Source organism: Protomyctophum parallelum (genome assembly GCF_964188405.1).
Source record: "Protomyctophum parallelum genome assembly, chromosome: 15".
Lineage (NCBI taxonomy): Eukaryota > Metazoa > Chordata > Actinopteri > Myctophiformes > Myctophidae > Protomyctophum > Protomyctophum parallelum.
Genome location: NC_139710.1, coordinates 43,253,693 through 43,325,781, shown reverse-complemented (window position 1 = coordinate 43,325,781; position 72,089 = coordinate 43,253,693). Strand labels below are relative to the sequence as shown.

At 42.3% G+C, this 72,089-nt stretch overlaps 1 protein-coding gene across 1 annotated transcript; it reads right to left on the bottom strand.

Annotated features, from left to right (window-relative positions):
• Positions 1-21,033: 21,033 nt before the first annotated feature.
• Positions 21,034-60,665, bottom strand: LOC310871874 (multivesicular body subunit 12B-like; the record flags this gene model as incomplete). The annotated part of the gene is made up of 8 exons (XM_083783511.1): positions 21,034-21,171; positions 21,946-22,001; positions 36,619-36,677; positions 47,921-48,034; positions 49,132-49,261; positions 50,957-51,047; positions 53,604-53,699; positions 60,555-60,665. The coding sequence occupies 8 exons, from the start codon at positions 60,663-60,665 to the stop codon at positions 21,034-21,036; spliced, it is 795 nt and encodes a 264-aa protein (XP_083639637.1).
• Positions 60,666-72,089: the final 11,424 nt, after the last annotated feature.

Sequence of the window (72,089 nt, the reverse complement as noted above, 5' to 3'; positions counted from 1 at the left end):
AATTGGAGACAAAGCAAAACAAGACAATATGCATTTTAAGGTCAACAAACTATGACAACGAATATGGTACATTTTTAATAATAATAATAATAATAATAATAATAATAATGACAATATCATATAATAGCATAATAATAATAATTTCTTCCATGGTCTATTGCTGACATATATATATATATAAACCGTTTTATATAGACTATATTGTAAACAATTCGACACACATATTGAAGAGGCAAATGAGAAAACATTTTCATCGTGTGAAACACGATTGCCGCTATATTGACCCATGGTATCCACAGTGCATAGCAGCCATGTGCCGTGTGTGTTTGTGACATCCTTTGTGAACCATCAAGGCGATGACCTGTAGCCTAGATTGGAGCAAAACAGAGAATAGATTGTTGGCTATTTCGCTCGCGTTGCCCTCTGCTGGTCCGTGGGCGAACTGCCCACGGAATTACCCAAAGAAGAAGGGGATTGAGAATATAAAACACAGATAAGACTAGCAGTCTTGAACGTTACGTATAGGGTAAGGAAGGTAAGGTATCAGGTATGTAATCTTTGGCACCTCATGCGTATAGGCATGCAGTAGCCTACTCACTCTCTGCAGGTTATCCCTGAAGCAAGACATCAAGTTGCTGCTTTTGGCAAGGAGGTATAAACCTAACCCAGCGGAGCCTACTGTCTGGTAGGCTTACAAGCACGTTGCAGCGTGCATGGGTGCATGGGTCCGGTGACTCCGGTCCATACCCCCCCCCCCCCCCCCCCCCCCCCCCCCATTATGAGCTGCGCAATTTATTCACACAAAGTGAAGCAAGTGGCCTCATTCACCAATTATATAGACAAGCAAAAGCTCAACGGCGTGCAATGCAGTGAGTGAGTGAAGGGACCGACCGACAATGTATGAGCCTATTGACTTAATCAATAAATCAATGTAATAAATTTGGCCCGCGGTGTTTAATGGGCCTCTACGTGATGACCCCTCCCTCGCCCTCTGTAACGAAGAAAAATCATTCAGCAGGTGTGCTCATGTGTGTGTGTGTGTGTGTTGTTGCGCGCCCATATACAGCTCAAAACTAAAGCACATATAGCCAATACTAAGCCTATAGCCCAGTTATCTTTTAAGCAACCATTCATTTCATCCAGCATAAAGGTAAGATGTCATTATAATGCACATTACGCTCATGGTGAAAATCTGCTTTAACAAAAAAAAGTTAATTGACCCCGAATGATATAACGAAATAATGTGAAGTAAATAGTCGTCCCTGTTTGGGATATAACGGAGTAGCAAAAACGGCAGCTATAGATAAATCAAACTTGAATGATCTAATGATTTAAATATTGTTTATTGAAAACGTCGTGAAAATAGTGTGCCGTTTTTCTCCTTTTGACACGAAACTTATCAGACCGACTAATATGCACGAATTTGAGACGTGACTGCATTACAGGATACATTTCTATTATTTTATTTCCATTATCCTATTTTATTGATGAATCATATAACCTATCCATATGGATATTTGAATGGCGGAGGGATGGCAGTCACAAATAAATAGTTTAAAGCTAAACCAGAATAATTATTAAATCGAATTCAGATTTCGTTTAATTCGTTTAGTGTAATCTTTTCATACATAATAGCCTACATATTTTCAAACTATATGTAACCTGACGGTATAGCCAGCCTATACTAATCTACTCATATACTTATTGTTCATATAGCATTATAAGCATATATTAATTTGAATTTCCTATAGGCACTGCCCTGGGGTTCAAAATAACTAATTAATAAATACATTACCCTAAAATGTGGTAGAATAAGACGAGAATGCATAAAAAGGGACCAACTATTTTGATCTTACTGTGATGTGCATCTGCTATTGGACACTGGAAAAAAAATCAATTATGCGTAAACAAAAACGGACTAATGACCTATATTTATCATTCTTTAATGAGCTAAATTGTATAGGAGTAACTCAACACACCAAAGACATAATGGTATAGTCCAGATTGCAGCGGTGGAGGTCGGACTTTGTCAGTTAACTCACTTTGATCTTTTAATGAGTGTTTCTAAAAAGCTTAAGCTCGCCATGCCATGAGCATGGTGCTTCTGTTCTGTAAAACCGTGTGTACAGTACAGCAAACATTAGAGTCTGTCTTGTTTTCTCAGCCCGACGTCATGCAGTTGAAGTTGAACACCTTCAAAAGCTGCAATCGACTATACGGAAATTATAGCCTCGGCTCGCATACATGCAGACATTTTTTATCTTAAATATATTCAGTCAAATGGATCAAACAGGCCCTATAGGCCTATAGCTATTTGATAAAGTGGAGCGAGCTCCTTCATTCTTTTTTTGCTTTCTTCTTTTACATTCCCATATAGAAGTCCATGTGTTAGGAGGAATACTATCTTAAAATAGCTTCCGAATGGCTCTTATTTTCACATTTTGAAATTCCAGGCGAATCGTTTATCTCGTCAATGCAGGGTGACCCTGACCACTGTGTGAGGAGCACGAGAGACGCTTATTAAAGGTGAGATTTGCCCCCCGGCATGCAGCAATTCGCTGCAGACAAACTACACTTAAATATATATTGTGCCTCGTGCGGTGATGTGTTTACGTTAGGCCTACTTTGTAGTCAGCAGTATAGTAGCCTACTACAGCAAACATGGAACGATTTATAGTGAGAATGTGCTATAGGTTAATATAAGGTTATATATTCTGCTGGTTGATCAAAAGCTATATACTATACCGTCATGTGATAAAACAAAGGCTGGTTCTCCCTGTAGATTCCCATGCAATTTCCTTATACATTGGCCCTTAAATAATACAAATAGGAAATAAAATAAAAATAATAATGCTACAAAAAGAATATCTTGACTTTAAATTCATATGTAATGTCTTAAAAGTAACTCAACTATGTATAATTTATACTGCAAACACTTTCATAGTTTATTGGCGCTCTCTTAGGCCTATACCTTAATTTGAGCATCATGCATTGATCTGAACTTTCTCAGACCCTGCACTAAACACAATGGACATGGAGATTTCTTTACCCCCCCCCCCCCCCTCCACAACCACACCACACCCCACTCCTCCCCTCAAATATCTTTTTGCCTTTTCTCCAAAAAACAGTCTCTCTCATCTTACTGAGACCTCTGGGAATGTCACGGCCAAATAACTCCAGCAGCGGGATAATAATACCAAGAGACCCCAAGGAGCCAGGTAAAGTATAACACACCACTGTCTAGCTCACTGCTGCAAATGTTTATGTTTTGATGTGCTGGATTGATCGTTTTTTTCCTCTCCCTCGTTCTTGACATAATGGCTGACAGTATAAAGTAGGCCCCATGTCAAAGTCTGCTGAAGGTGAAAATTATATCATATTTGTACTGTCTGTAAGTTAAAGTTGTGGGATATAGGATCTGAATTTCTAACACCAAGAAAGAGATCCAGAGTAGACTATACTCAAAATCATGATTTGTTTCAATTTGATAAGAAAAGGCATAATTTATCAGCAAAGATCTTTAGAGAGCCAGAGTCATGATTAGTTAGTGATATACAGTTTCAATTGTTGGATATAAGAAAGAGAAAGAAAGAAAGGTCAACTGACAGATACATTTTAATTGTCAAAATAATTTAAAGCTGGCGTTTTGTCTATTTTGCTGTTACACATGCTATCTGTATAATAATAATAATAATAATACAGAATTAACTTAATTATAAATGGAATATTTGTGTCCGAGTGGAATCTTGTATGATTCATAATAAGGAACAGATGCAAGAAAATGATGTGCAAATAGAAATCAATAACATAAGTCAAGTCATGAATATTCAAAAAACATTGTCATGTTAGATACTATAGTCAGCAAACTACAATAGCAGAAAGCCATGAAGGTTGAACTATCCCCTCATGAAAAATTAATGTAACATAAAGCCATTTGACTTTATACTTTCTAGACAAAGTTTCAGGGATCTCATTTTGACGGCATTACTCTACGCAAACTATATACCCGTCACCCAATGAACATAGCCTGAAAACATGGAGCACTGTGGGACACATCAGGTTATCCAGGATGCAGCCATATTTACACACCTGGTCCGTTCATTCATGTTTGCAGCTCTTGGTAACCCACCACTACTCAACACGTTTATGTGGTGTGTGACTGTGTGTGTGTGTGTGTGTGTGTGTGTATTACCTGAGCTGGGATTCCTTTATCTGAATTACAATGTCATCCCCTGCTGGACGTTCACACACAATACACCCGGTTGTACTTCTTCACGCCAAAGGATCCATAAATACCAGTTACATCGCCAATGTTGTAGCCTAGAGAATTAACAGTATACAGGTTTGAAGAATTCCAACAGCATTATTTCGTTTGATCTTTCACTAAATGTCATACGTCTTGATATTTCCAAGTGATTTAGAGACAGAAAATGAAGTAGTAAGTAGAGTAGGCTTATTATGCTTTTAGTATATAGCTATATACAGAAATTCATTTTTTCCCCTTGTGCATGACATTGTTCTGAAACAATTTTTTTCTGTACATGTGAGGCTTCAATTGTTTTGCTCATATTCATTGTCTTCTTATTGTGAAAATTGTTTTCATGTTATATAAATAGTTGCAAAGGGTGCATATTAAATATCCATAAAGTGCTATACAGTATTGCACCTAATATCTATATTTACTTTAATCGTTGTCACAGAAATTTTGGTGGAGGGTTTACCAACAATCTAATGCTTACTCAGTGTTAGTGTATAAACTAGAAAGAAAGATTTTTTTTTTTTTGCAATAGACTACCCAGAATATAAAACCAAACAAAAATGTCACATTCTCTAAGCATTTGGATTTATATCATCATAATTGTAAGGAATATTTTAATTATATTTCAAGATGATGAGAAGCCATATTATACTGTAATAAAAGCATAGTATAAAACCGTAAAGATATTGAACAAAATTAATTAATTAATTAATTCGAGACAAGCAGAGGAACTTTCTACCTAACTTTGTGGCTGTGTGTGTGTGTGTGTCTCTCTCTCTCTCTGTGTGTGTGTGTGTGTGTGTGTGTGTGTGTGTGTGTGTGTGTGTGTGTGTGTGTGTGTGTGTGTGTACTGTATGTGTGTGTGTGTGTGTTGAAAAGTTCAAAGGGAATAGATAGTGACATCCATTTAAAACAAAATGTTGGTTTTATATCATGTAATAAAAAAGTCCAACGAAAACAATAACTTTCTTTGCAGTAATGCTTTCCTTGTTTGTATTGATTAATCTGATATGCTCTAGATGAAATGTCTCCCCACCCACCAAGTCTTGACTAGGTTCATGTAAAATGATTTATGAAGACAAAATGAATGCTAAATCTCCCTTTCCTTCACAAATGCACACCTCCAAAACATTTAAAATGATCAAAGCTGGCAACAGATGAAACACTTAAATCCAAGAATAACTGAGAAAAATGCTTTCATGTGGCAACTCCAGGAATCTCCCATTCTCCTCTGTTTTACTTAACAGACACAAACATGGCAAAAACAATGCTTCATTTAAACGGTTACCAAAACCGTGTGCATGGGCACACACGCACGCACACACACACACACACACACACACACACACACACACACACACACACACACACACACACACACACACACACACACACACACACACACACACACACACACACACACACACACACACACACACACACACACACACACACACACACACACACACACACACACACACACACACACACACACGTCAAAATAAAAGTATGTCACCAATTACCTCTTAACACACACTATGTGTCTCTCTACAACTGTTGGAGATGATTAAGATGCAGTTATTGTCACACACTTAAGACCTTTCATAAATATATTTATCTAGCTATGAAATCTACGTACCACATTTCAAGGTGTTGAGTGTAGGGCGGGATGTAGCGAGACGCCATCTGGACATGTTGCTCACAGAGAAAAGGGAAGTTGCGTCTGTAAGTGGAAGATGATAGGGCCGCACAGAGCATACACAGCTGAAAAAATCAAGAGTTCATAAAACAAACATTTGTTCATTGGAGCACAACAAGGAATAAATCGCAGCAGGGACATGGAGCTTGATGTTGTATTGTACTGTACATCATGTGACTGTTTTTATCATTAGCAAAAGCACCTCAGCCCAGGCAAGATTTGCAGTGCCTTTCAGCGGACGATCATGTTATTCATTGGATTTGTCTGCAGAAAAATAATGTTTCCCTTGATAGAAAGCAAGGCTACAGGAGGCCAAGTGCATGATTTTAGGATGCGTGCCATCAACAACAAGCATGGGCCTTCGCTACCCATTCCTCATGTGGAATGGATAAATTCTCCCTCTAATGTCTAAAATGCATGTGGCCACAGATTTCGTGGCAGTAGTGCAAGTAGTGAGAGAAATTCGGAAGAGATCTACCTATACGTATACTATGTTACACAACTACGATGTTAGCTATACATAATTATCAGATAATCAGGATAATTAGCTATGTAGTAAACAGCATTAATCCTAAATACATATATGCAGTAATGTGCACCAGAACCATTTAAATGAGCGCCATTGATACTGAACAACCATAATAATAAAGAAATTATTTGCCATAGAGACAAGTTTGAGAGAAACTTTAACAAAATAGGCAAATGGCAATAAAATGGCATCAGTCTCAAACATAACTCATTGAGCTTTGGTGGTGACCAATACAAAAGTAATACTCATGCATATACTTGTGCTTGTGTGTTCCTTTGACACACACACACACAATATATATAGAGAACCGTATGTGCACACGTGCACGCACACTCAGCACATATATGAATGTAAGTGTGTCATTAATAGGCTGCACTTCAGAGAAAAGGTTGAGATCCTCCAGATGTTTTGCAGCTGGATGGATCTGGTAGTGAAGATCTAGACAGCGTCTGTCACAAGCTAGCATTTCTAATCTGTCCTGAACATTAGGCAGAGAATGCTACAAGCCCATTGCTAGCAGCACATGCGGCTCTGTACACAATATGCTCAATACGCTAACCACACAGAACAATAGGTTCTGGAGTTGGGATTCTTTGTAAGCTCAAAACAAAACAGGAAATGTCAAATTTGATAATTACTTTGACACCATTTTTATTACTGAAGTTATTGTATCTTCAGTATTGTATAGTATTTGCACTTTTGTAACTGAGAGTGCAAACATTTACCCAAAAGGACACTTAACCACTTTAACCACATGATCACGTCGCGTTGTGCGAAGGGTTGTCGCACAACAATTTGATGTAGACAGAAAAAAGTAGAGTTGTAACTCAAGTCTGCGTCTCTAAGACTAGAGGCTCTATCTCTATTTGGTTATGGATACATTTTTTGCACTGTATAGATTTATAGACTTTTACATAAGGATTTGTTTTATATACTGAATGAAACCTTGTATGTCATACAGCTGATGAACTTTCACAAAGCAAATCAAAGGCTGATGGGCTAAATGAAGTTATTAGGGTAGAATGCCTGGGGCAATGGAGTAGGGCTTTGAACTAGGGGTCTAGCGGCGCTTAGTGAGGTCACACACCCCAGCAGAATAAACATCACAAGAACCTGGTCAAGGAGGATGATTAGATTTCTAAACCTTTCTCAAATGGAGGTCAGTTCAGCATACTACTGTGTCATATTAAAGGTAAAAACATTGACCAAATGCTGGAACTAACTAACCCTATTTAAAACACAAGAGAGCCTTTCAATACAATCTTGTGAATGAGTTAATTAAGCAATACTAACTCAAGTTACCTACATACACTACACATCAATACACTAATTGTCATGTCAAATCAATTCAATCAATCAATCAAATAATTTGCGGATATTTCAACAATACTCTTCGAAAGCAAATTATCGCTTAAGTCCCACATACTGTACACACAGTACGTATCTGCTGCTTTGCTTTTCACTGTACGTTTCTGTAATACTAATAAGGATATATTAAGGGCCAAAAACATCTTAAATGGCTACCACAGTGGTATTTCAATGCCACTGTTTCAACTTCAAGGTGTTTCAATAACACTTGAGTTTGTATGACTATATAATGTGTAACGCCACTCCTTCGGTGTGCGATGGGAATAACTCCAAACTGACCTTGATGGTCTCTAGATATTTCCCCTTCCTGGGTTCATGTGCCTAGTAACCAGTAGGGCCAACCCCATGCCCTGTGAACTGACCCTGTCCTCCCTCTTGAGATTTGAAAGGAAAAAGAAAACCAATCCTCTCGGGAGCTCTCCGACTAACAAGAAAACTGCTAGCCTGAATCTCTCAGAACTGCTGTGTTTTCCCACTGGACCACTTTCAGCTTAATAAACATCTTAACCAGCCAGCAGTCCCACGGGGGCTGCTGGGAAATCCTCTGGGCAGCCAGAGCTCAGGGGCTGGCCCTTTATTGCATCCAGGTGGTTGTTAAAAAATGCTGGCCGGCCATAAATGTCCAATAAAATGCATATGGCACCTCCAAGGGTGGACAGGGTCAGTGCACCTGTCTGTGTATGAAGGCTGCCTCCCAACTCCAGGTCCTCTCACATCAGTTTGAGATTCCACCCCTCCTCCTCGTTGAGCACCATGCCAGCCATGTCCCTGTACACTGACTACTGGTAGCATGGACACCTCCCCAAGGTGTTTGTATGTGTGTATATATTTATATATTGTTGTAATCATACTCAATGATTGTACACCAGATATCCACAAGAATCCAAACACATTCTCTTCTTCCCAGTTCTACTGTAATTTGGTGTTATATTTGAGCTATTCATACACAACTATCCACTACTAAAGGTTTTGTACATTATTTTGAGGTTCCAAAATAACTAACTTATTGTTTGTCAATAGTTGAAAGTTTAATTCTAGAGTAACACGGCATGGTATGTGGTATCAGATCAAGTACACCTTGTCCATTCACGATGAGAGCTAAGGTGTGTCTCAACAAATCGGCTTCCACGAGTGTGAGGAATGTCCTGTAGGCAGAACTTAAAGGTGCAGCAAAGATTTGTACAGAAATAAATCACACCCGTGTGAAGTGAGGGGCGCTCTTATCATCGTACGTCATCATCAGTAATCGAACTGGCAACCTTTCGGCAACAAGGGCGCTCCTCTAACCCTTAGGCCACCGTGTTTGCACACACTAAAAGCTGGACATAGGAGGGGCTATCGTCCCTCAAAAATAATAAAAACTAAAAAAACTAAATGTGCAAACATCATGAGTGGTATTGCTGCCAGTGCCACAATATATTCAGGGACGGTTTTAAAGTTATTTATTTTCAATATCAAGCAGCAAGATTGCTTGTTAAGTGTGCATATTATGTCTGTCCTATCCAATCACAACAGTCTTGTTTATGACCACTTCTCACATAGACGACCAGTGGCAGCAAGTTCCCTTCATCTGTCCAGAATGGGTGCTGTCCTAGGCCCCAGTTAATTGTCCCTCAGGTTGTGGAGAGGCCTGGATGGTGTATTGGGCCTTTGATCTGACTTGAAAGGAGTTAATTGATTTCTGTGTTGCAGGCACTTTATGTTGTACTTTCCCGAGAGGAGAAAAAAAATCTTACTGGTCATCTCACAACATGTGGAGAAAAATCCAGGAGAAAGAGAGAGAGGGAAGGAGGGAGGGGATGAAGAAAGAGATCACCTCACACCCTGCTCCATCCTTGCTCAATTACAATAATTTGACTCACATGGCGTGGTCGCTGCAGCATACAGAAAGAAGGAGAGAGGGAGAGAGGAGAACCGCTCTGTGGGGGAGGAGGGTCTCCCTGCTCTGGGAGATAACTCATCTTTACTTCTGGCTGAGGTAAGACAAGACTGTTTTGATGTGCTGCTGTACTGCCAGGAGCTCAGTTGGGGCTTGTTAAGGTAGCATGGAGGGAAGACCACACGTTCAACTTCCCCACTTAAAGCCTCATTGAGACTCATTGTGATGACATCACTACACCACGAGAGAGTGTGAGAGAGAGCGCGCGAAGGGGGGGGCTTCTAGAGTTCACTGATAAGCTAAGTGAGTTCATCTCTGTCAAAATGGCTTCAAATACATCAGGGAGAAATACAGAATGACGCATGGCATGCATAGTTGCAGCTGATCCTGGTTGCCAATAGAAGAATGAATCATCTAGAATAAGAGCAGTTGCGGTCTCACATCCTGTGGAATAGCAGTTGCCTCCATGTGTGAAGATCAAGTACGGATCTGTTATATCACCTGCCTGCCAGTCTATATACTATGGATCTAGGTCTGCGCTTGACTTTGACAGGTCCCCTGTCTTAACTCCTTCACCTCTCCCTCTCCTTCCCTCTCTCTCTGGTCAGCCCAGCTCAGGGGAAGCAGGGCTGTCAGAGGGAGAGTGGCAGGCTAAGCCTGTCTTAACACAGCACCTCAAACCACCTCATAAATACAGGCTTCCTTTTCCAATTTCCAAGCAGCCCATCCACCTCTGTCTACATGCTTACACACCGCTCCATGTCATGCTTCGGGGTGTGAGTTTAAAAATGACCATGGGACATCTGGCAGGCTCGCTTAGGGCGGGGCTTTGATGTGCTGCTCTGCAGCTCAGCCCCACTTCAGCAAGCCAAATCCTCCATGTAACGCAGTAGTGACTGAGGAATATGAAGAGGGCCTTCTGTGTCGGAGATAGCGAGGGAGTTTAAATGGGTCAACAATAATGTGCAACACACAACAGGCCCAGAAAGTCCTTCGCAAAGTATGTGAATAAGTCTTGCCTTAATGCATGGCCTTCATGTAATAGGGACAAAATGAAGGCCTTTGCCATTTCCATTTTACAATGTGGTCTCTCTGAATATCATTATTATTTTCTATATCATAAAGTGGAACCGATGGGAAAGTGAAACCATGTGAGCCAGCTTTTTGAGGGGCTGGGCACGGATGTTAAGGGCGTTGTGGTTCCCAGAGCTAGATTGCACGGTGCCCATCTGGTGGGTTTGGCTAGTGCAGCAGCAGTTTGTCCATGCAAAACTCTCAACTGGCATTTAGCTACAACCTAAACAGCACACATCTGAACTTCAGAGCAACAACCAGACTACCTGGAGTGAGTCCATGTCAGCTATTCATAAAACATAAATAAATGTAAAAAATATGTTGCAAAGTATTGTGAACAGCATATACTTCATCTAATACTATTTTTCTAATGATTTGTATTTCTTATATAGTAATTATTGAATGTGCTTTCAGGCAATTTTCCCCCTGAAACTGCATCCTATATTATAATGAACCACATATACATGCAGCAACTTGCTGAATATTACTTACAATATTATAATGAGATGTGACAACATGACTTATCTGAAAACTAAAAGAACGGACTTATGTGGTTCTCTGCCTGAAGGCTTCACTGAGTGAAATGGAAAAAAAGGTTTATGATTACTTTGAGGCTCCTCTCTTAGTCTCTTCATAACAACTAAAGATAATTAAGCCATCATTGGTTTTTTAAAACAGGAAGAGTTAGCAAGCCATATGTGGCATGCAGTCAATGCAGTCAATCACCTTTAAACCACCCAGCACACATGTAGACTAGACACAGAGGAATCACCGTTAAACCACCCAGCACACATGTAGACTAGACACAGAGGAATCACCTTTAAACCACCCAGCACACATGTAGACTAGACACAGAGGAATCACCTTTAAACCACCCAGCACACATGTAGACTAGACAGAGGAATCACCTTTAAACCACCCAGCACACATGTAGACTAGACAGAGGAATCACCTTTAAACCACCCAGCACACATGTAGACTAGACACAGAGGAATCACCTTTAAACCACCCAGCACACATGTAGACTAGACAGAGGAATCACCTTTAAACCACCCAGCACACATGTAGACTAGACAGAGGAATCACCTTTAAACCACCCAGCACACATGTAGACTAGACAGAGGAATCACCTTTAAACCACCCAGCACACATGTACACTAGATACAGAGGAATCACCTTTAACCCATTGATGCCTGAGGCCGAATCTGGGAACGCCTTCTAGGGCCTGACCTAAGGTTTCTGAAAACCTTCAAATTCTTATGATTTTTTTTTAATAGTTATGTTGCTACATGTATAGCAATAGCTGATGAGACACAGAGAGCGCGCCGGCATCAAGGGTAGAACAACGTATACGTTGCAGGTTCTTAGGTTTGGTCCTTTAAACTAGGTGAAAAGTAGTTGGAAAGTTTAAGAATTTAAGGAATTTAAGGAAATGTCTTCTAATTGTTCTAATGTGTAAAGAAGTTCAGACAAAAATGTGACAATAGGTATTGTGACATATCAATTTTTGTCCTGAAATATTATGGCGTCACCATTAAAGGTATATTCAGTGATTTCACGCAAAAAACCTTAGGTTTCGTTTTTGGCCTGGGACCCAGCCTTTCGTCCAATCAGGATAGAGAGTCAAAAACGAAACCGAAGGTTTTTTGACCCCCAGGGGTTAACTGGGGACAGGGAGGAACTCCTTATATGTTCAGCACACTCTATAGTAGGGAGGATTATCACAACAAAACAAAAAAATAAGTGATATTTGAATTAAGTGAAATCACTGAATATACCTTTAAACCATCATATACTTGGCAAAGACCACATAGTCGAAACGTATTATTTTTCCTGCCGTGTCGCTTAATAAAGTTTTTTGGAGCATCTTAAAGTGAGTTGCAAGCCCCTGCTTTGTTCTACATTGACTGTTTTAACAGTTTGGCTCAGCACCAATGATGGAGGATGTACGTTACATATCTTATTTTGGCTGTCACGTTTAAACCACCCAGCACACATGTAGACTAGACAGAGGAATCACCTTTAATCCACCCAGCACACATGTAGACTAGACACAGAGGAATCACCTTTAATCCACCCAGCACACATGTAGACTAGACAGAGGAATCACCTTTAATCCACCCAGCACACATGTAGACTAGACACAGAGGAATCACCTTTAAACCACCCAGCACACATGTAGACTAGACACAGAGGAATCACCTTTAAACCACCCAGCACACATGTAGACTAGACAGAGGAATCACCTTTAAACCACCCAGCACACATGTAGACTAGACACAGAGGAATCACCTTTAAACCACCCAGCACACATGTACACTAGATACAGAGGAATCACCTTTAAACCACCCAGCACACATGTAGACTAGACACAGAGGAATCACCTTTAAACCACCCAGCACACATGTACACTAGATACAGAGGAATCACCTTTAAACCACCCAGCACACATGTAGACTAGACACAGAGGAATCACCTTTAAACCACCCAGCACACATGTAGACTAGACACAGAGGAATCACCTTTAAACCACCCAGCACACATGTAGACTAGACACAGAGGAATCACCTTTAAACCACCCAGCACACATGTAGACTAGACAGAGGAATCACCTTTAAACCACCCAGCACACATGTAGACTAGACACAGAGGAATCACCTTTAAACCACCCAGCACACATGTACACTAGATACAGAGGAATCACCTTTAAACCACCCAGCACACATGTAGACTAGACACAGAGGAATCACCTTTAAACCACCCAGCACACATGTAGACTAGACACAGAGGAATCACCTTTAAACCACCCAGCACACATGTAGACTAGACACAGAGGAATCACCTTTAAACCACCCAGCACACATGTTCACTAGATACAGAGGAATCACCTTTAAACCACCCAGCACACATGTAGACTAGACACAGAGGAATCACCTTTAAACCACCCAGCACACATGTAGACTAGACACAGAGGAATCACCTTTAAACCACCCAGCACACATGTACACTAGATACAGAGGAATCACCTTTAAACCACCCAGCACACATGTAGACTAGACACAGAGGAATCACCTTTAAACCACCCAGCACACATGTAGACTAGACACAGAGGAATCCTCTAAATTAGGATTTCATACTGATGCACAAGTAGACAAGAAATCAAGACTCTAACATATGATTTCATATATCCAGGGCCGGATTAACACCTCTGAGGGCCCCTGGGCACTGAAGCTCGAAGGGCCCCCCTTCACGCTAACGCAACATCTTTGCTGTTTTGGGGCAGTTTTATGCCGTTATATTGGCCTATTTCCGGTCGCCTACCCCCCCCCCCCCCCAGAGTGACCGCCAAACTAGCGCATTGTTGCTGCTTTACACACAATTGCACTTTTCAGCTGCCCTTCTCACCAACAATAAAACAAATCTAAAAAAATATTTTTTGGGCATGTGCCCAAAGTAGATCCGGCCAAGTAGATCCATATGGTAGATCCGGCCCTGCATATATCACACATTTATGTAGATACCAATGACATCTCATCTGCGATTTCATACTGGTGCACAAATCTATTAAGATACCCACAACTCATGATTTGAATCTACCGGTATGACTTCATAATGGGAATCATGACTCTAATCTATGATTTTATAATGATGCACAAATAATATATTTAGATACCAATGACTATAATTGTACACCAGTTTGAACTCAAAGATTAGACTTACAATCTACTAGAATGTTCGGGCACACAACATGCACTGCACTGGTGCAGCAACGCGCGTGTCATGTATCGGCCGTAGCCAATCGGAAGAAGGAAATTGCGGGATTTCAGCACCGGCCACTTCCTGTGTCAGTGCCGTTTTAAAACCCTTTTTTCTCAGAATCTAGGCTGCATCTGCGGTGACTGAACAGAACGCGGACGTTCTGGCCTCACTTCTGAAGAGAAATAAAGTTTCGGTCCATCGCCGCACAGACACGGAAGCCAACTGCTGCTGCTTGTAGGACCGCAATGTCGCCAAGAAGAATGTGGGCATGGATTTCTCTCAAATGTAGATGATTTCATAATGGGAAAAAAACCCCTCTAATCTGTAGATTAGAGTTTTTTTCCCCCAGTATTTATTGGAGCAGAGTCAAGAGCAGTTTCATGGGCGGTGAGAGACTTATATTATGGGTTTATACATTATTTCCTCAAATCAAATTAGCTTTATATTACAGTAGTGACAGTAAAGAGAAAATGTATTCTTATATCCAAGACTATCATCTAAGATTCTAGGTTACTGTCACAGCCACCTTTTCCATCCTTTTCAAATTCATTCTCTAGGCAGCTGTTATATGGGAATAGCATATTTCAAGAGTGGATTTCCGTGGCATTCTCTTTGAAGACCTGGCTCAGAGGAGGTGTTGTATTAGAGTGGGGTGGGTGTCTGCAGTGGTGGAAAGTAACTAAGTAAATTTACTTAAGTACTGTACTTAATTTTGAGGTATTTGTACTTTACTTGAGTAATTCCAATTTCCAGTACTTTTACTTCTACATCTCAGAGGCAAATATTGTACTTTTACTCCACTACAATAATTTGAAAACTTTAGTGACTAGTTACTTTGTAGATTTAGATAATTATTACAAAATATACAGTAACAACTTCAGCCCTATATACATTTTGGCCATTTGAAAATAGTCGATACGTATTGTGAGCTTGTAGATCGGTTATTTTCAAATGATTTTTTATACATTTGAAAACTTGAAATGGGACATTCTGCACAATGAGTATTTTAACTTTTGGTTGCTTTTAACTTTTCTTAAGTAAGACATTTGAGTAGCCTACTTTGTGCACCACTGGGTGTCTGGGGGTAAAATAACTCATTTCTCAAAGCTCTGCTTGAGCTTCGTGCACGGTGCTCATGATGAACTTTGTGATGGAAAGCTGGCATTACCTGAACATGAACATCAGAGGGGACTATCTGTGCGTGTCAGAGGGAGCGTGACAAGGCTGTCCCCTATTCCCTGTTGTCTCAATCACTGCTAGTCTCTGAGGTCTGAATTCTCCTGTTACTCTTGATGAACAAAACAAAATCAAATGAGTTACAGTTTATGCACTTATGTAAATCTGTAAACATACATTTATTTAAAAAAAACAAAAGAAATACACTAATCCTGGTCTCTAAACTGCCTCCCCCTGGCCAGCAGGGGCGCCTGATGGAGGGGAAAGGAACTGGTTGGAATAACATGTTCCTTCCACGCACTACGTCCAACCGGGGAAACTACCCCCCCGTCAGGTGGAAAGAAGCGGCTTGGACTCCTCATTCATAGAAGGTCAGTCTGTTGATCTCCCCAGGTTGGCAGAGGGTGTGTAGAGCCCAGGATTACATTAGATAATTGACACTGGGTGAAAAAACGGGTGGCAAAATCGTAGGACAAAGATTTAAGAAAAACAAAAAACAATAAGTAGCTTAATTAATCAAGCTTAAATTAAGTTGACTTTATATGAACCACTACTATTGAAATTCATGTTATTTTCATTATGAAAAAAAGGCAATCATCATTGTGATTTTTAAAGATCAGTATATGTTTCAAGCCGTTTCGTGGTACTGTAAATTATCCCAATTCTGCAGACCTCGTCGCTTAATGCTGGTTGTGTGCACGCTGGGTGGAAATGCTTCGCTCTGAGCTGAAGTTGTAGTGAAACTGTAGGTGAAGAAGCGCGCGCACGCACGCACGCACACACGCACACACACACACACACACACACACACACACACACACACACACACACACACACACACACACACACATGAACAGAGAAATAAAATGATAACTAAATAAAATCTCGATCTCTGCTGTCTGAAAGAAACCACCTAACTCCAAATGTTAATTTTTCAGAAAATGAAAGAAAAAAAAACCCATCCAGCTCAAGTGGAGTTAGCTGGTTTGGCAGATAGCTTGAGGATCCAATGGAGGTTTTCACTGAAGCACTTTTTAATGTTTTCCGTTGGTTCAATATTGTTTTAACCAACACACAGACATAAATGGTGTTCAATAGCACTATTATGAATAAAAAATAAATAAAATGGAGTTAGTTGGTTTCTTCCGGGCAGCAACATCATGTACAACCCTATGAAAGAGATAATATGTCCAGAGATAATATATGGTACTATGCTGTGTAACCTGTGCACAGTAGCTACTAAATAAAGCTATAAATAAAATATATATTGCTTACTAACTGGGCACCTAGCTTAGGTTAATATTTGGGTGATCGACAAACAAAAAACCACGAACGAAATAAAGCAATATTGTAACTATTCTACAGTCCTGTAACTTCCAATCAGAGTGGTTAGAGATAGTAGTGTCAGGACAAAAAAATGTCCAGCATAGATATATGAATAAACACTGCCCCCTTGTGGCAAAGCATGAACATCACTCTAAAAAAGGAAAACCAAAACAAAATAATTCTAACCTTGGGATGTACTGACGAGGAGAAAATACATAAGAGCAGCATTTAACACCTCTAGACACATGGCTAACAATAGTAACAGACAAAATGCGACTGTGACTAAATGTTGGTGCAATGTATGTATGCCCATTTTGTGCTGTGATGGCCAGTGTAAGGACATGGATGGATGTAATTAGTGACCTTATAATTACCAAGGACCAAAATGCTTAAAGTGTATTTCATGGAATGCAGGGTCACATTCAGCTGTCCCAGACAGGAGTTATGCAAAACCCCAAAACGCAGCTACAACATACTGTAATTACATAACGTCAATTTAAATTTATTTCTGTGATTAACAGAAATTATTGTTGGTTAGGGACCGCAAATGAACATGGTCTCAAACCAAAATAGACAATAGCTAACTGATCACAATATTAGTAAAGTTATAATAAATAAAATATAATAAATAAAGTTAGTTATAGTTAAATGAAAATGCTGCATTGCATTGTACAAGAAAGTATGACATCTATATTTTAGCTTTTGTGTATTTATAGGAATGAGCAGTCAAATGCTATTATAAGTAACGGTTATTGAAATATATTGATCAGAGAGCTGTAATACTTCAACACAGCACTAGGGGATGCTGCATGATCACCGAAACGAGTTTCCCCCCACCCCAAAACATTGAGAGAAGCAAGTGAACCACAGTGGTCGGAAAGGTGGTTTCTATTCCATCTACCTCAAACCAACCCCATGCATCCCCCGGATTCCTATCTACTCCCAGGAAGCTGCAAGTTACACTAACGTGTCACCTATCACAAGCCAGTTAGTTGTGAAGAAATTCTGCCCCCCCCCCACTCCCGCACAAAATAAGAAAGGGGGAAAATAATAAAATCCAGTCTCAACATCTGGCACAGTAAATAAATAATCATGTGTGTGTGCATGTGCGTGTGTCTGTGTGCGTGTGTGTCTGTGTGTGTGTCTGTGTGTGTGCGTGTGTGTGTGCGCGCGTGCGTGGGGATGATGGATGGGGGAATGGGGTGTTATCAGGGAGAGCATGTATCAATGTCTGCCACTTTTACACGCGGGCTGACAGGACACTGACACACTGGAACATGGGCGGCAGTCACCCAGACGAGCGGAGCTTCATTTCCTGTCCCTGCTCCACTGCCAAAAATATGTGACATGTTGTCTTCATTAATTCCACCTCTATTTGGAGCTCTCCCTCTCACCTCTCTCACACATACATACACCCGCACATATATGCTACTGTCCTTCCATACATTCAAATGAGACCACACACACACACACACACACACACACACACACACACACACACACACACACACACACACACACACACACACACACACACACACACACACACACACACACACACACACACACACACACACACACACACACACACACAAATGTATAAATGAACAATGTACATACTGTACACACAAACAAACACATTGTAGATGCATGCAAATTACGGGCCCACACACACGCACGTGAGCAGCGACACTATTCATTGCTAACTACAAATGCTGAAAACTCCTCATACATAGGTGCTAATGAAAATCTTGTCATGTGCACAGTCATACCCAGCCTAGCATACACTCTCTTTCACGTGCGTTCCCTCCTAAAACCATTAGCCAGCCGCCAACAAAAAAAATCAGCAGTGCAAACTACATAAAGACGTCACTTTAAATCGCTTACTAATTAACACTTAAAAAGACACAAATTAGATATGCGTGGCTAAAAGCAATTATAATATCTGCAAGTTTTGCAAGTCATTTGGGAAATGAAAAGAATACCTAATTGCTGGAACCAACATCATCTGAGACATGGCTTAAGTGATGCCTGTTAGGAAATGGTCTTATCTAAAACTCTGCCTGTGATTACAACAGTTTTCCTCAATTACATGTGCATATGTTTAGACAGAGTACATCTCTTTCACAAATGTATTTTTTAATGGAATTAGGAATTAGTCAATTAGATTCTGTGCAGGGAAAAAAAGAGAGGGGAGAAGGCAGAAGGGAGAGAGAGAGAGCACCCCTAGCAGAGCACTGACAGTGACCTCTTCTGGACAACAGTATACATAGAGCTTCAAAACATCTGGAAGCTGTTTAGACTGAAACTGCTGTTCTTCGACTCATCTCTAGAGTGCGAGTGTGTCATGTTTTGTTACACTGCATCTGGAACAGACAGAAAAGCTGTATTTAAACTAAACTACCCTTGTTTTACACCATAATGCAAAGTAGAAAAACGGCTGATAATTGTACAATGTAGCAATATATCGCAGATGTCCTGCATGTTAGGGCACAGAACATAACAGTACAACTGTATTTCTCTCCCTGCTCCAGAGGTATCATAGCAGGATAATAATAATAAGAGGAGAGAAGTAAAAATAACACAATGGTGAGGGATGTTTCCACTTGGAAACTAATTATCAACCTAAGCTGCGACTTCATCCTCATCAGCCTGGCCCTGCCATTAATCTTGTGCTGTCGTCCACTTCACTAAATCCTGTGTGTTACACTATCTCACATTTACTTCATCAGCTCCAGCGCGGCGGTAATTAATGATTTCTCGCGCCCTTCTCTTCCCTTCCCTTCCCCAGCTCAGCTCACCATGTGTCCTGCTGCTAATCACACTCCGAGAGGAGAGGAAGGAGAGAGGGTGGAAGAGAGGAAAAAGGGAGAGAAGAGAGAGAGAGAGAGCGGGAGGGAGGGAGAGGAGATCAAACCAAGAGGACAAGCTGCCAGGCTGTCTGAATGAGGATACCACACTGGACACACACACACACACACACACACACACACACACACACACACACACACACACACACACACACACACACACACACACACACACACACACACACACACACACACACACACACACACACACACACACAGACACACACACCATTAATACCTGAGCTGACAATGAGCTCCATGTGGATGACCAAATGACAAGATGGCGACTGTGTGTGATTTGGATAGCATGTGACAGAAGACAGAGGCGGAGTGCAGAACAGACACCCAGTTTGATGAGGGAGTGTTTGCTCTGTAACACATCTCAAACCCAACAGCACCTGTTCTTTTACAGTGGTCTGTCACATCCTGGCAGTTCTGATACCAAGATACTGTGCTAATGAGAGAGAGGGGGGTGTTGCTGTCTTTAACACACACACACACACACACACACACACACACACACACACACACACACACACACACACACACACACACACACACACACACACACACACACACACACACACACACACACACACACACACACACACACACACACACACACACACACACACACACACACACACACACACACTTTCCCTTGCTCTCACATGCTGCCTCATTTCTATACAGTAGGTACTTTTCTTTCGTATGAAAGTCTACAGGCTGCGGTGTTTAATCAGAAATCGGATTTGGCGGGGCATTTGTAATGCTCTTGTTTTCTGTGTACATTCTCTGTCTGTGCGATCTCTTGTCTTTCAATGTCACACTGGAGTAGGGAAGAGGGGAATGGGATAGGCTACCGGAACTCTGGACTTTTTTAAACAGGAAAACGGTAAAGTTCCCCGAAAAACCAAAGCACTGTGAGAGACATTCAATTGAGCCGTTTCAGAGAACAATTGGGGAATAAAAGTCAAGTGTTTTGGAACAGGACACAACGCTTTTAACAGAGAACGGCAGCCTAGACGGGGCCATGCTTTTATTCAATCGGGGCTTAGTGGAGCCAACAGGGCCCTCGCCGTCTCAGACACTTAATTACAATCCCAAGACCGTTTGCTTTGCATTCTGGGCCAGCGGCGTCAGTGGCAGCCGAGCGTTGCAGCCCCTACTCACTTCCTCCTCGATCTCTGCCAGGGATTTGATCGTAATGCCCATTAAATTGACTCGCTGCATCTGAAATCAAAAGCAAGGAGGAGAAGAAGAAGAAGAAGAAGAAGAAGGAAAAAAAACAAGGAACATGGCGGTTAGGCTCATGGCTAAGTAAGCATGCTTAAAATCTTTAATCCTCTCTCTCGCTCTGTGTCAATACAAACGGGGCTATAGTGACAACCGCCGCCAGCCAGCCAAATGGACTGCATTGAGCCAGCTCTGCCTGACTGCACGCATTCATCACTCACTCTACACTGGTGGAGAGGAGAGGAGAGGAGAGGAGAGGAGAGGAGAGGAGAGGAGAGGAGAGGAGAGGAGAGGAGAGGAGAGGAGAGGAGAGGAGAGGAGAGGAGAGGATAAGGCAGCAGGTGAGAGGAGAGATGAAGAGAGGAGGGTAGTGGTGTAGAGTGAGCTGGAGGAGCTGATTGAAGTTCATGACCCGGAGAGAGTAATACAGGCTACATACTGTGAGAATAACGTAGACTAGCCATCACTGAAGAGCACTGAGCTCTTCAGTGTGAGTAATGTAGCCCATCACGACTGACTCAAAGCAGCACAATAAAACAAAGGTGAATATTATGACCACTGTAAGCTGGAACTGAACTTAAGTCCCAGTCCTGAAAATAGAATAATTAACCACTTGTTCCAACCAGGCGACCCTATTCCGGGGCATGTCATCATAATTGAAAATGTCATTGTCAATCATTTTCAAATAAAAAATGCAGATCTAAAAAGCTTACAACTTGGAATACATTGTGAGCTTGTAGACCAACTATTTTTGAAATGAGTTACACTCACCTCACTGGGGGTTCTGCAAAATTTCTCAGAGATGCCAAAGGGCACATTATCCATGGCTGCAAAGAGATAAGAAAAACAGGGTGTGAGTAGAAAAATGCACGGGGAGTATATTTTGACATTTTTTGTTGTTGTTGTTCTCTTAATAGAAAAACAATAAATCTCCCTCTATTTCATTTGGAGTATTTCAACAAGACTAAATGTTGGAGTATAAAATAGCAGAGCTATCAGTATCCTCTGCCGACCCAGACCCCCTCCCCTCCCCTCCCCCTTCTCTTCCCTCTCTCTGGAAAGATGAAAGGCTTTTTATTCTCTGCCGTATTTGAGCACCTCCACTCCCTTCTCCACCCAGCTCTTCCACAGCCCATCTTCCAGTTTAATTACTCTTGATTATTCCTGATTCTGTCTTGTCTGAGAGATGTTCACCTCCAAAACAAAGACGCGCTCACCCTTCCGCAGAAAAAGCAGAAAGACGAAAAAATAAAGAAAGAAAATCACCGGATATCAAATTTGCATGAAAATAAGCCACAATGTTCAGCGGGGATGAAAAAAGAAGGGAAAAAAGTGGATTGAAATGGGGACTTGCCAAGAGCGTGGTGGTATAATTAGCATTTGACCAAACAAACGAGCTTCAACAGAGCTATAATTAAGCAGGCCTGTAATTAAGTGTATGCCCTTTATCATAATGATCGTGGTTAAAATGGTGTGATGGCTGCCAGTTGATTATTAATGGTGTGACCCGGTGCTGCATGCGCCCTGCACTGGAATCAAGGTGTCACGACTGTCAGGCTAGAGAGCAGGCCTTTGTTTATAAAATACATTAGAGGCCAAATTAACACAGGATGACAAGGGACACAAAGCCTCTTGTTTCCAGGCTGAGGAGGGGAAACTACAGCTGCTCAAATTCATTATGGAAGTCCAAATTTAGGAAGCACAAAACTCTTGTCGTTGTCGCTGCAGTTGGCTCCGACAGGAGCCCCCCGGATAGCGAGAGGCCAAGCTTCCACAACTGGTGTTCTTTTACCTCCAGTCCATCAGGCTGCTGGCACAGGAAAGGGAACTCATAAATGTAAGCCAAAGCTGTGCATGAGTCATGGTTTTGGAACTGACACTCTCTTAGTCTTTCCACCTCACAGCGGTATTTAAAACTATGAACTTTTTACATATCCTTCATTTTGACACTTATGTGACTTGCTTTCCTTTCTAGGCTATTACCCAGATCCATAGCTCTGCACTTTCCACCCGAATGCACTACAATGTGATCTTTGTAATCAAAGCATGACCCTCACGACCACGTCTAGAGGAAAACCTATTCCGTTTCCTGGCTCCCTGAACTACCATCTCCTACAGTAAATCTGCTGCATTAGAGAATTGCAAGGACTGAGAGACTAGCGTCCAGGACCCATTTACACTCACCCAGAGGCCATTCAATGCCCTGGCTTTGACATGGAACTCCGTGCAACCACCATTTAGCAACAGCTCTGGGTGTGGGGCTACCTGGAGTAGCAGGCAAGGGTGATTGGGTGGATATGATGGCTTGTTTAAGCCCATAAAAACAAGTGAATAAACATGTGCTACTGTGTCGCTGGGAGCACACAACACCAGGCAAAGAGGGCGGTGGTTGGTGGTGGTGGTGGTGGTGGTGGTGGTGGGGGGAGGTACATTTGAATCAATACCCAGCAATGGGAAGCATGAGATTGTCGCCATTGATGGATCTGCGTGGAACAGACAGATGAATGTATAGAGCCGAAGGCCAGAGAGCTTCTTTATTGTTCAAGGATTACATTTAAAATCAGATCTCACTTTGTATTCAACCACCATCTATACTCGAGATAGCCTATCGTACACCCAGACAAATGGAGAGGTGCAGGAGACGACTGCACTCGGTAAGAAATGGATACCATGCAGGGGACAAATCTGGAGGTGCAAAGGGCAAAAATAATGTAAATCCAATCTTCTAGCTGGGAGTCCCAGTATGAAACATGCTCTTAGCTGCTCAAATGGCCAGGATACAGCCCATTAAGTCATGAGTGCACCGGAGTATTGGGAATTGGATACGTATTTCGTATTTGGATTATCTAAATGTAGCAACTATTGCAACACCTGCCTGGAATTTTGGTTCCACAGAGGAGTGGATGATGATGATGATGATGACGAGTCCGACGGTGGTGTTGATGAGCACAGAGGTGGTGTTAAGTAAGGAGGACCCTGTGGCTTGAGTGATGGTAGTGTAAAGAACGGAGTCAGCACGGGCCCCGTGTGGATCATTGCCTTATTAATGGCTCCGTCAGGTGCGATGAGCAATGGCTGCATTGTCATCTCCAGCCCCCGGGCCCAGATGAATGGCTGTTTCAGGGCGGGAAGGGCTCCCTCGTACGCCGGGCTGAGCACTAATCCCTCACTCTTCCATTGTTGGATGCACTGTCAACCCAGGACGCCAGTGGTCCCACTCGCCACCGCATACGCTGCATCTCTGGGGCTCTAACGCACACATGGGCGCACACACATACCCAGGTACAACCCCACCCCTCCTAACCCTCTACGACACACACACACACACACAGACAAACGGAGACACACAAACACAGTAACACACCCCTCCACAGACACGCACACATGCGTACCGCACATACGCAAGCACGCGCACCTATGCAAGCCCTTGATCGCACACGCACACACATCAGGGATACAGGCAGAAACACGCACAGACAGACACACACACTCACGCGTGTGTGCGCATTGGTACCGAGACATTGACTGATGGAAAAATGTGCGTGGGTGATCGAGCATACCCCATATTACCTGAACCACGACTCAACGAGTAACACCTTTAGAATGTTGATGAACTTTTATTTTACACTTCACTAATTCAGCAGAATTGCATTGATCTCTGTCCACTATGATTACTCAGGTGAATCCGTCAGATGCTTGAATCAAGTGAGAAAGGCCAAACAACATCTATACCTCATAGATGTGTGGAAACCAGGGGGGTGCAGGCACGCACGCACACACACACACACACACACACACACACACACACACACACACACACACACACACACACACACACACACACACACACACCACTAAACACTAATAAAGTATTCAATAGAAGAAGAGCTTTAGGAAGATTGTGGAATGCATTTCTTCTGCGTATTCCACCCTTTCCTGTGTAGCCAGCCTTGACATCACATACACGCAATACATTCTCTGTCGGTGTGACTCTCAATTTGAGATGGAATCTTAATGCAGACCCTGGAAATGCTATTCCAGTTGCAGGGCCCTATCTCTCCCTCTCCCTCTCTCTCTCTGTCACCTCCACTGTATAATGGTGAGTAGATCAACAGAGAAGCTGGTAGAGGACCCCCCCTATGCCCACTCACAGCCCTTAGCCCAGCTCTGACATGAGAAATAGTGCCCAGGCCCTGACAGCATCTCGGAGACATATTGTAGTTTATTTTGTCGCCCGGGCATGCCATCTGTGCCATTCCAATAGAGGGTGTGTGTTCAGGCAGTTGCAGGAGGAGAGGCCGGCGAGCTCCGGGTCCCTCAGTAGCTCCGCAGCCCCGGCAGGTCATTAGTCAAATTGCCTAATGAGAGAGAATACAAATGGCCCCCTACCCTGACAGGAGGAATTTTGGAGGTGTCAGAGCTCCTGACCCGTGCTATGAGAACAGATGATAGCAAGTTGCTATTTTCAGATTATTTTAATGACTATGGCTCTGTGAAACCCATTCTTTTTCTTTTTATCTTTTCTCAAACCCTCTCCTCAAAACCCTCCAGACAGAGCAGGGAAGTTTGAAAGGAAACGGGGAAAATAAAGATTCTGAAAGATACTGATAATCTCCCATGGAAAAAAAGAGTAACTTTTTAATTATTAAAATGTTTACTGGGGATTCAATTAACATAGAACATGGATACTGAAATGATGTTGAGGAATACATTCAGATTATCTATTTTTATTTTATTTTCTCCCTGATGTGTGAAAGCCGTTTCAACAGTCTCTCCTGTGCATGAATGTGGTTTTCCCCTCTCTTGACAGCTAGTCAGGCTGTATGCAGTTATTTTTTTCACACAAAAATATCTGCATCAACCCCCCCACCCCACTGAAAACCCATGACCCAAAACAACATCAAACGACCGCAAAACTATTTGTGTATTAAAAATATCAGCTTTTTTAAAAATGTCCCTTTAATACACGGGGAGTTGTATCATCATTAGTATGGATGGATTACACTGGATCAATGTGTAGGTTGGCGTCGGGGCAGCTATGGAGCCATGCAACACAGGTTTACAGAGGCTATGGAGCCATGCAACACAGGTTTACAGAGGCTATGGAGTCCATGCAACTCAGGTTTACAGAGGCTATGGAGCCTTTCAACACAGGTTTACAGAGGCTATGGAGCCATGCAACACAGGTTTACAGAGGCTATGGAGTCCATGCAACTCAGGTTTACAGAGGTTATGGAGCCTTTCAACACAGGTTTACAGAGGCTATGGAGTCCATGCAACTCAGGTTTACAGAGGCTATGGAGTCCATGCAACTCAGATTTACAGAGGCTATGGAGTCCATGCAACACAGGTTTACAGAGGCTATGGAGCCATGCAAAGCAGGTTTACAGAGGCTATGGAGTCCATGCAACTCAGGTTTACAGAGGCTATGGAGCCTTTCAACACAGGTTTACAGAGGCTATGGAGCCATGCAAAGCAGGTTTACAGAGGCTATGGAGCCTTTCAACACAGGTTTACAGAGGCTATGGAGCCTTTCAACACAGGTTTACAGAGGCTATGGAGCCATGCAACACAGGTTTACAGAGGATATGGAGCCATGCAACACAGGTTTACAGAGGCTATGGAGCCATGCAACACAGGTTTACAGTGAGGGGCAGCTATGGAGCCATGCAACACAGGTTTACAGTGAGGGGCAGCTATGGAGCCATGCAACACAGGTTTACAGAGGCTATGGAGCCATGCAACACAGGTTTACAGAGGCTATGGAGCCATGCAACACAGGTTTACAGAGGCTATGGAGCCATGCAACACAGGTTTACAGAGGCTATGGAGCCATGCAACACAGGTTTACAGAGAATAACTGAAGGGTGGGGGGCTTGCAGAGGACTACATAGCAAGGGAGTGGAGTTCTATGAAAGCTTACTATTATTTTCATGATCTGGCAAATTTAAACAGTATCAGTAATTTTTTTCTATTAATATACATGGAATTTTACATATGGGATGTCCATTATTCTTAGTGTGAAGACTGCATAGTGCATAAGGCATCACCAACCAGCCACACACACACACACACACACACACACACACACACACACACACACACAATTGTGATGTGAGCTCTTAGATCAGTGGCTAAAATCATATTAAAGCAGATTAAACCCCCCGCCCATTTCCATTTGTGTTACTTTTATACAGTACTGTGTTATCAAGACTGATGTAAAGTAAAATGTAAACTTTTTTTTTTTGCTAGTATCATCATAAGGCTACAAAATGGCATGCTTATGTAGAACGACCCAGTTATGTTTCCATCTGTGACAAGCAGTCCTTGAAATCTGGTTGTGGGTAGGGAGCCAGAAGGCAGTCCCAGTCGGGCACTGGTCCATCAGTCTTCCAGAAAGTAGACAGAGCCAGCAGCACCTATGGTGAGCTGGCCACAAACACTTCAGCTGAACACAGAATGCTTTGAGGAGGTGTACTGTACGTGCGTGTGAGAACTTCTCCAATATGCACAATATGGGCACCGACACTCAAGACAGAAATAGAAATGACATGGAGCCTACAGGCTGAGTATGTAAATACAGCAGCTAGAAGCAATACCATAAGACACAGCAGAGTGATTACGGCTTCATAATAATAAATCCTCTACTTTGTACAACGCGTTCATTTTTCAAATGAACTTGTGTTGCCGTGTATTTATTCTGGAGAATCACTGGGAGACATTAAAATGGACAATCACCCTTTAATCAGCACCACAGTCGTCTTAAGACATTGCCATGGCATCGGCATCCATTCCCAGCTGTGGCTCCTGGTAAATGTGCAGCAGAATGTGTGTGTGTGTGCGTGTGCGTGTGCACACAGGCGCCCGCTGCACATGCGTGTGTTTGTATAAATGGTGTATGCCTCTCTGGACAAGTGTAAAAGCTGGCAGAGGGCTGACAGAAAATTGCATGTGCCGGATGGGACACAGCAGAAGGCACAATTACACAAATCCCCTCTTAATTAGCGGTTCTGTGGGCAAACTAACCCGTAATGATGCAGGGGATGTGGAGAACCCCAGAAATCCTAACAAGAACGCTCAGCAACACTGGAGATGGGTCGTATGGCTCTGTGCTCCCCTGAAGTAGTGACTGACATGTGATCTGTTTGCATCAGAGCAGCTGGACTGTAGGAGATGGGTCCCACGCTGCTCCTCCACCTCCAGACCCTGAGCCCTCTCGGAGCAACTTGCCCTCTGGACAGTGGGCAAAGCAGCGGGCCCTGCGTGGTTGTGGGTGGCATTATTAAGTTCTCCTCGCTCACAGTACCAGGCAATGTAAAGTGGCACCTCACACGGTGAGTAATGAACTGTGCCAGAGCGGAAGCAGGAGGGATGACAGCCAAAGAGGCCTCCTTGGCAGCCACTAACCTGGGCATCCACCAATTTATCATCCCGCTGAACCAATCCACCAATGCTGCGCTGCCATTTGTCATTAATTATGCTAATAAGGACACCATTACTCTCCTGGTGAAACAGGCGACTGATATTAGTATAATGCATTCATAGTTTGATGCATATTCATTTTGTTACGCCGGAATATACTGTATGTGGATTTGTTTACAAAGCGATTATTCCTTTGCACATACATTAATTGCGGTCCACATGCCAGACAATGAATACCAGTTTTTAATTAGTATACCAGAAATATGCCATGGTGATTTATTTCACACAGACTAACTGACACTAGTCCAGTCATAAAAGAACAATTTCCTAATCATGCGATTTTCTTTCACTTTGCGGACTACAGCACAGAAATGGTTGCCGTCTTTGTAAATTGGTTGATCCGTTTGAACCTTTCCACAGAGAAGACTTCATGGCTCTCTGCAAACCAGGTCTGAGCACAACTATTTAATGTAGCTTCTGGGAGCCCCAGATGCCCTTTTCCAAAACGACTTCATTCCCAGAATCTCATTGTGCTTTCTAAATCACAGCACCACAGTATGTATTAGAAGATCATTAATAACAAACTTAACAAGTCAGCAGAGCCATTAAAAGATCTTTAGGGCATATTTGACCATAAATCTCCTTAAACTATATTTAATGACTAGATTTTTGTGAAATATTTTTTATCAAGTTCTAATTAGATGTGCGATAACAAACCCTGCTGTACATGGGGCAAATGAGGAAGCAGTGACAGGCCCATCCATTGAGGCCGTCCATATCTGGACACTGAAACTAATGGAGCACTGCTTCTATCTCAGGGATGGATAGAACGCAATGAGGGATGAGGCTCCAGAGTCCAGTCTGGCCTGCGAATGCAAAGCCATTCAAAGTCGCTTTATATTTGACTGTAATAGGGGTCCAAAAAATGCCTTAGGGCCTCATCGCCCTAGTCGAAAAATATGATATGAAATCCAACAGCAAAATTATATAAAACTGCTTCCTAAATATGGCATAATCGCATCAGGATCGTATTTTGGAATTAAACCTTTGGGTCCCTATGGAGGAAAGCCATTGGAGAATTATAAGATAATAACATTTGTAATGTACAATTGTGAGAAATTGCAAGTGTGACGCGAGCCGCGAGGATTCCGCTGGGAAATGTATTCTGTCTTGAATTCTTCATGCATTCGTTGATGAATTCTGTATTCGTATTCTTCGATGAATCCTGTCTTGCCATTTATATTACATATATGTCACTCCTGTCTGATTGGACATTATATTGTCCCATCAGAAAAGGGACAGAAAATGGACTTTACAGAAAAGGTTAAAAAAAAGGATAACATTACAAAAACATGTTTACTTTAGCTGGCATAAAATCGCTCGGTCCTAGTACAATAGTGTGTTGCATACAGAAACCACACGAATCATATAAGATTTTCTCTACATCTTCTGTTTTTTCTACTACATTGTGTATCTTCTACAGAATCTACACAAATCAGGAAATTGATGACATTTGCCATCCGTTGGTAACAGAAATTATGTTATGAGCTGTAGACATTTTTTGGGACCTAGTGTGACTGTATACCGCTTCTGCGTTTGTGTGCACATGTCCGCACATGCGTGTATGTAAAACACTACTGCTCACTGCTGTATACTTCACTTTATGCTGACCACAGGAATACACAATCAAATTGCAAGTTTTAAGGGCGTTCCTTTCATGTCCTGATGCAAGCGTTGGCTTCACTTCAAACATCAGAATCAGTTTCATACAAATCTCACTCTATCCGAAGTAAAAGCCCCAGCAGTAAATCCACCCTTACCTCCCCCATAACACTCCCATAAATGATTCATTCAGCTCAATTTAGCTGATGCAAAACAGAATGTTGGTGAGTTGTGGATGGAAGAACCCAAGCTGCAAGTGAGTGCAAGACCAACCCCACTGGTTAGCAATTTCATCAACCCTCAGGAGAGAGAGAGAGAGAGAGAGAGAGAGAGAGAGGGGGGGGGGGGGCGGAGGGGAGAGAGGGGGGGGGAGAGAGAGAGAGAGAGAGAGAGAGGGGGGGGGGGGGGGGAGAGATAGAGAGAGAGAGAGAGAGAGAGAGAGAGAGAGAGAGAGAGAGAGAGGGGGGGGAGGGAGGGAGGGGAGAGAGAGAGAGAGAGAGAGAGAGAGAGAGAGAGAGAGAGGGAGGGGAGAGAGAGAGAGAGAGAGAGAGAGAGAGAGAGAGAGAGAGAGAGAGAGAGAGAGAGAGAGAGAGAGAGAGAGAGAGAGAGAGAGAGAGAGAGGGAGGGAGGGAGAGAGAGAGCAAAACAAAGGATAACAAGGATAAAGTGTGAGAAAGAGAACGACATATACTAATAATAACTTTTGTGTCACCATCCAGAGGTTATGTTTTTAATCTCTCAGCCTAAAGAATTGTGTTATTCTAAAATATAGCCCCAGTGGTGCAGAAGGGGTTCAGATCCATCATGGCTAGAGATAAGCGCCGGCTGATCGCCTCGCTCCACGCAGCCTAGCCCAGAACTACACAGGGAGATACAGTAAGATGGAACTTTTGTTTGAAACCTGATGAGAAACCTCTTAATGAAAGTGCTGGGCCAAAAATAATCTTTTTTCTCCGTGTTAGTCAATCAAAAATTGGTGTGGTTGGGGTGGCGCGGGTGTGGGGAGAAAAAAGAAGAGAAAGAAAGTAATTTTGCATAATCAGTGAGCACCATCTGGAACAATTAACCAAATTCCACAGAACTCAGAGGATCAGTCATATTGGCTTATTAAAGATCCAGAATTATACAAGTAATAAATCCTTGGAAAAATGAAGCGTACGCCTGCCTGTCACGACTATTTTAACTTCAAATACAGTGGAATACTTGATAAGGCTGAAAAGAGGAGATTAATATATGCAAATTATATCGAGCATTTAAAAGCCCCCCCAACAACTGTCTCATATATTTTTTTCCCCCTGTCTCTTATTACGGGGCTTTATGTTTTATTCATACATCAACTCACCTGTCATTTCATAAGCTATAATATTATGAGGGTATTATTAAACAGCATAGAGTGGCGCTTTAATTGGAAAGCTCCATTGCATTTTCCAATTATTTGCGGCAAATTAAAAGCAGATGCAAATAGTTTAATAAGAATTCTAATATCGTTTCCTGAAAATCTAAAATCATTGTCACCCTGCCACGATATTTTGCAAACGCGAGTTAATTTCGAGTCTCCTCAGGATTTTTCCGCGTTTTATTTTTTTCCCCCTCCTCCTATCTCCTCCTCTCCAAAGGATGAACTGTCTCGCGTCTGTTAATTGAAGTCCTTTTAATGGATAGTGAAATAATTGCTCTCCATATTACGTTAGATCAGGGCCAATGTCAGGATTTATTTTTGATTAATGCGATAGATATGTAAATGTATTACTTTTTATTAGGTTTACCTTTTTATCAGGTGGATGACTGCTGAACGCTATACAGTAAGTTGTACCCTGGGTAATAATGTAGTATGACTGCAGCGCAACAGAATGCCAGGGCTTTGTCACATGCTGTACCTTATATTTGTGACATTTTGAAGAAAACATTGGAGGTAGATTTCAGTTGGATATTTCGGTACGTTATTTGTTTTCATGCAAGTAATGTCTTTCTGGCATAGTTAATGAATCCAAGTCTGTTTTTAATTGCATGTAAAAAAAGAAACGCCTATGGGAAATTCACCTAATTGGCACATAAACTTGGCATCGATCAAAAAAATAAAAGAAAAAAAACGGAGGGGGGTGTTGTGAAAACTTCATAACTTTTCAAATGAGCTTGAACTGTCAAGTGAAAGCGGGCTGCAAAATAAACGTGAATTAGTTTTTAATATCGTGGTAATAAATGTCAACACACTTGCACATCACATGTGTACATAATGTGAGTGCAGATGACAGATCTCACCAAGACAGGTAGCTTCTCCTCCCCACAACTCTGCTCTTTTTTTGTGTGCGTGCGTGTTGGGGTTTTTGTTTTGTTGGGAAGTGACGGAGGGTTTAATCAAGAAAGCAGGCAATTCATCAATCCTAAAGAAGGCGCCTGTACAACCCTGACAGAGCGCACATGGTTTTAGAGCAACTAGAACCTGGCCAGCTGTCAACACACACACACACACACGCATACGCATACACACACACACACACACACACACACACACACACACACACACACACACACACACACACACACACACACACACACACACACACACACACACACACACACACACACACACACACACACACACACACACACACACACACACACACACACACACACACACACACACACACACACACACACACACACACACACACACACACACACACACACACACAGAAGCTGTCTGCTACGACCTCGCACTTGGTCTGCGGGCCATCACATTGTTAATGAAGGGATGTTACATCCTCTCTCATTTACACAGGGCTCTGAGGTTCATGAGTGACTACAGTGTCTGAAGAGTTAGAGCTGGGCGCCTTTTTTTCTTTTCATTCTGTTTTCTTTTTTTTTTTTTTTTTTCAGAACTCTATATCCTCTATCCTAAAAAGTGACGCAGGGAGAGATAAAGGCTCGGAGGTAATGGGGACTCTGGTGATAAATGATGACTCCTGGCAGAGCGCTGTATCTGCATGTTCCTCACTGTCACTCAAATGGCGTCCCACTGGAGGCAGCATACACCAAATATGCCACAAACCATTGGGCTGTGTGTTAATGTCTGCTCCTTCAGGGTGTCCTTTACACCATCATTTGCACCATGATTACCATGGCGAGATAATGATGTATTAATCAACTTCCAATCAATTCTTTTAATACTGCTACCGTACCTTAACATAGCCCAGGGAGAAGCATTATAGCAAATTAAACTACATTAACCCTGGCATCACTATTTTTGGGCATGTAATTATAAGCAAAGAAGTAGAAGAAGAATAAAAAAATAAATCATTATTTTCAAACATTTACGATTTCCATATTTTTGGTTAATTGAAAACAGCTGGTCTACAAGGACAGGTCATTATTATTTACCAATACATTAAATATATTAAAAAAATAGATATGTAGATAGATGGAAGTGTATCATATTATAGATACATATCATAAAAATGGAAACAAAGCTGAATTGTTCCATTCCGTTCATTGCAGATACACAGCAGTGTGGACTAGAATAGAACAGAGATACCTTCTTGGGCTGTCTAAGCAATGGCTATGCCTCTGTCTAGCAGGAGGAAGCACCACCGCATGGGGTCTCTCTCCAGCTGGATAAAGCCTGCCAGGCTGCTCACACACACTCGCACTCGCACTCCCAATGTTGAGACAGAGAGAGAGAGAGATTTTGAAACATTTTGAAAAAAACAAAAAAAGATTTTCTCTTATGGGGGTCTCTGGCAGAGGATCTTAATTTCAGATGGAGATCCGCGGCCAAATACATAACAATTTGGGCATCCATGTGCTGAAAATGTTTGAGAACCGCTGCTCAGTACACAAGTCTGTCTCTCTCACTGCATGGACCAGACCATGACGCTAAGCTTTGCTTTAGCTTGAATTACTCTTGACTCGTGCCCACTGTAAACAAGAGTCTACTCAATTTGAATTTGTTGTACAAAAAAAAATAAAAAATAAAAAAGACAAGGGATATATAGTACAGTATGCGTACGGTACAGCTGTAAAAGCATGGCACATGATGAATCATCTTTGACAGCTGTTAAACGTTCTCCTGAGTGTAATGTCGAGCTCCTCTGGGGAGCTGCGCTCACTCGTTCAGATAAGCACAGCTCTGTACCCATCAGTGATGAAAGATAGACATGGAGCATTTGTACATCAAGTACCGGAGGAGAAGTCTCTGCATGCAGGTGTGCAGATTAAATAGCGTATAAAAGGCACAATGCAGAAAGCATGGTGTCGTGGAATTACCTGCATGTTAGCAAAGAATGAACAACATGCTTTACTCACTTCAAACCTAACATTCAGCGAATATAGACAATCTACGAGCTCACAGTGGGCTGCAATGGGCTTATAGATCAGCTATTTTCAGCGAAGATATTTCGTTTAGAAAGAAAACCGGAGGGAGACCGAATATGGAGCTATAGGGAAGCTATTCCAGACAACCAAGTATATGGGTTAGGTGGGAGGGCATAAAAGGGTAAAGGGTCTCTTTTATATTGTATGGTGTTGGCTTAAAACAGGAGAACCGTAATTAAATGATGATGCTGTTAATGTAAGCTATGAAATGGCTATCATGGTGTCGTGTTATATATCTGAATCTGAATATTTTTATTGGCCAGGTATGTTGAGATACCTTGTTGTCTTTGCCAGAACTACAGGTCAGGTATGATTTCGACCGTTAGTCTGTCTGTCTGTCTTGTCTGTCTGTGAATAGTAGTCTTGCGTAGCCAGACAACTATTCCACAATCTCCGAATGCTATATAGAGTCTGGAACTACACCTCCTAAAATCCAAGTAAGGAAGCTGCTATTTCAGTTAACAAAAATATATTCTAAAATATCTATAGAGATTATTACTTTTTATTTCTATTTCTGCAAAGCAGCAAGCTATACATGTTTAGATGATTTCTATTTATATTAGGATACATTTGCGGGACTGTAAAGACGAAACGGAAGTGGAAAGGAGGCTTCACTTCCGCTTTATATTTTACTCATGATCAGAGTTTCCGTGCTCCAGAGTCCAGACTGTATGACAGAAGCATTTGAAAATTGCAGGAGGCAACAGTTTGGCCACGTGAGACTAGTCTGTGAGCAGCTAATCTTGGGCACAGCCAGTCTGATTGGCATGAAACTTTGCACACACACGTTTTCATATCGGCCGCATGACGCCCCTATAACACGGTGCTTCATATTTTGGCCTATAACTCTTGAACCATAGGTCATTCAATCAAAAATTCTGCTTGCCATTTTGTCTGTGGAATCATGTGATTAACCCATTTAGACCATCTTGACCTGACCTAAGTTTTCTGAAAAACTTCAAATAAGGGTAACAGGCTATGGACTCTCTCACGGTTAAATACGTTCCCCACAGGCTATAGGATCTGCTCTGTTGGTGGGTTACAGGGGGTCATCCCTATGTTCCCCAGGTTCTATGTTCCCCACTTACCTTAGGGTTTAGGGTTAGCGTTAGGTTTCTGGTTTAAGGACTTCAGTGTTTTGTAATATACAATTGTATGTATAAGTACAGAACAAAGAATGTTTGTTTTTGCCATCTTTGTTAAAAAGTCTGAGCAATTATGTTTTATTTTATTTTATGTCAGTGTTAATTTTTAGTTGGCTAAGACTAGTTAGTTTAAGTAGCCGAGGCAGGCCTAAAGTTCAATGGATTATTCAAAGACTGAGCTTAAATCAGAATTTGCTACTAAAAGACACTAAGACTAAGTTGCTAAAATACTTTGTCTTACTAGAATTACTAAAATTACTAGGTTAGGTTTCTGGTTTAGGTTTATTCTAAGTGGGGAACAAATAACCTTTTTGCATGGTGGGGAACATAGAACCTATGGAACATAGGTACCGGTTACGGTCCCCACAGGCTATAGGGTCTGTAGCAAGGTTCACAGGCTATAGGGTCTGTAGCCAGGTTCACAGGCTACATTTGGGGCTGCAGTATACACACAGTGGTACACAGAGCGGCATAACAGCGCTACAAAGTACTTCGGACTTTGATTTAAGGGCCATGTCCTCAAGACACCGTTTTATGAGCAGAGGGTCACTTTGCATATCATGTCCATAGCACTCGCATGCGCAATGTTCGAATGAACGTTGTGTTATTAGCTCAAATAGCTTATAAACACCATAAACCTCAGCTTCTCATGGTTGTAGGTTGCACCGATTCGACGTCTGATCGTAAATACCCGGATGGGTTGTCTTCATACACCACACACCAACAGGATGAAATGAGCAGCCCTCCTCTCCGAGCACAACCCAAAAGTCTGCATATACTGTAGTTTGGGTTCGCACATCACCGTTATGTACTGGTATGTAACTATGTATGTGTAACAGCTTACCTGAAATGGTGTAGATACCACTGCCCTGATGTTCATATGCAGGTCTACTGTTGCTTCTCCTGGTGGGGTAATAGTAACAATGATAAGACTAAGAATCAATTAATATGAATACACACACACACACACACACACACACACACACACACACACACACACACACACACACACACACACACACACACACACACACACACACACACACACACACACACACACACACACACACACACACACACACATTTTGTCATAACTGATGTGAAGTGTCTACTGTCTAAAAAGAACCTTACTAAACCATGAACTAGACGTACCTGGTACAGTATGCTGTGACCATTGATATTTTATTTAGCTGTGAGTGTGAACAAATTAGTGGTAGTACTAGTAGTATATGTACAGTAAATAATGATGTCATTCTCTAGGAAAACACCCACACGCACATGTAAAGTCAACAAAGACCTGATATGACTACATATAGTAATTTTACTACTTTTAACCAATGTAGGATTAGGGTCTTCTTAATTCTTTATGAATAAAGAGATTCCATCACTCAGGGGAAGTCTGTTGTACCACTCTATGGCCTTGTATTACAGAAAACAGCATGCAATGCACTTCATGGGCAGTTGAGGTTAACAAACCATAAAAGATTGAAATCCTCATCAATCAAGCTATCATGAATTACACCCGGTGACTCACCCCCACTGATCAATAAATCCACAGCAAGCGCTAGAAATTTCTAGGCTTCAGGAGAACCACATAATGTGACAAGCATTGAATGCAAAAGAAGCTAAAAACTGATATTATGAACCACCACGCTGTCTAACGATGACCAATTGACCATGCAAAACTAAGTACTTAAACAGCATTAGGGTAACACTACAGTTGAGCAGGACAGGAGTATATAATAGGTTGAGCAAGTTAAAGAAAGAAGGATGGGGGGGGGGTATACAACAGTGTTGAAAAATATAAGAAATATTTTTGCAAGTTCGAGCAAATTTAGAGCTGTAAACAATAAAGCGTGTTTTCTGCATCCATGCATTTTTTGGTGGGTCTGTTTAATATGAATCGTAATCAATCTCAGCTTGAGCGGGGTTAACAAATAAATTCTTTAAATTTAAGACTAATGGCGTTCTGAGGGCGAAGCCACCGCGCATGAGTTGTGGCTTCCAAAGCCTTATCTCTTTGGATGAGATAAATAAATGCAATAATTTCCATCAACAGCAATAAAACAAGACTCTTGGCAGGTTGTGGTATTTATGAGATGAAGTCTGCAACTCAGATTTATTTGCAATGATGGGGTGGACTTTTCCCCTGCCTTGTTTACATCAGCATTTGGCCATGTTAAATCCAGGCCAGTGGTGCATTTTTAAAAGGTTGGCATCAATCTTGTAGGGATGATTGTCATGTTCGGTGAAGAATTCTCTTTACCTTTTGCAAAGGTTGACTCTGCCAAGAAAAGAAAATGCATACCTATCCGAGCATTGAAACATTTCCCAAGCATCGATAAACATGGTTGATGTTGTTTTGTTTTGTTTTTCTATTAAAAGCATAATATTTAATGGAAGAGCAATAATAAAAATAAAAAAAATCATTTGAGGAACCCTACTTTAAGGCATCCATTTGTGTGATCCTAGGTGTGATCCTCCAGTATCACACCACTCCAGGTCATTTGCTGACTTGGCATGCTATAGTTTGTATAGTTTCAATGTACATATTATTTGTTTTTTGCCTAAATTGAAATTTGTAAATTATGATGTTATGTAAAAAACAAATAATTTGAAAACTCTTGAGTGGTGCAACTCCCCTCTCCCCCTGCCCCCCCCCCCCCCCCCCCACCACCTCTCTCCCTCTCTCTCATTAGCAAGCAACAGTGCAGCACTATCTCTCTCTCTCCGTTTCTGGCACAACAGCGTCACTTTTGCCCCTACTGGTATTCATAGTCACATAGGTTAACACAGACATAGTCACATAGGTTACCACGGACATTGCTGTTCCTGGGAGTGGTCGCACCACTCAAAAAAGACGAATATCAAGAAGAAAGCATAAGAACTGCTGTGTTGAACTACTCACTATGTAAGAAGCAAACGTAGCAGTTAAATAAAAGAGAATCAGAACTGCATGCATAATGTATACAATAATTTTCTATAGTCAGTCAACCACTAGGGTTACCATACCCATCTGTTTGATGCAGAGAACCAAAACTCTGGGATTTCTAAATACAATTGCAGGTGCGCTGGTGAGCGTAACATATGGCAAATCAATTAAACCAATAACTCTTAAAACAAAAACATGGCAAAGTGGATTCATAACAAACCACAGTGCTTGAGCTCATATTATATGGCCACTGGAGTTTTGACAACAATTAATCCTCATTTCAGGCAAAGGGAGCCATATTGACAGATATTCCTAATTTGAATATTATAGTGTTGTTCCTCATCAAATTACTGAAACTGGGAACACGGCCTAAAAGATTTACACAATTACACCTCTGATCAAAAGCTTTTTGGTCCCATGAAATCTGTGTATGTTAAAATCACATTAGTCCAACTATGTACACTGAGGCACCAAGGATTGCTTGATGACACTGATTACATTTTTTTAACGTTTTTTAATACATATGCATGTTTATGTTGTTCCTTATGGAATAAGCAAATAAAGCCATAATTTGAACAAAATAATCTATAAGAGAACGTTGGTGAGACTGTCTGGATACACAAGAGTTAGTCAGCAGAGAACCAATACAAAGATGAGAGTGAAGACTGATTGCTACCATGGCATCACACGCTGAAAATAGCTGATCTACAAGCTTGTTGTGAGCTTGTCCATCTACAATTTTCAGCATGCAATGCCGCCATACGACAGATTCTAAAACGGCCAGTCCCATTCCTTGATTCCGATTGCCTGGTTTTCATTTAGTGATAAAACAGACTAAAATTTACTCAATCTACTTAGTTCAGCAGCATATATCAATCACATGTGCGTTATTTGTTTATACAGTGATCCAGCATATACAGGGAGTAGCCGAACGAGCAAAGGGGAGAGCTTGTTTTCCTTACAAGCCCCGGCTGTGCAGAGCTTCTAAGTACTGCCTGTGTGCGACGGCGAGTGACTGAGGGGCTTCGGGCGGGGCTTGTAAGGAAAACAAGCGGCAGTGATATTGCCATCAATGATGACAATGTCTGTCTTGCCTGTGAGAGAGATACTGCCCAATACCATGACACTGCCCCCATGGAAAGATGGCCCATGATCTGTGCAGCAATCTGCATATCGTTCTTCGTGCCGTAACCACGTTGGCTGACTTGCAACAAATGCTGGTTGAGGAATGGGATGCCATCCCACAGCTAAATGTGGCTAGGTTTGTGACCAGCATGAGGAGGAGGTGCCAAGCTGTTGTGACTGTGTATGCACACGCTACTGAGTTCCCCAACACTGAGTGTAAAAATGGCCAACATGTGTTGTTTTTTCCTTATTACTATGGGAGAGTGCAATCATCCAATCCACTAAGCAATTGAAAACAAGTGTGAATGCCAACAGAACAATATTTTTGGGGGCGCTACTGTGTTGCTCATTCCACGAGGTTAGACGCCAGCATTCCGAAGTCTGCTATTCTGAAGCCAATTATTCCGACGCACCGCCATTCCGACTCGCCCGCATTACTAACCCTGTCCCTAACGGCACGTGGGAGTGCGTCCACGAATGCCTGGGCTTACAAGCTGTACTCGAGAAATAATGAACCAAAGTTAAGTTTCCAAACTTTTTGTGAGGAGTTTTAGTAGCTAAATCAGGCGTTAAAAATATATGAATTTCTATGGAATATGGAATTACTGTTTATGTGTAGCCTACATGAGAAAAGTCTAACAGTAACACACAGCCTGACTGGAGTGGCTGAGTAAACAGGAAGATCTTCCTGGTAGCATGCAGGAACTACTTTCTTGTAGAAGTTGTTCTTGAAGTGAACTATTAAGAACTGTTTTAATTGTTTTAACTTTTGTATGTTATGGTCGGAGGCACTCCGCTAGCACGTCATGCCTCACTGCGCCATTAAAATACTCTGCGACCTCTAGTGGCTTATTGCTTTAGTATAAAGTTATGCATAATATCGTCACAATCAGGTGGAAACCTTGTATGTTCAAAACCGTTCCTTGTTTATTATGATGTTTTGTGTGACACTCTTGTATGATGAAGTAAGGTTTTAATTTGCAAAAAAAAGAAGAAAAAAAAACACTAAAACGGTTGAAATATGGAGATACAAGTTTTCTGCCCAACTGCAACGATATGAGGGATGAGCTGGAGCTGCGACAGAGAGTTGGAAGCTCTTGTTTTGACACGCATCCAGCCTTCCCTGTGACAACATCTCCACACCTTCCTCCATGTGCAGACAGTGCTGCTTTTCTCACCCATCGTTATCTTCCTTTAAGCTCAGTGTCAGGTGTTGAAAAGAGGATCTCTCTGAAATCACTGGAAAAATCTTTGAGCACAGTCCCGAGCCCATCTCTGATCACTATCGTTTGTGGCACCGCCACTTTGCATCCCTTTGGTTTGAATTGAGACGCTTTAAAATACAAATATAAATATATATATTGCAACTTTTTAGATTTCTGTGGAATAATAAAATTGGAGAATTCAAAACAATGATTATGTATTCTAACGTTTTAGATGGTAGATCTGTCACAGAGCACAGTGACAGTGACACTGTGTCTTTCTATTCAAGAGTCGTGTGCACTGTGAGAAGAGCTGATTAAAGCAGTGATAAAATGGCAGTGTAGAACTACAAAGCATAGGGCGGGGAAATACAAGGTGTATTGATATGCATGTCATTCCTGACACTGATGACTTTCTGCAACGACAAAAAAAAGACACTTGGCCTCGACATTTGTCATTTGGTCGTTTGATTTAAAAAAGAAAAAGAAGTGTCTACAGGCTGTGAACTATAGGCTATTATAAGTGTCAGAAACCTTGATTCTGAGGGCAAATAAATAGCGATATTAGGACAAGGTTAATTTACTGTATGCCACCAGTCATTGTACAGTAGAGGTCAGATATCAGCTTCAGCGATGACAGTTTTATCAGGAGAACAAATGGCAGCGTTGGCCAGGATGAGGGGGTTGGTGGGGCTACAGTGGACACCAGGGTAAAAGGCTGACCGGACGGTACAGGTTTTTCACATTATGAAGTCTGGAAGTGGCGATATGGCCTTTTCTTGACAGAGAGCAAGCCAAAGTGGTTGACATCAGACTGAGGCCATGAATAAATGTAGGGGTCACTGTAGCCGTTTGGAATACTTGGACGGACCTGATAAAAAGCCTTTACAATGCTCAAAGATTTGAAGATCAGTTGCCTGTAACCCATAGCCGCTTTTATAGTACTGTAAACAACAATATTAACGAAGAGGGAACTGTGAAAATTAATGGACCATGCATAGCATTACCCTTAAAGGTGCTGTATCCTGTAAACAAGTGAAATTAGAAGTGATGAAACAAAAACATCCGGACCAAAATTGGAACTGGAACACTATAAGCTGATAAATGGGTTCTCTCTACTGATTGGATGAAATTGGTGTATGTATGAATTGTTTACTAGAGAGCTGGACAGACGGGGAGACCCCGGCTATGGGAGACCCCGGCTATGGGAGACCCCGGCTATGGGAGACCCCGGCTATAGAGCTGGACAGACGGGGAGACCCCGGCTATGGGAGACCTCGGCTATGGGAGACCCCGGCTATGGGAGACCCCGGCTATGGGAGACCCCGGCTATGGGAGACCCCGGCTATTGAACCCCATGTCCGTATATATACGGACCCCAATGTATACTACAGTCTATATAATGGTTGAGTCCCACGGCAGCTTTTAACATTGGTCCGGTTGCTATGGCAACGCCCCACCGCTTCAGCTATGGGATAGAAAATATAATCACTGTGTAAAGCAGTTGGTTTTGTGTACCATAATTATCTAGGTCAAACAGACACACCAGAAATATAAACAGAATATTCTACTGGCAGTGTAATGGGAAAAGAGTCATTTTGGGGGGGATTTACTCACATAAAAAAAGCATAAAGTCATTTTGGTGGAAAATGGGTAGAACGTTATTCATTATTCATTATGGTAAGAAGAGTTATGTCCTCTCACGCAGGCACAGAACAGTGCCATCGGCACTGCAGTCAGCTGTAGTCTGTGCAGTGTGTTTTGAGCAACTTTTATCTCAGCGTCACCTGATCTGATCTCCCGATGCAGTTACTTACTGTGTGTAAGACAAGACAGGAGGGCCAAATATGTATAGCTTCTCTCCATGTTGTTTTAGTTATCCATGCCATGCAACTCATACACACTACACAGTCCTTGGGATTGAACAATAAAACAGACCCCCGATCCCAGAACTCAGTCCTTGTGAATAGGTGTAAAGTAACAAAATCTGGCTTTTGTGCACAAAGAGAGGCAGGCATCTCAGTGGCTGGCTGTCACAATGGAAGAGAGACTATTGTTGTGCTTTCATTATGATTCTCCTCACACAACTTAGTTATATAACAAAAAGGTAAGTTGAATTCTAAGTTGAATTGGGACAAACCAAACATATGTAATTCAATGTAATGGTTAATTCCTTTTTAGGGAGTGAGGGATTGATCTTATGATACTTCATGATCGTATGAAAGATGGACTTTACACGACACGAAAGGTCTTCAGGGGTCCACCCAAACACAGACACACAAGACCCTATCCCATATTCTTTGGTTTTAAAATTAGACATATTTGACCTACAGTACTAGAAATGTGTTGGAATAATCAACATATTTTCCTGATAGGAAGTCTGAAGACTTTGGAGGTTGATCTACTGTCAAATTAGATGATAATGCAAGGGTGAATCCATCCATATTTATTTATGAGGGAGGCAAGGTCTGTTAACTGAACTGTTCTACGAAGCATTGCTGAAAATATAATTAGCCTATGTAATAATTTGTTTGAACAAGATATGGATTGCTGCCTGGGCCATGGCTCAGCGGTCCAGGCACCTTGGCTGGTAATCCAAGATGGCAGTGTGCCGCGGGTTCGACTCCGATCCGGACAGCCTTTACTGCATGTCACCCCCCAACTCTCTCCCCATTTCCTGTCAGCCGACTGTCTATCCCTCCATAAAAAAATATAAAACTAAAGGCGAAAGCCACAAAAAACTAAACAAACAAAAAAGTGCCCTTCTGGGCACAGGTCTCCACCAGGAGGTTAGGAGTGTGTGTGATGTTTGGCAAAATGTTTAGGAGTAATTTGTCATTTGTTTGTTTGTTTCTTGCAACAATTTTCTTCATTTTGTTGAGGAAATACACTCATAGCATCTCTGAGGATAGAATTCTGGATGAGCAGGACATGTGCAGCATTTTGTACAAAACGGGCTACTCCTGAAAACTTTGGAAGGCAATCTTAGCTAATCAGTGTAGAATCTGAGAAATCCAACAGGCTCGTCTTGATCACATGACTACAGAGATCATGTGGACCGATTTGCGTGAGATTTGGATGAAATCTGTGCGACTAACATAAACAATGTGTTTTGCAGAAATCGGCCTCATGGTGTCGCTATAACCGGCAGATGTGGAGGGAAAATGTTTTTCCATGGCCTCTAGGGAGTGCGCATACATAAGTTATATACAGATCGATGCAGTTATAGGTAAAAACAGGAATTTGCCTGTTATAGCGCCACCGTGAGGCTGATTTGGGGGGGGAAATTGTGGCATGTCGTCCTCGGCTTAGTGGAAATGTGTGTGTATAATTTCATGGAAATTGGACACATTTGTGTCATTTTGTTCGAAACGGATCAATCATGTGAGCTTTGGAAGACAATCTTAGCCAATCAGGATGGAAGATGGGAAATTGTGTAGATCCCTGTTGATCACATGAGTTATCTACAGAAATGTGTTTTGCCTAAATCGGCCTCATGGTGGCGCTATAACAGGCCGTTGAGGAATATTTGGGGCAGAGGTTCGTCGTTGGCATCCAGGGAGAGTGTGTGCAGTTTGGCATGGATCGGGCCAAAGGTGCCGGAGATTAGCTGATAACGGACGGACGGACGGACGGACGGACGGAAGGACACACGGACGGAGTGCAAAACATACTCTATCCCCATGCCTTCGGCCTGGTGGAGACAAAAATATGGATTGTTAAATTAAGTAAGCGAGAGTGAGGTCTAGCCAACACCAGCTCTGCAGTGTTGTTAGCTAAGCTGTCGTGCCGCAGTACGTCTACATATAGTAGGTGGTACGCTTCTTTCCTCTCCTGGCTTTGCCCTGGGTTGGCTCCCCAGTTCTGTGTGCTTGACCCAGTGCCCTGTCAGCCTCATCCTTCTCTCTCTGACTTTGTCTGTGACCTGTGGTAAGTCCCCAATCCCCATAGAGGTCCACATTTCTAATGTGGTCCGTCCATGTGACAGTGCCCTTTGTAGCATTCTTGTGTAGACTCCATCCAGGGCTTTTCCTGTTGTACTGTGAGGGTCCATATCTCGGCCCCATACAGCAGTACTGACTCCACAGTAGCTATAAACTCTTAAGGTCTTCTCCCATATCTGATTTCCACACTCTCTTCATCCCATGCAAGGCTTTCTAGGCAAGTGCTCTCCGAACCTTCAGGTCCTGTTCAGTTGAGGCAGTCCAGGCCCCGAGGTATTTGAAGTGCTCGACTGGCTCGAGCACTGCAGTGGCTGCGGTGCAGTGGCAATGGATTTGTCCTCGGTGTTGACTGTCATTATTTTTGTTTTTTTTGTTGGCATTGAGCTTGAGGCCGATCTTCCTGCACTCCTCTTCTTTTTTTTTTTTTTTTATATATTTTTTTGCGGCTTACGCCTTTATTGATTTTTTAAGGGATAGAAAGTAGGCTGACAGGAAACGGGAGAGAGATGGGGGGATGACATGCGGTAAAGGCCGTGTCGGGTCCGGGAGTCGAACCCGCGGCACACCGCGACTGGATCACCAGTCCGGTGCCCAGACCGTTACGCTACGGCCTGGGCCCTGCACTCCTCTTCTACTGCCAGTAGTTCCCTTCCTTTCTCGACTGTATCCGAGATTAGGATATGGATTGAATATGATATTATTGGATATTGAATTGATATTGATTGAAATATGGATTGAAATATAACAAATTACTGATCATCATTTATTTGCTGCACTGGGTCACAGTCAACCTTTTGCACAAGATATCCCATCATCTACATCATATTAGCATAACATATTATTACAGGATAACCCCTATGGGTTTAGGTGACCAAATTCCAGTGGAAATGCCTAAAAGCATTTCCTTTAGGACCATACTTTGTTTTATTTTACTTAAAAGCTTTTGGGGCACTAAGGACGGCACTGTCAGTTCAAATCACTTTGGTTTAGTTGGGAGCAGCATGGCTTCAAGGGGTCACTAGCAGGACTTTGAGACTCTTGTTTCTTCTCATCAAGTACTGTATAAGTCAAAACAATGAGACCTTTAATGTAAAACACATTTAGATTTAACCACTGGATTCATTATATACTAAATGTACAGTACAGCAACTCTCATAATAGCACATTGAACAGTTTATAATTACAGTTTATTTAATACAGCTTTACACAACTGAAAAACCTGACTTAAGTTAGTGCACTAACAAGTTCTTGCTGCCTGAGGCAACTTAACATTTGAGAGGGATCACTGCAGCTTCCAAATTATAAGGGTCATTAAAAATGTACACATTATTGACTGTATTTAAAACATCTTTTACACTGACTGTAAAGGGCACTTAAATTTAAAGAGGTGTCATTCTCCAAAGGCCATAAAGTTGTTATACTATAGATGGCTCCAAGGAGGGATGGGGAAGGAATTTTCACATGCAGAATATGAATAAAGTACAGCCAAATGATGCTACAAGGAAAGTGACTACTACTGTACTGTTATATTTAATCAATCTGTGACTGTGACCAACCGTCATGAATCACTGTGCCAAAACCTCTCATTTGTGAAATACTGAAAGACACACAAATACGTATGGTGATGTGTTTGTGTAAAGTACAAGTACGCAGAGCGGATGCCATGCCAGTTTCTAAAGATAAATTGCCAAAGACCTGGCACTGTCGAAATTGGCAAGAGCGCCTACTGCCCACAAACTGTCCTTATGTGTCTGTGCATTATGGATGGAAATGCACTAAAAAGAAGACTTGCACACTGTGGCATGAATTTTAATGTTAATACAAAAACAGGAGCCTGTGATCTCAGCAGGCAGCAGGAGGGGCGTGTGAGTTGCTTCGAGGTGCAATTTATTCCAACCCCAGTGCCTCACCAACATGAAAGCAGGCTTCAAAAGAACGGAGGATTACCGGTAACATTTTGCAAGTCGGGAGTACAGCCGAGGCTCTCACCGTTGTTGGAAGACATCAAAGATTACTGACCATCTTCAAGCTGAAATACGGATGATTCTCCAAAATCTAGCTTACAAATCTAGCTCACAAAAAACTAAACAAAACAAAAAAAATCATAGTTTCCCTTTGAACAAACTTTCAGCATTTCAGCACACTCATATTCCACTGAGTTGCCATCTGAGCAGTGGACCCTGTTGGCATTCACCCACTCTGGCCTAGGTTGTGAAGTGGTTTCTCCCCAGCCCAGCACTCAATGGCAAGGCACCACATTTTAAGTTGGCAAAGCCAGCCGTGCCCCAGCCAAGTTGAGTCTCTCCACGGTCTACACGGTCTGCTGCCATTTTGAAGGAGTCTTGATTGTTTATTTACATTTTGCTGTGGAAATCCCCAGCTCTTTGGTTGCAATAAATAATTGAGCTGTTTGATCTGGACGTGGTACAAAGACCTGCTCCTTCTTGCTGGGCCTGAGGCAGAGGAAGGGTGAGCAGCTGAGAGGGTTGGGGTTGGAAGGGAGGGAAGGTGGGGGGTTATGGGGCTCCAGGATGGCGGAGGCTCTTGGAGCTCTCCTCCCTTCCTCTGCAGCTGTCTCCCTCCCTCCCTCTCCGGGCTACAGCTCTTCCTCTTTTGTCTGCACAGTACAACACTCCTGTCACCACCGTCAGAGAGCGACCTGCCTGAGCCTCCTGGGACACAGCACACATAGCAGGAGTTTAGCCCTCATTGAACTCATGTTCTTGTTCTGAGGATCCTGTCTAGTTAGCCTGTCTCTCCAGTGAACCCTCACTACCTCTCCTCTATGTCCAGCCACAACCTTTTCTGCAGTTTGCTCAGGAGAGATCAATTACCAAGGACTTCATTGCTTTACATGCAGGAGCGGAGGACATTAGCTCTCTCTTGACACTGAACTTCAAGAATTTACTACATTTTCTGTAAAGAATTATGACGAGACAGTACCTTGCTATGTGGTGCTGTGGTTCACTTGAAGCTGTAGTGGATCCAGTTGGTGATGCTTGCTGTATCCGAGGAACATCTCCCATTCGATACCATATCCCCATGTTGTTAACTTCACTAGGAAAAGATTAATGAACTTCATTATTAAGAAAAATCATCATTGTTCATATGCTAAAAACGTGATGTAAATGATGATGGCACAAGAATGTCTACAGTTGCATGGATGCAAAGTAGTGTGTGATGTCTGGACAGGCATACTGTTGGTGTTGTGCATGGTGAGATGTGTGCAAACGGTGTGATTTGGCAGGAGAAGGCGGACAAAGGATGGGGTGTTGTGCTGGCTATTAGTGTGGATAACTCAAGCTTAAAGGGCCATTCACACCAAACACTATAATTATAACTATAATTTAAAAAAATCACACCCGTGTCATATACAGTATAATCATACATCATCTCATACCGGCCAATCACAATTTGCGTCCTCACTTTTCCGTCTTCACTTTTCTCTTCACAAACCCGGCAAGCTGGGCACAGGCCCCTCAAAAAGAAATATAAAAAAAAATGTTCTAACTTCTATGTCAATTGGATGGCAGAGTCCACTCAGAGCCTTAGGTATAGACTGCGTTCACTTCATGGGGCCAGTCCAATGGCGGCTCTCATTGGATCCAGGCAACAGCCCAGCTTTAATGATCTTAAATCCCTTTATTTTAGATTGTTTTGTAGTAATACTACAACATAAACATTAAAGAGACTTTAGTTGTTACTGTACAATACATTAAAACAGTTGCACACATGCACACATGCTTAAAATAACTCTTATTTACGCCACCCTTGTTGAAAACAATGAATTTCCAACTCCAGCTTGTCTCAGTTCAGGCTGCATGAAAAGCGCTCGAGCGCTCGGTTTCTGCCCCCTCAACAACGTAAGTAACTCTTCTATTAGATGGCTCTGAGTCCACTCACAATGCTCAGTGTGAGAACAAAGGGGCTTGGTTTGTCATTGATATGAACAATTCAATAATCATCAGACACCCATACACCTGAACATGAAAACACACTGTAGGCACATACCACACATATCCATCTATTTATACTGACAGTATGGAAAGGTTTCTAATGGAACTAGGAGTAAATATCAGCAGAGGTTCCTTCAGAAAAGATTACTTGATTATTTCCCAAACTGCTAAATGCATTAGCTGTGGATTTGAACTCACCCTATAGAAGTGTAGTTAACAGGGGGATGTTTGGACTTCCCAGTGATCAGGATGTCACAAACAGCAGTGGTTGCAGCAGCCCGAGGACTGAGCTTCGCACACAGCCTCCTCTTCCTCATGGCAGGTTCCTCTGATGGCGAAGGTACACACAGGTCCGTCAGTAAAGACAGTAAATAAAGTTTAAAGCTCTATAATGTCATCTAATTCAGTGATTCTCAAAACTTTTCATTTCAAGGACCCCCCCAGTTTAATATGCATTAGGCCAAGGTCCCCCATTGAAATGGGTTCAAATGGAATGAAATTGATTCGTACAGGTCAAAGTGGTTCCATTTGTACACTCTGAAGCCCAAACCACACCAATGATTCACCATGCAACTATCACACACAAGCACTGAGGTGCCAATAAAGCTCCTTTGAATTGACCTATAGCTAAGCCCCTCCCAAAACTGCTATGGCCCAATCACAGCTAATCATAACATGGGTTAGACAAACCTCTCCACCAATAGTTTTCCTATATGATAAAACATTGTGCATATGCACATGCACATATTTTTCCAGTGCATATGGCAGGCCTTGTTCATGGATTTGGAAGAGATTTGAAGGTCTGGAACCAGTATTTAATGTGAAAATCCATGATTAGAATGAATGAGCCCGCCTGGACAAGTGGGAGAGGGCGGAGCTTAGCTAAAGGTGAATTTAATCACTTGCGAGTCGCGACGCAATGCAACGGGACATACTGTATCGGACTGCTGCAACGAACGCTAAAACGGTTTCGTTGCGTCTCGACTCTCGAATCATTGGTGTGGTTTGGGCTTTAGAGTTATCAATCATTTAGATGGAGACCACCTGGAACCTCTTCACGCCCCCCTGAGGGTCCCCGGACCCCACTTTGAGAACCACTGCTCTAATTCAAACATTCACAAATGCCATGATGAACACTTCCTCAAGTTTCTTTTTTTTTTCCATTTAGTCTTCATCTCCTAGATAAGGGAATATTGTTTCCACTGGGACAGCTGGACAACACAGAATACCCAGCATGTATTATTATAATTTTCATCATTTTAGTAGGTAAAATGATAGAAGCAAGCAAACTCTCCATCAGCTGTAGTGCACAACAGGGATTTAAACTGGATATTCCACGTAGCATCTCATCCATAATGTCAGATGTATACATTAAACATGGATTCACATAACGTAATAAAACATTAAATTACACCATAGCCAAACAAAACATAATCTCTTTCCTTCATTCTGGTAAAGAAAGAAAAAAAGAAGAGAAAAAAAAACAGCCATGCTTTCCAATATTGCATCTGTGCCTCGCTCATTCTTTCCCCTAGCAGCACTGGAAAGTGCAGTGTAAATGCAATGATAATAAAAATAATAAACAAGCTGTCCTCACTCCCCACACCAAAATATTATTACATTTCCAAGGCATGGATAGTGAGGGGAGGGAAATACATAGCACTCAAAAAGCACTAAAGCATTGGGGAATGCATTTCATTAATATTAGATAACCCCCATCCACTCGTCCTCTCCCCAAATAAATACATAAATAAATAAGCCGCTCATAAAGAAAAGCACAGCTCCAGCTGAGATAAACAATGACTCATGATTCTCTTCTTGTGTACCTCCAGGGCAAAATGTTTATTTTATTCCCACAGACTACCATAAATTAAGCTAACCTGCACCCATAAAACATTCACTATCTCAAGCAAAGCTGCCCCAGAGGACCTGGCTGGCATACATAGGTTTGAGAGTCAAAGCAACAAGGAGAGGGGCAGGTGCGTACAGTAAGCTTGTTGTTTTGTACCGACTGTTTACTTACTTGTGTCCACCGTTTCTTGTATAGGTGTGAAGCCCTCTGGCAATGTGTCTTTCACGTCAATCAGCTTCAATTCCACAACCACGCTACTTTCCTGCATGGACGAAAAGAGGCAACTCAAAAGTTGAGCACAACATACAGTATATCACTGCTGTCGGGCAGAAACTTTGTATGTCCATATTTTTGTCTTTTTACGTCTTCGTCATAAGCTTTCTTCATATCATCTTGTTGTGTCTAATGAATGCAATGGATCCACTGGAACGCAGGTTCTTTGCTCCATTTCCTGACAAGTAACGCTTTTGGTTATACAGGTCATACCAACCGATAATGATGATAATTCAACTTGTAATGGACAAAGAGTAAGACAAAATAAATTCGGTACCCATTTTTGGGTGGGTTTCGGAAAGAGAATGTAAAGATAATTGACTCGATGATTTACTAAAATCTCAGGAAGTCTGGAAAAGAGAAGGGTTGACACAATAGCGGAAGTAATTACAACCTAATAGCTTTAAAAAAAAAATGAGAATCCATGTGTGAACTTGTAATCATTCTCAACCCTTGGATAGGAACAGTGGGGTGATGTGAGACAGGCCAGGCAGCTTGATCATCAGAACAGGACTGGTTAAAAACAATCAGCCTAGTGTGTAGTTGACATTTTCAAGCATGACTCTTCTCAGTCTCACAACCTCCAGCCATTACGTTTTCATTTTTTGCGATAATAAATTGCAATAATACACAGTGGTGGTGGAGACTGGGGCGAACGAGCCGTGACTTGATGCGTCCGAAAAGCCGGATTCCACTGCTGCTGTTGCCCAGCAGTCATTACCATTAGACACATTTTTTATTCATAGTTTTTATTCTGACTTTAGGGGGGAATGTGGATGAATGTTATTACTATGCATGGAACCTTTTTTTTATGTTTTCTTTTTTCCTCCTTTCTTTCTGCTGAGGAGATTTTTTCCCATCAGGACCTGACAAAAAGGCCATCTACCTCCAACCTAGAGTATGATAAATCACAAACTATTTACTTCCCCCCACATAATTCAGGGACTAATTTAGCAGAATCTGTTTTTGTCATTGACAATTACAGTGGGGGCCACATTGACTGGCAGACAAAATAGCCTTTGTTGATGGCTCTGCCATGTTTAATTTGTGTCAAAGTCTTTAAAACAATGCAGGCACACATTTTAAGATAATATACAGGAACTAGGGGAAGGCTATTTGTGTGCTTTATACTAAACTGAGAACCAGATTGAGCTCAATCAAGAGGCAGCCAGCAAAAAACTGCATGTTCATCATCATGAAAGGACCTGACTGAACTCTTGGGGGGGGGGGGGATCAGATGAAAATACTTCAAAACAGTATTCTTTATAGTATATCATTACAACTAAAATAGCATATGTTAAGGTAATAAGACTTAGTAAATAGTTGTCTGTATGAGCAAAGGTTAAAGAGGTTGGTTGTGCAATCATGATGATTTAGTACTGTACATTAGCATGAGATAGACAGTGCTTGTTACATACAGTACCATTTTTTGTACACCACCTACTGTGTGTAGGTACAGACCAACAACACAGTAGGATAGTGTAATATTGGACCCATAATTGAAGGTAAATGGGTAACAATAAATAAAAAATCCATGGGTCTATCTAGCGTTTAAGGAAGAACTACTGTATATGTAATTTTGCAAGAGAAGATCTACTGGGCATTTCTGAACTGCAAATAGCAATACTGCACACTGGGGAACATTACATACTGTACACAGAGCTTTCAATTCACAGAGGACTCGTCACAGCTTTTCAAAATATAGATCCTCTATTCTCAACCATATTGAAAAGGCCTTTTGATGTTTCATTCTTTGTGAAAGAGGATTTTCATATTCAGACTGTATGCATTCTGGAATGCATAGGCTATATCACCTTTGAAGAATCCCTAGTTAGTACCCACATTCTCATGGGGACATGGCTAATTGAATAAATTGGAATAGTTAAGGTAGACTCCTTTGTCATTTCATGAATAACCATTAATAATACTCTCCGGAGAACCGAAAACATGAAAAACATAGTCCTGGGATCCCACTGAGCTATTCATCAACAATATGCATGCAAATATATACCGTAATACAAAATGAATAGTGACACTGACACTTATTTCAAAAGACTAAATGTACTGAAAATTATGGTACACTGGACCACTTTAAGATTTGCAGAGTAATCTGTAGTGTAAAGTATGTTATAACTAGCACATTGGAGGTGGTATCCCTACTCTTCCATTGAGAAATGTAGACCCTGGTGTCAGGTACTGCAGGACACCTACTGCTTAGCAGTTAGTACTGCCTGGAGCTCATAAACCCAATATCTGACCTGGCCAAGTGTGCTTGCCCTCTTGCATTAGCGGTAGATGATTGGTTTCCCACAAGGGAGACCTGGGTTCAAATCGCAGATGTTACCGTTGCGATCAACGAGAGGACATAAAAACATACGGAATGTAGCTATAACACTTTAACACTCAGGGTTGTAGTGTGTAGAAAATCGTGAAGACAGTGAACCTAGCCAACCATGCGAGTCGGAGAAAAAAAAAGGGTTATGGATGGAGTGCCTAGTGGAAGATACATGGGGAACGGGAAAAGTTAGTTTACATTTCCACTTACATGCTTTCTTGTGAAACAGAGGTAGCGGGTGACCTTGGATTTGAATAAGCCGTCCTTCCACAGGTCGGCATCAGAGCCATCTGTTGTTTGTGCAACCTACGTGAAAAAAGGAGAGGAGGGAAAAAACAAGGAGAGAAAGAGAGAGAGAAAAAAAACATGCACGAGGTGGGATAAAGTTAATGTATGTATGCCACGAGCGTGTTGCCTTTTGCCTCTTCCCTTGCATACCAGCCTTAATTAACGCTTGCCTGCACTAGCGCTCCATCTCATTAGTGCTCTGTGTGGGTAAAGGAGTCTTAGCCTCCAAAAAGGTGGCTAAAAATACCATCTCCAGGGACCCAGGCTGATTAAAGACGCCCTGACAAAGATCTGCTCTAATAAGGAAAACCAAAACTTCATTGTGTTTCTATGGGAATGCACATATTTTTATTTTGTTGAAATGCAGAATATGTAAGCCATACAGTGTGCGTGCGTGTGTAAAATACTATACTATATAGATTCTTTAGCTTTTTAACATAATCTGTTAAGTAGAGGTTTATCTTTCTGTTGAATTTCACAGTAAGCCAAGGAAATTTCAGAGCATACATTATCCAATGAGACAATTCACCTAATAATCCATGACTATTAGGCCAATTCTTTATAGTTTATACAATATGTGGGTTTGGAATAAATTTATGTCATCCTTAACAAAAGAGCAGTTTTCCATTAAGGCAATTCATTGTTCATTCATTCGTTGTAAACACAAAAAATTCAGACAGAATTTGAACTTCACTTCAATCCCCCAGGGGACTATACTTAGGTATAGTCACACACACACACCAAAATTCTTCGTCAAAAATAGCCAATCTACAAGCTCACAACATGTCGCAATACAGTGTGCTGTGGGTTTATAGGTTGGCTATTTTCGATTCTAGGCACTTGGGTTCATGCAGTTAACAATGTGAGGCTACCATGAGTCAAGCTCAAGGTTTTATAGAGCATCTCTATGTAAATGTCAGTATCAGGGTTAGAATGATAAAGCAAAACACAACCTACACAGCAGAGAGCCTCCTCCATGGTTCCAGCAAATATGCTCGGCTTAAAACGTCATGTTCCATTGACTATCATGTGAGAATCACCTAAATAACTGCCAGCCTTGTTTTCTAAAGGGATCCTTTACAAAGAGGAGTCAATCTAATGAGGTTCATTCGAACGAAGAAGTCATAGATCTCTGCACCCACCCACACACATTACCCCCCTGACAATAATGATGAATGACCCCGGTGACTGGGTGGTGGTGGTGATGGGGTGGGGGCACGGCATGGAGAGATTCATGCAAAACCACCACCGACTACATGGGATGGAGGGGGGGGGGGGTATTAGAGAGCGAGAGAGAAAGAGGAATAGAGTCGAGTAAGTGTGCGTGTGTTAGAGAGAGAGAGAGAGAGAGAGAGAGAGAGAGAGAGAGAGAGATTGAGAGAGAGAGAGAGAGAGAGCATTATGATGAGAAAGAGTGAGAGAGGGAGGGGAGTGCAGCGAGTCCCAGAAGGAGCCTATACATCACCAGCCTCTCTCTCTCTTCCTTACAAGACAACCCGTCTTGACCACTTTTTCCAGGTCAGTAGCCAGCGCATCCTGTCAGCGTAAACAAAAGGCGAGCTTTGTGAAACCCCAAAGTCAAGTTGAGGAGCAACGAGGGCACCGTCCTCCTAGGAGGCACCTCAGGCATCATCCTGCCACGGCGCCGGCAGAGAGGCTCCACGCAGCCAGAATGCCAAAACGCAGTTGGTTCTGCTGAGCCACAGAGGGAGAGGGCAGAGGCAAGGAGCAGATCGAAATGTGAGTGGCTCGTCTCCCTCCATGCTACTTTTAAGTGTGCTGCCGTCTGGCTGGCTCCATTGCCAGACAGACACCAGGCCTCGTCACATCAGCAGCAGAAGAAGAGTAGCACACGTCCGACAAAGAGAGATATCACAGCTGTGACTTGAAATCAATCTTTGAAACAAGACAGATCCACCTGCCAGTTACAAAGATCGTAGGCTTGTGGTGATCTAAGGGACTGCAGTGAAACATGTCTATTTTCTTTTGTGTTACCGGGGGGGCTGAATATTCCTATGAAGGATCTCAGGAGACCAACACCAGTGAGTTAATATAAACCACTGTGAAGTAGTACTGAAACAAACAAACAAAAAAGATAAAGGCATGAAATCATCTCTGGGGAGTGAGACCAGCCGGAGAAAAAATATGAAATATAAAATTCATTATTAGAGTCACAACAAACCACTGCTTCCAAAGAACAAACAGCAATGATACTTTGGATCTCATCTCTCTTGCGAGGATACTAGGACAACTATGATTATTGAACTACATTGACATTACATTTAGAAGCTTAGCACCTACCTAAATTACCTTACTGTTGGGCTGCTGTTCATAAAATGGTAGAGTCTATGACAACTATTGTCTCATCTTATTTGAATGTTTGAATGAAAATAAGCATCCTTGTTGTGCGAGGTAGCCTGCAACTAAACACTACCACTTCCAAGCATGCCCATTGCCTTTCCATCAAATGATGGACGGTATGAATAAGCTGAATGATGATGGCTCCAATACAAGCAAGAAGATCTGGGAGCTATGTTTTGTAAATCGGTTCATTGAACTTCCTAGGCAATTACAGAGAACTCAGATCTCAAGGTAGTACTATCTTTCTTCAAGTAATCTTAATGTGTTAATGAGTTCAAGGGGGTAATGCGTTAAAAGCTCAGGTGAATTTGAATTACACACAGCGCTCCATTGCAGCGCATGAGTGCATGGTGTGTGAGAGTGCTTAAGTGTTTGATGTGGGGTGGCTGGCTGGTGCTGGAGCAAAGCTCCTGATCCCTGTGGGACGCTGTTTGATCGGGGCCTATGCTCCCTCTCTCGTGCCAAACAACCTACTGAAGTTCAGACATGGAAGTGCACATACTGGAGAGCAAAAGAGTTATAAATCAGCTCCTTGATCAAGTATGGCATCTTCAAGCACTCCACTGTAATGAGCATGAATTCAAAAACACTAATATCTCGAGGCACACCCTCAATATTTGTACGGGTACATCATTTCCAGGTACAGTAACAGTAGATACTTTTTTGAGTGGTGCAACCATAGGGTGCAGCCACTCCAATGCCCAGCTATGTCTGTCCCTATCTATGTCTGTCTATATGTATGTCCCTATGTATGTTTAGAGTACCAACAGTTGACAAGTGTTGTTGAGCTTCACACTGTGCACAGGTGCATGATGGGAAGCTGAGTTTTTAGCAGCCATGTGGCGCTGTTGAGCTTCACACTGTGCACAGCTGCATGATGGGATGCTGAGTTTTCAGCAGCCATTACGTGATTTCGGGGGTGACAGTACAGTACAGTGACAGTACAGTAGAGTACAGTAATGGGACCCCCTGGGGACCCCCACATGGTAACTGTCATTTCTCAACCGTTTCGGACGCGGGGGCTGCTCACCGGAACCGGGCCGGCCCCCTTGGCTCGTTCCTGGGGGTCTGGATGTTCCGGGGACCCCCCGGGGACCCGCACATGGTAACTGTCATTTCTCGACTGTTTCGGACACGGTGCGGCTCGCTGGAACCGGGCCGGCACCCTGGGTGCGTTCCTGTGAGTCTGGAACGTCCAGGGACCCCCTGGGGACCCCCACATGGAGTTGCACCAGTCACTTCACATGGGTGTGATTTTGTTTTTTGCATTTAAAACCCATGAATGAAAGACCACTGACCTTCGGTCAAATCATGTTCTTCAATATCGGAAAAGGTGACCTTTTCAATAGTGCTTGAGTGTATGGAGTATGGACTTGGATTTTTTTCATCCTGCAGGTTTACTGATCCCTGGCTTTTTATTCATAAGAATTATTTTGACCTTTATAGTCTAGAGTCTAGACGGTAAAGTATATAAGTTCACTACGGGAAAAGGCTCTAAACATACAAAAGGAGAGTTGTTGACCCCCCACCCCCTCTTGGAAAGAGATGTTTAACAGGCACCTGAGCTACTGTAAGTATGTTGTCATCCTGGGAATACCTGCTGATTTATATAAAGCAAGTAAAAGGGTTTCTTAAAGGGGAACTTTTACGAGTCAGCCTACTGTATAAGAAATACTAGCTGTAATAAGTTATTTTACATGGGCTGGCGATGACTTTCCAGTGCAGAGAGCGTAAGCTCTCAACACATAGAATGCATTGTAAAATGTTAAAGATGGAGTGCTGTTGGGATGGTGGAAGGGTGCAACGAACACGTCTCTTGTCGAATAAACAAGTTGCCAGACGATTTTCACCCAACGCTGAATTGATACCAGTATCGGTGCTAGTCAACAGTGTGAAATCCGTGAATGCAATAAATGTGTTGTGTCAAAGGTTGTCCAAGATTTTGAGTGACAGCCCGTCACTGTCAATGTGTGTGTCTGCTACGGAGCGGGAGAAACGGACTGTACGAAAGTAGAGATCTGAAAAGAAAGATTTACACCAGCAGCTGTAAAATAATCAAGATTGAGCAACTACATAACATATTTACTGCCTAAAAATGAATGCGTTGTTTACAAAATAAGCTTCCAGAGACGAGCAATGATGGTCTCTACTTCTCCTCTGCGCCTATATCAGCCTGCCTTGCAGAGCAGCTGGCTTGAGCTGTTCAGAGCACCTGCAGCCATCCCTGCCATGGATTGTTTATGTTGTTGTGTAGTTCTCTACAACTGCCATTATTCACTTCGTCCAAAAGCAGTCCGTTTCTGTCCATTTCAAGTGGTGTCAAGTGTGTGACACGTCTACGGCCAGCGGAAGGCTCCAGTGTTGAGCCCGGTGCTGAGCGGATCAAAGCGCCTACCTGCACTCAGCAACAGACCAGACAGAGACAAGCAGGAGAAGTACAGACACTTGACCTGTGACTTGACACTCTGTAAACTATACATTTCAGGCATGAAATATTCCATGTTCAATGCTCATTGCTCAATATTGATTAATTTCACAACTGCTAATTTAAAATTCTGTTGTAAAATTAGCTACCATTATGCCTACTCCAACACCTACGCACAGAAAAGCGTGCTCCAACACTGTGCACTAGGGTCGACACTGAGGTTTTCTCAACTTTGATATATGCTTTTGCTGTGGAGCATCCCGACATTGTAGAAAAGCTTTGAGACGCACGTCTCCGTAGACTTTGCATTGACACGCAATGCTCAATCCTAAAGTACCTGCCCTACTAGAAGGAGACCCCCAGGCAGACCAAGGATGAGATCTGCCAGGAATGCCTCGGAATGAAGTTACCTAGTTTTGCTGTGGAGAAAGAAGTCTGTATCTCTAGTGGAGCTGTTGCCCACGCAACCCGACTACGGATAAGCGGTCGAAGGCGGATGGCTGGAAATATGGGTTTTTACTTTGTATAGGTTAGGTTGTGTCCCTAAAAAGACAGAGTTTTGCTGTGTTTGTCATTTTGAATAACCACATGACTTTTATGCTGTGAGGAAGGTTCTGTCCCCAGACTTTCCTTTATGATAATGATCAGGTTTTTCACACCAGAAAACAAGCCATCCTTCAATTCTAAAATTTTCTTTGCTGATAGCCTTGGCTATTTGAAATGTCAGCCTGAAATGATAAAGTACTGGAGCTTGGTAAACATTAGCTGTCATGGTGTTGAAGAAATTCTATTCCAAAATAAATGCCTTTCTCTGTAGACATGTACAGTGCTTCAAGTTGACAAGTTGTTGTCCTAATCTTGTTGTACTAATGAGGTCAGATTTCTGAATTCAGGGTCTCCGAGTTGTTACGTTGTATTGTACCTTGGAAATTAGCATTATAAGTCATCTGACATCCATTCCTAAATAAATCTGATGCTAATACAATACCAGCCTCTGACAAAATTTAAACCCTACGAAACATGTATTGTTTTTACGACTGAAATGTAATGCAGCACCAAAGCAGCAGAGCAGGAAGTCTGATGGGCCTTCTCTCTGTCACAACTACGTGTGCGTACTGGTTCACTGCCAGTAGGCTCTATTCCCATGCCAGAAGCTCCAATTCAATGCCAACTCACAATTATCTACCAGACTTGACAATAATCAGGCTGTGTTGGCTGAGGCAGGAAGTCTGGTGAAAAAAAGAAAGAAAGGAGTGGCTGAAAAACTGAAATTAAAGCAGAGAGGAAGAGAGAAAGGAAGAGAGCTCTGCCCCTGAGCTTGTTTTTTGCGTTGTTAAAATCCCAGACATCTTCTGCTCTCCATCCCGTTCACATACATATGGGTCCCATAAGCCAGTAGATCCGCTGTCCTACTTTCCATCCTAACAACCAAATTAATGCTGAAGTTGTAGGGGTACCAGCCTGCTGGCAACCCCTCTTCTCTGGAGTGTAAAACAAACATGGGCACAAAGTTCTACCGCCGTGGCTGGTATCCGCCAAACATTGTTAAACCATAGCCTCTGGTGAGTCTGGAGGACTGGTGGCACTGGCAACACATGACAATGTTGGGCAAAGCATTCCCCCTAATCATCCAAGTAAACTCTATGAATAAGTCATATGCAACAGCTCTAACAGAAACGCCAGCAAGCTGCTTCAAGCCTGTCACATTGTGTCACAACCTCAAGGCTGCATGTTACATCCGTTTTAGAATGTTATAACAATGGCATTTACAGCCATACTATTTTTCATTAAATTACAACAGAAAGCAAAGATAAAAAGCATAGCACACAAACAAAACAAAACAAAAATAACTAATTAAATAAAGAATGCTTAGAACAAGTAATTTCCTTGATGATTCATATAATTGCATGCTGGTAAAAAAATAAAAATTAAAAGTTTAGTTGTGAAGTTTTACAGGATGGTTTCCTCAAAAGGGAATTAACAGAACACTTCACACTTTCAAAGGGAAGGCTTCTAATACCATAACAAAATCCATGTCCAAAGTAATACATTTGAGAAATTGTCCCAAGTTCAAAAACATGACTCACAACGTGGTAACCATCAGGGACCCTGTTCTGCGATGCAGCCACTCCAACTGCACTGATGGGATCTGTGGGCAGCTGCTCCAGGGCTTTACATTGATCTGGTACTTCAGACATATCGGATCTCTGTAAACAAAGCACAAGTCCCTCAGCATCCCTCTGCAATATGATCAAAAGATAATTTGATACATTAAATAAATAGCATGCTGAAATATTGCACAGCTTTAATAATCCAATTTGAATGGCTATCACAACCTGAAAACATATAGTAGTCAGATTTGGACTTAAACAACACAACAGATAGCCTGCACACTGTATATCACATGCTATATTTTATCAATTTGATGCACTGATCAGTTGGCACTTCTAACGTTGTTGTACATGTTACAATGACAATAAAGATATATCTATCTATCTATCTATCTATCTATCTATCTATCTATCTATCTATCTATCTATCTATCTATCTATCTATATGTCACTGTGTTTGTCTGTATTGTGATGCATTGTATATACAGTACAATCATTTCTACTCTAATAATCTAATCTAATCAAGAATAATGAGGGAAGGGAAGGGATTTCTAGCCTATATTCTACAACTTGTCTCTTTGTAATATGTGACTGACAATATCCCCATATTTTAGAAAAATACCTCCTGCTTGAACATTTCAGGACAACACAGTTAGTCTGAGATGGTTTTCTCTCAACAAAAATGACTTTGAAACACATTATTGACTTTTGCTGGCTAATTAGCTAGAAGAAAAAGCGGTCCCCTAATCCAGGATCGAATGACAAGTGAGACCAATGACAAAAAAGCATTTGGAGACCACCCAATGAGTTCACCAAATCACAAATTAGAAGGAGCGATCACATATTTTCAGGGAAGTCCCAATCAATTGCTATCTATTCCTGTCTTGGGGAATTTTACCCTAATGGTTATGCAAGCCTTTTAAGGGGTAAGTGGCTTTGCAAAGGTTCCTTTACAGTTTTATTAGATTATGTTTAAAGCATTCTTGTACTAACTGACAAAGTTAGTGCTTTCAATCTTGATGTTTACAGAATCTATTACAATTAAGCTGATCAAATTAGAGGATTTACTCCACAAACAGCCGTCTCTTTAACAAATGTTAGATAGCTGTACTTATTCAAATGAAACAGGATAGCAAATTGGCTAATAGAATGAATGATTCCTTTCTAACATTAATTTGTTCCCCAATCCCCATCAATTGCTGGCAGCCCCTCCACTGCAGCCAGGACCCTCAGCTAGCCGACCTCACTCCAAAATCACCTTTGCCATTTTGACAAAAGGGTTTGTGATTTGTGTTGTAGCCTCCTTTATGCTTTTCTAAACACATTTCTGCTTGCGTTAAACGCGTTATATAAGTTACAACAAGCTTTTGGACTCTGGAGTTTGTTTAGCCCTCCAAGCAGAACCCAAATGCTACTGAAGTTTCTGACATTTGTTCGACCCAGTGCATTGGGTCCTGTTCCTCGTCGTCCATGCCACCTGATTAAAACATTTACTGGCTCGTGTTTACATGTTAAAACGCCTCCCCGCGGCATGTGACGCCATTATTTTCCTTGAGTTATTCTGAATTCGGTAACTTTAAGTAGCTATACATCCCGGTGCGAATATCTCCTGTGGCGCGGAAGCCGTTAAGTATTTTTAATATATGTTTGCCCGATTTGGAAGCTTGGATTCTTCTTGTTTATTGACACCTCATTGTACCGCCTATCTGGCTAGCTAGTGGCGCTATAGCTATGACACAGCAGATCAGAGGCAGGGACGTAGCCTCACAAGCCAACCGCACACCGGGAGGCGGTACAATAAACGGTAAACAAACAAGAAGAAATAAAGCGACCAAATCGGTCAAACAAAGATTAAAAATACTTAACGGCTTCCGCGCCACAGGAGATATTCGCACCGGGATGTATAGCTACTTAAAGTTACCGAATTCAGAATAACTCAAGGAAAATAATGGCGTCACATGCCGCGGGGAGGCGTTTTAGAGAGAATCTCCACATCCGCATTTAGGAATTTCCATACGAAAATACACTAGCGAGCAGGGACCCAACGTAAAACTAAACAAAATATCAAAAAAGTTTTACGTAGGGTCCCGAAAGGGGCTAGAGTTTGTTTAACCACACTGAAACATGACGCAACTTTCACCCCGCCGTTTTGCGCACCTTGCTACATTTACTACGTTAACGTCTACATAAACGTTCCAATGTCAAATATAAAGTGCTCACCCCAGGTGCATTAAGTATAATTCAATAAAATGTATTTTATCCGATCGCCGGGCATTTCTAATTTTGTTTCGCCATATGCTTTCAACTCTGCCACAATCGGTTGGTAGGTATATTGCACTCTGATACACTAACGTTTTGAGAACATGGTCGGATTAAAATGTTTTTTTTATTGAACAACACGGAATGCACGGGTGCTAATACCCGCCCCAGCAAAGTTCTAACATCCGTGGCCCGGGGGTGAGCACTTTATTGAAATCTGAACGTTTGTGTAGACGTTAACGTTGAAGTAACAATAAGGTGCGCAAAACAGGGTGAAGTTCCGCCATGACGCTCTTGAAGGACGAGCGTCAACGTGAACCATGGCTGACGGCTGTCATGTAGGCCTACAGTACAAATGAATACTGCTCTCTGATGTGACGTCTGGTAGATAGGCGTGTTAATGACCCGAGTGATCAGAAGTTAACGGATCAGAACTTAGAAGATTCAGAACCATGGTCTAGTACAGTACCTACCCTACCTCAAGGGGAAAATATCGCAGATGTTGATCCAGGTAAAACGGTCGTCCTGTAACAATTAGTGTACCTTAATTATTGTAGTAGGCTATAATGCTATGCTGCCTTGCTTTATGGCGTGACTGCGGTCAACTTTTCAGTCTTGTCTTGTGTACAGACAGACAGTAGGCCTACCTACTCACTCAGCGACGCGAGTTTGTGCTTCCGGGTGTTGTGCAAGGTACTTCTGCGTGTGATTTTTTAGGAAATTATTAACTTAAACCCGTCCGACTCCCAGTGTTGGGCAAGTTACTTTGAAAGCGTAGCTTGTAAAGCTACAAGTAGCTCACCATGGCAGTAGCTTGATCAAGCTACATAGCTACCCCTGGAGAGATGTAGCTTGTAAAGCTACAGCTACATGGAAAAAGTAGCTCAAAGTAGCTCAGCTACTTTTTATTTTTCAGCGTTAAATTGAGAATGTACATGCGGGAGACCCCTCCTCCCCTCTGGGAGACCCCTCCTCCCCTCTGGGAGACCCCTCCTCCCCCTGCTCCCCTCTGGGAGACCCCTCCTCCCCCTGCTCCCCTCTGGGAGACCCCTCCCACCCTGCTCCCCTCTGGGAGACCCCTCCCCCTGCTCCCCTCTGGGAGACCCCCCCACCCTGCTCCCCTCTGGGAGACCCCTGCTCCCCCCTGGGAGACCCCTCCCACGCTGTGATACCAGGGCCAATCAGAGGCCAATTAGAGGCAGCTGTCAAGTGCTGATATGCCCTCAAAGCAATCAGAAAAAGGAACAGTCCTTGATTTTTCAAAGGGGGTTCTAGTACAAGAATTAACACAGCAACCAATGGTCAAAATTAATATATTTCTTTCATGTTATTGCCCAAAATTGTAGCTTGTAACTTGAGTAGCTAAGCTACAAAAAATTACCCAAAAGGTAGCTGAGCTACTTGACGAGGTACACAAATATGAATGTAGCTAAAATACCACAAGCTACAGCAAAATGTAGCTCAGCTACGTAGCTCAGCTACATGTAGCTTAATACTCCCCAACACTGCCGACTCCACATTAAACATATCCGCTTGGCAGGTGCGAGCACATGTATGCCCCGCCCCCGCCCGTTGCGTTTCTCAAGCCTGCGCGTGCATATTGGGTGAATATTCCAGAAATGTAGGTTCATTCATTGTCCTGAGCCACCTTCATAGTGTGGTACGAGGCGTCAAAAAAACAGCTCCCGTAGGATTTTTGTGCTAAAATTGATTTTTTTGCAGATGACCCCCCCAGAAACGGGGTGGGGGTCAGGAAAATTTGAACCCCATCATTTTCTCATAGTTTGGACCCTATAGAGCGGCGCAGTCCCTCCCCCTTTCAGAACAACGAACGGCCCAGGAAATGAAATGCAATGCATTCTGACCATAGGATTTTCTTTAAGTATTTATTTAAAGACGGTTACGCCGCGGACAAAGCCAACTCGGATCGTGACAAATCATGACAATAAACCACAATATTTTGGGCCGATCAAATCATTAGAAAGAAGAAAATAAAGGCAGGAGACAACACTATTTGTTTCGTTTTTCTTCTTATAAATTATTTGATCGGCCCAAAACATTGTGTTCATTGTCATGATTTGTCACGATCCGAGTTGGCTTTGTCCGCGGCGTAACCGTCTTTAAATAAATACTTAAAGAAAATCCTATGGTCAGAATGCATTGCATTTCATTTCCTGGGCCGTTCGTTGTTCTGAAAGGGGGAGGGACTGCGCCGCTCTATAGGGTCCAAACTATGAGAAAATGATGGGGTTCAAATTTTCCCGACCCCCACCCCGTTTCTGGGGGGGTCATCTATTTGGGACCTCCCAGAACAGTATGCCAGCCAGTTAATGTCCGATTTTCATAATATTAGAATTGTTTAGTATGTTTTAAAACATTCTGAGTTGATTTCTTAAAGGTATATTCAGTGATTTCACTTAATTCAAATATCACTTATTTTTTTGTTTTGTTGTGATAATCCTCCCTACTATAGAGTGTGCTGGCCATATAAGGAGTTCCTCCCTGTCCCCAGTTAACCCCTGGGGGTCAAAAAACCTTAGGTTTTGTTTTTGACTCTCTATCCTGATTGGACGAAAGGCTGGGTCCCACAGCCAAAAACGAAACCTAAGGTTTTTTGAGTGAAATCACTGAATATACCTTTAAACTTTTAAAGTGGTCAAAATAATCTTTTTTGACTTTTGGTAGGGGTGTTTCCTCACCTGGGACCTCCCGGACTGACCCCTGGGCCTATCCCAGTTCTCATTACATTCCTTGCTCTGCTCCTGCTCCAGAATATTGTCAAATTAGATCATAAATGAAGCATAAAAGTATTTGTAGCTGGGCTCTGATATAAAAAAAATAGTAGTAGCCAATACCAGGGGTCTTCCACAGGGGGCCCATGACCCCTAGGGGGTCCTCAGAGTTACTATACAGGGGCCCACCAAATCATTGTGGGATAGGAACTTTTTTCTTTTTTTACATTAAACCACTTGAACCATAGCATCCCTTTTCCAAGGAGAACTTTAGCCAACAATAGCTGATCTACAAGGTTGTAGTTTGAGCTTGTAGATCAGCTATTTTCAAAGTAAGGTGCCTCAGACCCAAGTGTAGCAAATATTGCTGTTAAATAAAGATCAGCCAAGATCAGCCATGCTGCTGCTGTCTTTCTCTTTTCTCTTTGTCTTTCTGTTGTCGCCGTCGGTCAGGTGACTGGGAGGGCTACTTGTCATCCTTAGAGGAACTCATCAAGTATTTCTTTGCTCGTGATCTCCTTAAATATGCTCGACTGATGCCAGTCTATCTTGCCCAAATGAACGCTCTTGAACAGGATGACCCAGAAACATGGAACGCACTGAAGTCAGGTGAATTTGTGGTGGCAAAGTCAGAGATACCGTTCACTCATCTCTTCACAGATCAAGCCCTTGAGCAGGAAATCAAGAAGCTAAAGGGACATGGTGGGATGGTTGGACTCAGTAGAGATGAAGCAGCTCTGGACCGACTAGTCACTACCACACCTCATCTTTCTGGTCTAGTGAATCAGTACCTCAACAGCTTCCCAAAAGCTTCCAGGTCTTCAAGGAAAGAACATTATCAGCTCTCAGGAGAGATTGCATTGAGGTCAAGAGAAAATGCTCTCAAGCAATGTAAATTGATTGAGTTGCACTGTGGAGGCAATCTGTTCAAAGAGAACACACCATTGAAGAGTCTGGTTTCATCAGCGCTTGTGTCAGATGGGGCAAAAAATTACATTCTTCCTGGGCCTACACAAGTTTCCTGGGCCTACACAATTTATCTGGTGCTGACTGGGTAGGAAAATTAGTTGGAATCTCCAAGAAGACATGGGTCAATGATCCTGCCATTAACTGCTTCAAGGACATTGGAATGGGTTCCATTCCTCCTGAGCTTGTTAACGGCAAGCTTTCCTCACCATTGGAGCATTTTGCATGCCGTGTTTACAGTCCAAAAGGTCCAACAACCTTGCCATTACTAGATGGGAACTATTTCGGTCAAAGAACTTGGAGGGTGAGATGCTACCTCCCACTCGTGCTGCACTGCTACCACATATCCTCTGTGCCAACTACGTCCCAATGCGGGATAAGTCATTCATACCTGACAAATTGCCCTGAGCTTCCACCAATCGAACAAAATGGATGGAATTCAGATAGTGGAGGGTATGTTCCAGTCAGGTGTCTTGCCCTCCCTAGCCTCGGTACCAGGCTTTCATTTTTGTTGGTGCAAAAATTGAAAGCCTGGAGGAACGCATTGGCCGCTCTGGTCTAAAAGTGGGAGTCAACCCTTCCGGGTGGGCGTCGCTCCAAATGATGTGACGTAGCGCTGCACTAGGGGGGAGAGGAGGGGCCGGGGGTGACGGACAGATCGATGAGATCCAATCAGGGCGTGCGCAAATCTGAGCCGCGACCCGCCCCTCTAGACCAGAAACCTAACACGTTAGCTCAGGCTATGCCCTCCCTGCTCCAAAGGCAGTACTTGAGCTCATCACATGTGGTTGCAAAGCAGGTTGCAAGGGACGGTGCAGCTGCTCAAACAATAACCTGCCTTGCACTCCTCTCTGCTATGGTGGAGATTGTGTCAACACTATGAGGGAGGACATTCAAGATGATGATGACGAAGATGAATATATCCTGCAAATAATGTATTGTAGGCATAATTTACCATGGGCTCTTTAAGAGGATAGGTGTGTGTGTGTGTGTTGTGTTGTTAGTGTGAGTGCAGTGTGTGAAATAAATGGACACGTTCTGCATGCCCAAAGTGAGAAGTTGCAATACCTTTATTCCCTGCAGTAACATCTGTCAACAATAATGGTAGAATACTAATAAACTATCAAAGTACTTTCAAAGGTACATAAACGCAAGATATTCTAATAATATTCTAAATACTTGCAAATCACATATATGGGTGCAAGAATAGGGGCAAAACTAGTCCCGGCCCCCTGTGGAAGACCCCTGGTATTAACTACTACTCATTTTTGTAAACCTTTAATGCTTAAATTATTATCTAATTTGACATTGTTCTGGAACAGGAGCAGAGCGAGGAATGTAATGAGTACTGAGATGAGTCCGGGGGGCCCCGGGTGAAGAAAGACCCAACCAAAAGTCAGAAAAGATTATTCTGGCTACTTTCAAAGTGTAAGAAATCAACTCAGAATATTTAAAAACCTATAAAACAACCCTAATATTATGAAAATCGGACATTAATTGTCTGGCGTACTATTATGGGGGGGGTCCCAAAATATATGACCCCCCAAATAAGGGGTGGTGGTCGGGAAAATTTGAACCCCATCTTTTTCTGACAGTTTGGTCCCTATGAAAGCCAAAAACGCACCTCGTACCACACTATCACCCAGATAACTATTACCAGATCCCTTCCAGTCGGACCCTTGTAAACCATGTTACATTGCCATAACAAAATGAGGGTTGTGCCTAAACCGTTGTAATTATGTTTTTATATAAGAATCGCCCTTTTGTGACATTGACTGACTGTAATAATCACATGATAATCAGATAAAAGTATGATAAGCAGCAATGTGTTAGCCTAAATAACATTAGGCAGAACATCTCCCAGAATGCACAGATCCAGCAAAGAAAACCTGCACAGCAAACTTGTCATGAGGCAACAGATGCTACCCCCTTTCCAAGTTTATTTATGCAGTCCCTACACTCGCAATAGCCATCAAATGAATGATTTAATTTGCAACTATTACCCTAAATTATTCAAATTGTAGTCTTACAGCTCTATTTTGTAACAGCACTCTGCATCCTTGGGCCAGGTGTCTTCATTGTTGCCCTACACAAACAGGTTTGCATTTATTGGTTTGTCACATCACCTGTTGTTTTGATGTGTCAACTTTCCAATAGTCTCTTCCTTGTTTTATTATTAATAGCATAGGCCTACATAAACACTAAGCCTGGCTGACACTTTCATTTCTTAAAAGAAAAATATGCATGAACTCTTGCCATAATGTACTACCATTATTATTATTATTATTATTCAAGTATTTTTATTGAAGTTTGCACATAAGACAGGACAGACAACAGATATATAATAGGTACTACCATGCCTGGTGGTTATTTAGAATGACCGACCGGTGTGTGGTTAGAACGAAGGTCATATCTCCTAGGGTGTCCATCCCTGTCAATGTGTCCTTTGAGAAAGTCACTGCTGAGTCCTTGCAGTGTAGCTCAAGGCTATAGACCTGTGCTCTAACCCCTCTCATTAAATCTGTTCATATGCTGCATGTGTCTCAGAGGTACAAGAGATTAGACCATTTTATAATTGGTCAATATGGCAATGGAGTGTTTGTGTATAAGGTTGCATTTTTGTGTAAGGTAAAGTGGTGGAAAGCAACTAAGTACATTTAGGCTAGTCAAGCATTCTGAGGTACTTTTAATTTACATGAGCATTTCCATTTTTAGATAATTTATTTTCTACTCCACATCATCTCAGAAGCAAATATTGTACTTTTTTACTCCACTACTAAAACTTTAGTTTAAAAACATTCATGAACAGTGAGCTGTGGCTTTCCACAAGGAAGCATACTAGGTCCTTTACTGTTCCCAATATGTAGACGACATGACATGACTGTCTCGAATCTTTACACCTGGGAAAAACTGAATCCATTCTATTTGGATCAAATAGTAATCTCAGCAAGGCTGATGATCACTGATGGCTTCTTGGTTAGAGTGGGTGACAATATTATCACACGAAAAGATGAAATGACCTACCTAGGTTCCATCCTGGAGGCAAATCTTTCCGGTGATAAAATGGCCACCAACGTAATCAAAAAAGTCAACCAAAGAACAAGATTCCTATACAGGATCTCCTCACTGGTCAACAAAAACACCTTGAAGACCCTAACAGGGGCCCTCGTACAAGGTTTCTTCGACTATGCATGCACCTCCTGGAGTCCTGGTACCACAGCACCTTTAAGGCTACTACTTTGATTGATTGATTGAAATATTTATTAACAGTTTGTAGAATTTACAGTACATTTTAAGCACAAACTCAATACAAAGACTGTCAACTGTGAGTGGACGACCCAATTAAGCATTACACTTGTTTACAACAGGGTCCACATTGTTCAATTCATCAAAACATTTAAAGACATACAGACATTTAGAGACATACAAATAGACATTTCTATGTAGCTAAAGTACAGAACAGGAATTCATCATATGGGAAGCAAAAAAGGGAAAAGATACAATATACAGTGAGGGAAAATGGGGGGGGGTGGGGGGGGATTCAGATTTTACAGAGGCCAGTTTCGAATTGCAGCCATCCGTAGGTGCCCTTTGAGAGCGGTTTTGAAGGAGTCAAGGGATTCACATGTCTTAATGACTGTTGGTAGGGCGTTCCACATTTTGGTGGCATAGGAGCGAAAAGAATTTAGTCCCTTGTTTGTGCCGAATCTGGGTTGTACATGGTTTGTTGCACTCCCTCTGGTGTTGTGGGTGTGGACTTCGTTTACATTAAGGAAGTATTTAGACAGGTACATGGGTATCTTGGTGGTGTATCGAATCTTGTGGACCAGACCCATTGCAAGATGCTGTACTCTGTCGTCGACCCTAAGCCATCCCAGCCTGTCAAAGTGGGCAGGGTTGAGGTGGGTTCGGGGGGTGAGGCCAAGTAGGAGCCTGACCAGTTTGTTTTGGGAGGTCTGGAGCCTTGTTTTAAGGGCCTTTGAGGTGCTGTGGTACCAAGAGGTGGATGCATAGTCAAAGAAACCTTGTACGAGGGCTCCTGTTAAGGTCTTCAAGGTGTTTTTGCTGACCAGTGAGGAGATCCTGTAAAGGAATCTTGTTCTTTGATTGACTTTTTTGATTACGTTGGTGGCCATTTTATCACCGGAAAGATTGGCCTCCAGGATGGAACCTAGGTAGGTAATTTCATCTTTTCGTGTGATAATATTGTCACCCACTCTAACCAAGAAGCCATCTGCCTTGCTGAGTTTACTATTTGATCCGAAGAGGATGGATTCAGTTTTTCCCAGGTGTAAGGATAGTTTGTTATCAGCGAGCCAGGTGCAGATTCTACCGAGTTCAGAGCTGAGGGTCTTTTCAACCTGCAGTTTGTTCCTGTCCGAGACCAGCAGTGCTGAGTCATCTGCGAACAGGAACAAGTTGCAGTCACAAGCTGAAGTCATGTCGTTAACATAAATTAGGAACAGTAAAGGCCCTAGTATGCTTCCTTGTGGGACGCCACAGCTCACTGGGAGGGGAGGGGACAGTGTTCCGTTCACCTCCACCATCTGTTCTCTCCCCTCCAGGTAGGATTGCATCCAGCTCAATCCTCAAACCCACCTCACCCTTGCCCACTTTGACAGGCTGGAATGGCTTAGGGTTGCAATGGGTCTGGTCCACAAGATTCGCTACACCACCAAGATACCCATGAACCTGTCTAAATACTTCCTTAATGTCAACGAAGCCCACACCCACAACACCAGAGGGAGTTCAACAAACCATGGGCAACCCAGATTCGGCACAAACAAGAGTCTAAATTCAGTAGCGAGTGATAATTCAGAATCGCGGAAGGCAGCGATTCAGGCTGGAAACATGAAGCAGAATGTTATAGCGCCATCATGTAAAGAATTGGGGTGGAGGTTCCTCCTTAGCCATCTCACCATCTGGCAGTGTGTATGCAAAGTTTTATGGCATTTATTATTATGACATAATCCTCGCCTTCAGCCATTCTGGCCTCCTGACACACACACACACACACACACACACACACACACACACACACACACACACACACACACACACACACACACACACACACACACACACACACACACACACACACACACAGTGCATGACCAATATGGCATAATAGGCATAATAATATCACAGTCTCAACTCAAGTTGTGCAAGTAAGAGATGCCATTTAGCAGCAGATATTCATCATGTTGTCAATATAGGTCACATGTCAGTAAGTGATAGTTTCAGTGCAACAGAAATGGAGTGTATTCATAGTAGGGCCTATAGTTGTGGCCTATGTCGCCAAGACTGACTAGCAACAGGGCTCAGAACTCTAAAGAAATGTATTGAATTTTTGGATGTGCTACCTATTCTAGCAATTACCCTGCATTTTGAAGTCCAAACGAGCAGTAAGCTGAGATCTCAAATCATCTGGCATCGTCAGACTACTGTTATGACTAGAGTGTGGTGTGACCCAAATGCACAGCAAGGTGAGGCAAAGCAGAGTTAAAGCCCACCTGGGCGGATTTTATTCACAAACTCAGGAAAGGATTCAAGT